The sequence below is a fragment of the Fistularia commersonii genome, chromosome 28 (genome assembly GCF_037954325.1).
Source record: "Fistularia commersonii isolate RoL2024-O1a breed Wild chromosome 28, RoL_Fcom_v1.0, whole genome shotgun sequence".
In the NCBI taxonomy this organism is placed as follows: domain Eukaryota; kingdom Metazoa; phylum Chordata; class Actinopteri; order Syngnathiformes; family Fistulariidae; genus Fistularia; species Fistularia commersonii.
In genome coordinates, this window is record NC_141311.1 from 12,729,361 (window position 1) to 12,790,308 (window position 60,948).

General features: G+C 38.8%; 6 protein-coding genes across 11 annotated transcripts; 2 read left to right on the forward strand and 4 right to left on the reverse strand.

Moving 5' to 3' along the window:
* Positions 1–11,346: 11,346 nt before the first annotated feature.
* ap1m1 (adaptor related protein complex 1 subunit mu 1) lies at positions 11,347–32,381 on the reverse strand. 4 transcript variants are annotated; one of them, XM_086175393.1, is made up of 14 exons: positions 32,267–32,381; positions 27,476–27,565; positions 25,149–25,254; positions 20,448–20,604; positions 20,286–20,353; positions 20,021–20,151; positions 18,936–19,083; positions 18,675–18,801; positions 18,246–18,388; positions 17,838–17,909; positions 17,275–17,433; positions 16,960–17,085; positions 12,503–12,578; positions 11,347–12,110 (listed from the first exon to the last, which is right to left on the reverse strand). In XM_086175393.1, exons 3-14 carry the CDS (start codon positions 25,188–25,190, stop codon positions 12,088–12,090), a joined length of 1,272 nt encoding a protein of 423 aa, XP_086031519.1. In that variant the 5' UTR covers positions 25,191–25,254; positions 27,476–27,565; positions 32,267–32,381; the 3' UTR covers positions 11,347–12,087. The 4 variants fall into 4 exon arrangements, with proteins under 4 accessions (XP_086031519.1, XP_086031520.1, XP_086031518.1 ...); XM_086175394.1 differs by lacking the exon at positions 32,267–32,381 and having other exon boundaries at positions 27,476–27,621; XM_086175392.1 differs by lacking the exons at positions 27,476–27,565; positions 32,267–32,381 and having other exon boundaries at positions 25,149–25,350.
* Positions 29,546–38,824, forward strand: LOC147217661 (tropomyosin alpha-4 chain-like). Of its 3 annotated transcripts, none has more exons than XM_086175397.1 (9): positions 29,546–29,881; positions 32,321–32,446; positions 35,432–35,565; positions 36,524–36,641; positions 36,727–36,797; positions 36,936–37,011; positions 37,566–37,628; positions 37,704–37,773; positions 38,001–38,212. In XM_086175397.1, exons 1-9 carry the CDS (start codon positions 29,768–29,770, stop codon positions 38,081–38,083), a joined length of 855 nt encoding a protein of 284 aa, XP_086031523.1. In that variant the 5' UTR covers positions 29,546–29,767; the 3' UTR covers positions 38,084–38,212. The 3 variants fall into 3 exon arrangements, with proteins under 3 accessions (XP_086031523.1, XP_086031522.1, XP_086031525.1); XM_086175396.1 differs by lacking the exon at positions 38,001–38,212 and adding an exon at positions 38,490–38,824 and having other exon boundaries at positions 29,549–29,881; XM_086175399.1 differs by lacking the exons at positions 29,546–29,881; positions 32,321–32,446; positions 38,001–38,212 and adding exons at positions 34,276–34,565; positions 38,490–38,824.
* Positions 38,825–39,999: 1,175 nt separating this feature from the next.
* On the forward strand, positions 40,000–48,130 carry LOC147217662 (ras-related protein Rab-8A-like). Its single transcript, XM_086175400.1, has 8 exons — positions 40,000–40,137; positions 40,595–40,655; positions 41,823–41,883; positions 41,985–42,062; positions 42,142–42,231; positions 42,312–42,377; positions 42,463–42,513; positions 42,606–48,130. The coding sequence occupies exons 1-8, from the start codon at positions 40,014–40,016 to the stop codon at positions 42,693–42,695; spliced, it is 621 nt and encodes a 206-aa protein (XP_086031526.1). The 5' UTR covers positions 40,000–40,013; the 3' UTR covers positions 42,696–48,130.
* On the reverse strand, positions 46,037–51,415 carry cib3 (calcium and integrin binding family member 3). The gene is made up of 6 exons (XM_086175401.1): positions 51,365–51,415; positions 50,707–50,741; positions 50,402–50,513; positions 48,836–48,983; positions 46,201–46,396; positions 46,037–46,058 (listed from the first exon to the last, which is right to left on the reverse strand). Exons 1-6 carry the CDS (start codon positions 51,413–51,415, stop codon positions 46,037–46,039), a joined length of 564 nt encoding a protein of 187 aa, XP_086031527.1.
* A 1,514-nt stretch (positions 51,416–52,929) lies between these two features.
* Positions 52,930–54,787, reverse strand: admp (anti-dorsalizing morphogenic protein). Its single transcript, XM_086176229.1, has 5 exons — positions 54,493–54,787; positions 54,241–54,377; positions 54,032–54,154; positions 53,744–53,933; positions 52,930–53,354 (listed from the first exon to the last, which is right to left on the reverse strand). Exons 1-5 carry the CDS (start codon positions 54,785–54,787, stop codon positions 52,930–52,932), a joined length of 1,170 nt encoding a protein of 389 aa, XP_086032355.1.
* A 1,282-nt stretch (positions 54,788–56,069) lies between these two features.
* Positions 56,070–60,056, reverse strand: pnhd (pinhead). Its single transcript, XM_086176230.1, has 7 exons — positions 60,005–60,056; positions 59,416–59,511; positions 59,167–59,306; positions 58,645–58,921; positions 57,933–58,114; positions 57,221–57,279; positions 56,070–56,482 (listed from the first exon to the last, which is right to left on the reverse strand). The coding sequence occupies exons 1-7, from the start codon at positions 60,054–60,056 to the stop codon at positions 56,332–56,334; spliced, it is 957 nt and encodes a 318-aa protein (XP_086032356.1). The 3' UTR covers positions 56,070–56,331.
* Positions 60,057–60,948: the final 892 nt, after the last annotated feature.

Sequence of the window (60,948 nt, forward strand, 5' to 3'; positions counted from 1 at the left end):
TTGTCAGTTTAATTTTATTATATCCATCCCTCCATACATTGTCTGCCACTTATCCTGCACTCAGTCACAGGGGATGGCGACTATCCCAGCTGTCATCGGGCGAGAGGCAGAGTACACCCTGGACTGGTCACTAGTCATTACAGGGCCACATATACAAGCAGACAACCATTCACTCACTCATTCGGGCGATTTTTCCCTTTTTTTTTCCAATTAACCTACTTCAAGTTTTTGGACTGTGATAGGAGACCCACGCAGACACGGGTGAACATGCAAACTCCACACAGAAAGTGTGCCTTTCCTTCATGCTGTGAGGCCACATTAACCACTGCACTACTGTGCCGCTCTATTTTATAAAATTATTCATTGAAATGCTGGATAATATTTGGGCTTTTGAAATGTCTTTGTCTACTACAGAGGCAAAATGTCAGCTGACCACGTGTGCACCCACCAAACCCAATGTCATCAATGGGCTAGGCTTTTAAAGCTCTTTTTAGAGACCCCATCATTGCAATGCTGAAATATAAACCCATCAAGTAAGCTATTTCTAGGCCTAGTTTCTTCATGTGGTTAAATTTCTATTTTTGCTCTGCCCATAAAGTGTTACTGAATGACATTGTATACCTTACTCTTGTTACAAATTATAAGAAGGAAATCATCTGCAGATATGGGGAATCACAGTAGGTTATCGTGACCAGCACAAAGCCAAGCGCAAGTCATGCTGGATGCATATTAAAGCCCCCGCCCCAAGGATGCATCCCAAAAGGTTTATTTTTGCTCAGCTGTGAATGGTTATAGCGGCAAACCACCATATGGCTGAATGATTGAGTGGTCTTGGTGGAAAATTGGGACTAAAATTATAGAGGCTGAGCTTGTGTAAAACAGGCCTTTCATTCCCGTTCTTTTCCACAAGTTGATTTGGCAAATACACAAGGTATCTCTGGGAAGTGGAAATAGAAGATGGCTATATTCATCAGGATACCTGTCACGGGAGTCACCTGCCTTTATTGCAAAACAAACTGCAAAATTTGGGGTGCTTGGATGTGGTCTTTTATAGCTCCATCTAAATTCAGAATTGAATTGAAAATGTGTGAAACATTCCCCAACAGTGAAGAGATCAGACTTTTAATATCCTCATACCCTTTTAAGTGCATGTAATACACAATTTAGAAAAAATATCTTTTCAGATTGAACTCTGAATGAACCATCATCTTCCAAATCAGGAGTGATTACAACTTTTTTTTACAATTGCATCTGATTTCAGCATGCAGGTGAGCTTGCAGTTTTCAAACAGAATACCGTACTACATTCTGAAGAGTTTTATTTAACCGATTCCTTCTCTGACAACTAAAAAACAGAGGTTCTCAAACATTTCAGACTCAACCTTAAAGTACAGGTGACAATGACCCAGCATCCACACCATTCCAGGAAGTGGCATGAGAACCAAATGATTAATGTCTTGGAAACGTCATAATATATGCTAAGTATAAAAGTATAATGAGAGAAACAAAATCACACAGGTAGCCTCTAAAATGAAAGAATTTGTTTAAAAATAAGGATGCTCATTATTTTCAGATCTGCATATATTGCATATGTACTTCTTAAATGTTAAATGAGTTCAAAAAATCATCACTTGTCTTCCTTTGTGAGGCCGTTATATTAAAGCACTTTGTAACTCTCTTGAAATGTGCAATATTTTTTATAGATAAGTGTTGTGAAAGATGAAAAAGAAATTTGCATTTCTTCTTCTCATGTTTTCAACTTTAACAGTGATCTGGTTAAACAAAAAAGCAGACATGCAATCTGACAATTGGGAAACAATAGAGAATGTAATAACGACATTTAATTGGAAAATTAATATACCTGAATACACTTAAAAATGTGTATTTTTGTCAAAAAGGTTAAGAAATCTAGACAACTTGGCCCAAAGTCAATCAAAACCTTTTTTTGGTTGAGGATGCAGTATTTTGTTAGGTGTACTATGCAATTATCTATCATTGATACGTCACAGTGTTTCCAGCTGGGGCCTTTTTGAGGATTCCAGCTTACATTTGAGAACGTAGAGAAGTTATAATACTAAACTATATTGATAAGGAATTTTTCAAATGTAAGCTGGAATCCTCAAAACTAGGCCCCAGCTGGAAATACAGTATCGATGTGCGTTTATTGTAAAACACACTGAACAATTTATTGCAGCCACAATCACATTAAGTTTTGATTGACTGGGACAAATTTTCTAGATTTTTTTAACCTTTCTGACATAAATACATATCTGTGAGTGTATTCAGGTTTATTCATTCTACAAATAAATGTTGTTCTATAAAGTATATTGTTTTATCATCATGTCAATATTGCTTATAATTGTTACAAACCCTTGCCAAACAACACCTGAAAAGATTTTTTTTCCTCGAAGTCAGCCAAGTCCTTTCAACAAGAAAGGCCTTTGTTCAACAATGGAACTTCAAAAAATATATATTAGGACAGAATAGGACCTGCTTTAGTCTATTACTAGGAATTCCATTAAACATCTGATTAAGATTTGTTCAGAATGACATTGGATGAACATAAAACTTCACTTAGTAAAGAATAACTGAATTCTCACATGAAACAGTTTTTTTTCTCAGCTAATAAAATTCACTGCTTTTAAATAAAGAACTACAGATCATATACTTTAAGCCCCTGTTTTCCTGCTGTGCCTTTACATCAGTTTTTGCATCCAAGATTTCTGTCATTTTCCAAACTGAGTTGTAATGAGGATTTTGTTGTGGCCTGGGAAATGCTGTACTTTTGGTTATGTTTACTTTTCTGCTCCACTTTTGAAAGAGTTAGCAAAGAGATCTAAGATAACAGCAGTGATGGACCCTGACCTTTCAACTTGCTCTCCTCAAGCATGAGCTCATCAATCAACTTGGAATATGCGTTTAGTTTAGCTATTGTAATTTCTCTAAATCTACACTGTATGGCCAAAAGTTTTCACTCACCCATCAAAATAATCGGAGTCAGGTGTTCCAATCACTTCCATGGCCAAGCTGTATAAAATCAATAACCTAGACATGCAGACTGTTTTTACAAACATTTGTGAAAGAATGAGTGGGTCTCAGGAGCTCAGTGAATTCCAGCATGGAACTGTGATAGGATGCCACCTGTGCAACAAATCCAGTCATGAAATTTCCTCGCTCCTAAATATTCCACAGTCAGTAGGATTATAAGAACGAGGAGGTGTTTCAGAAGTGGTAGGCCACGTAAAGTGATGGAGCATGGTCAGCAGATGCTGAGGGGCAAGGTGCAAAGAGGTTGCCAACTTTCTGCAGATTCAATCACTACAGACCTCCAAACTTCATGTGGCCTTCGGATTAGTTGAAGAACAGTGTGCAGAGAATCTCATAGAATGGTTTTCCATGGCCGAGCAGCTGCATCCAAGACACACATTAACAAGTACAATGCAAAGCATCAGATGCAGTGGCGTAAAGCATGCCGTCATTGGACTCTAGAGCAGTGGAGACACGTTCTCTGGTGTAACAAATCGCACTTCTCCATCTGGGAATCTGATGGAGGAGTCTGGGTTTGGTGGTTGCTTGTCTGACTGCATTGTGTAAAGTGTGAAGTTTGGTGGAGGGGAGATTTGGTGGCTTTGTTTTTCAGGAGCTGGGCTTGGCCCCTTAGTTCCAGTGAAAGGAACTCTGAAAGCTACAGCATACCAATACATTTTGGACAATTCCATGCTCTCAACTTTGTGGGAACAGTTAGGAGCTAGCCCTTCCCTTTCGAACATGCCTGTGCACTGTGCACAAAGCAAGGTCCATGAAAACATGGATGACAGAATCTGGTGTGAATGAACTTGACTGGCCTGCACACAGTCCTGACCTCAACCCGATAGAACACCTAAGGGATGAATTAGAGCGGAGACTGAGAGCCAGGCCTCCTTTTCAAACATCAGTGTGTGACCTCACAAAGGTATTTCTGGAAAAATGGTCAAAAATTCCCATAAACACACTCCTGAACCTTATGGACAGCCTACCAAGAAGAGTTGATGCTGTTCTAGTAGCAAAGGATGGAGCCACGTCATATTGAACCCGGATTAGGAATGGGGCGTCACTTAAGTTCATATACGAGTTAAGGCAGGTGAGCGAATACTTTTGGCCATATAGTGTATTTCACAGAGTAGTGGACTTGCCTTAAAAGGGACAATGAAGTTCTACTGCAAAATGTCTGGAAAGTGACACTGATGTCAAACATATGTTTCCCCCAACAGTACAACAGAAATAGGCAGACCTATTTCCAGAGCTGGTTTGCATGCAAGCTCCAAGGACTGATGTTTGCAATCTGGGAGCCACAGAGGTTTTTTACATGATCAGTAATTCAGAAAGTGGTCCACCAAAGAATTCATCTTGTACTTTGTTTTGCTGTTGCCATGCACTTGCGCTAAAATATCACTGGGTGCAGTGGGATGGCACCACAACAGCAGAAAGTATGTCAGACATTGTCCAAAACCTCTCAAATGTCCAGAGCAAGAAAGGAAAATATATATATGTATATTTTCAAACACAGAGAGTGAAACCAAAAAGCAGCCTGTGGGATAATTAACAGAAATTGGAGGAGCAAATGTTTATTACAGCTGTTAGCATCCAAATAATATCCAGATGTGAATTTGTTGGACATGTTTTTTCTGGTCGAACAAGCAATTTGAGCCTTATGGAGGATAATCTGAGCGCAAAGTGTCCCTGTGCTCCTGTTGCACTTGTCTTTCTTCATCTGAATATGAAAACATAACATGATGTTCGCCTGAAAGCCCCTTCAAGTCTTTGAACTCGTGTCTACCTGCCAGGTGTCCTGTGTTTTCTTATAGAGGACAGACAAGGATTTGCCCCTCTATTGTACCACAAGAAAAGACTTCTCCATTTTCATTCTGCCTAAAGCAACATCCATTAAAAAGGTTTTGTTCCTTGACAGAAGCTAGTGAGAGATATTCATCTTTGTCAAAAACCTACCATACATCTAAAGCACGTTAAGTTGTGTTCTTTTCATTTTTGTTCATTATCTGTTTCCAACAGCAAATTTCTTTCTCAAAAAAAAGCTACACATACATGGGGATGTTTACTTTTCACAACCAGTGGCATCACAGACTTATTTTCCTAGAAAAACATTATTCATTATGTCCTGTGTGTTTTGCCGCAGGTTGTACAGAGCTGCCATAATAGACATGCCAGTTTCTCATAGTCTATCAACAACACAGGGCATGTCTTGGCTGTGACTATTACTTCGAAGCTTAGGGGAAAGATAAACATGTATATACAACACGTTAGTGTAATACCTGGGGCATATTTGGAGAGCGCTGCCTCTTGTCTTTCGGTTTCAATAAAAGTATGAGGGGAACACATTTTATAAAATGGCAAAGCAAACATACCGACTGTGAAATCAGCAAGGGCTTTTTTCTTTGAGATAACATGACAGCATCTAAGCAAGGATTTCCAGGAATATAGGCCTGGCTTTGACTTCCTTGAATCATCATTGAACTGGCTCTGTGTTGAACCGAAGCGTTTCTTTCTAACAAATTATGAATTATGGTTGCTGATTCGTTCGTGCACCTCCTTAGCATTTTAGTTCTGCTGCAGTTCAAGTTCACCACACATACATATACCTGTCTTTTTTGTCAGAAAAATGTTTGGAAGAGACCTAAAACAGTTTAACAATTCATTTACAAAATTTCCAGTTATCAAAGAAATACAGTAGTTTGAAGTTTCATATGTCGTCAGAATAATAGGAGGTTAGGCAGTAGAAAATTTTGTGTGGGTAGCGTCCAAGAATCACCATGCCATGGAATGACCCACAACTTGTTTTAAAATGTTGTTTGTTTCAGGGAATAAAGATGTAATCTATTCAATATTTAGCTACAGGTTAAGACTTTGGAAGCTTTGGATGGAGTCAGGCTATATTATTGTGTCTGTGTGCCTTGATAAGGGCACACTGGCTTTAGCCTTGGTCTAGCAGGAGAATGGAATAGCGCTTATGATTATTTGTTTCCCATAATTGTGTCCAGTTTCTACAATGATTTCCTTTCTATTAATTTCACCTGTTGATTTTCTGAAAAATCAGGCTGCTAATTGCAAGATGAAGACAAAAATGCAGCATGATGGAGCCAGTAAAATATATATAAATGAGAAATCAAATAATTGTAACAGTAAATATAATTAACGCAGGAAAGAGAACTACAAACCATTGATTATTATCAAACACAAGAAACTTCATCGGTAACATGTCAAACATAGTACAAAAGAGTGGAGACGATAACTGGACAGAGGCAGTAATTCCTATAAGCAGATAATTACACAATACGAGACGGAACACCCATTATTCATAAGAAAGACCAAAGACGAGCAATGCTAAAGAAGACTGATTAACATGCACAGATGAGATACATTAGGTCAGAATATCCAATAACAAAGGGGAACCATACAAAGACAGAAAATTAAAAAGTAAAACAGGATGAGCCACGTTCCCATTTCAAGCATTATGACGGGTTGTCCCACATATTCATAGAGTTCTGGAACTTTTTCCTTTCATTTGACTCATTCAAAAAATAGTTAGACAGGAAACGCAGTACTATCCTGAAACTGGATTGAAAATATAAAAATAAACAAATGGATTAAATGTTCCACAAATCCTTTAAATTTATTTATGGACTTGGGAAGTCTGACTCTCTGATAGGAAAAACCTGAATAGCTGTACTCCATGAACTTCTTTTTACTAGACTTGCTGGCATTTTAGACTTTGAGCTTTGCTTGAGATGAATCAGTGTCCAAGGAAAAATTAAACTGAAATATCTGATATGTCGACAATGTGCACTTTGGCCTTGCCAACAGTGTAATGGCTTGATTAGGGTGTGTGAGCCATGGTCAGGTACCTTGATGCAGTTTCACTGGCTACAGACACAGAAATATTATAAGAGACGCTCAAGGCCAGAAGGGGCGAACCCTCAGCTAAATGATCTTCAAAATAATATTGTTGTAACACTTACAAAGGAGGATGGAAATTTCCTCCCGCTCTCAAAGAATAGCCTCCTAAGCATATAGACCAGACCACACACTGAGCTACTGATTTTCAACAAGTGCAACTATTTTAGGTTGCTGTGGGAGGAAGTCCCTTGCATTCCACAGCTTTACCTTATTTCAGGTAATTGTCTTTTAGTGACTCATCAACTTATTTGTATTTCACAAGTGACTTTACACCGGTTAAATTACAGGAGCACTTTGCACGCCAGAAAGGGGAACGACCAGTTTTGACGTCATGGAGGGATCACTGTCCCGATGAGACATAAGGGTTTCCCTCGGTTGCTAGGCAATGGGGTTTCAAAACATGGCATTCCACATGGCACACCTCTTTTCAAAGCAACTAACATGCTGTCAAACATACCTGTTGCTTCATCCCATCGTTGAGTAACGATAGTTATTTTTGTTATCTGTCATAGAACCATGATTATGATTGTGATTGTGAATCATCGCTATGACAACCAAATAATCTCTTGAGGGGAAAGGCAAACCTTTCATTGCACTGTTGCTATAACAAATTTTAGATTAAAATACATTGATTGTAACATTAAACTAAGTTTAGGTTATAACATTAAATGGTGTAAAATAGTGTTTGAAATATGAATGTCATATGACTACTACAGTAGCAATATTTTTCTCTGAGTAGAGAGTAACTATATAAATGTGTAGGGCTTTTATATTTCAGGTAAACGTGTAGTTGACTATTGTTTATAGAATGCATATTTTACAGTAGATGCAATATACAATATATTATACATATGGTTAAAGACCGTTAAAAGATGAATGCTATTCATGTGAAATTGTAAGTCTTGTATCATATTAAATGGTCATTATGCTCACAAACGTTATTGTATTGATTTATTTGAATCTGGGTGAAGTGATTTTTTTTTTGAGCTCTAGTAGACAATGTCACAAAGTTTTTTAGAATAAAGAATGAATTAACTTGAGTAGTACAGTTAGAATACATTTCCTTTTAACCCTCTCCAGGCAGATGTTGCAGATTTGCGACAGCTAAATGCTACTTAGCTAATTACGCCACAACTTAATTTGAGCCTGAGAGGGTTAAGAGCAGTAATTAATCCCTTGGTCACACAAAGACCTGTGATGGTGATTCATCAGTAAAGTTGTGTTTAGTAGTATTCCCTATATTTCTATCTGTATCACTATTTTTGCTAACCCGGGATTTTCTTTGACATTTTCCCATTTCTTTCCTACCATTTGTATCTTTTTTTGACAGGAAATCTGGTCAAATTGTTTGTGGGAAACCTCTAATAAGACATGACAATTAACTTGGGTGTAAAGCTAAAATAATGCTTGATGATATAGATAAATGGTGTTCTGAACTCAATGCATTGCACAAGTTTCTCATTAATGTTTTGTGGCTCAACAATGCAAATGATCATGATGCCTTCATTTAGACTTATTTCGCATGTAGCAATGTTTAAAGGCTTTTGAAATCCAAACAAGGAAGCTATCAACTCATGCAAATTGTAAGGGCCTCATTAATCACTAACTCAGTACACCTCTTCAACCAGAAGCGCTTATTCAAAAAATGACAGACTATTAGTGTACAAGTACAATGTTGTGCTTTATTTGATTTGCCAAAATTCATGCACTTTTGAGCAGAGAATCATTTTTTTGCTTCAGCCAAACATTCTGTAGGCAGCCATACAGGCAGCCGTAAAGGATTTTAGGCCTGTTGAATATTCAGAGGGTGAACTTGCTTCATGAATGCAGCCTTCACATCAGATGCCGCATTCACATCTACCAGGTACGCAAGTTTTCAAACATACACTGAAATACCTTGCCTACCATAAAACAGACACACTCCTTCGATTTTTGCCAAGATTAAAGAAAGTTCGACATAACATTTCAGACAGCCTTTTGTAATACTAGAACGTTGTGGTTGATGTTGACAAGGTATGTTTAATTTATGCCTGAGTTGGCTTTATAACCACTTTTTGTGAGTCGCTTTGGATAAAAGCGTCTGCCAAATGAATGTAACGTAATGTAATGTAATAACTGGTCACACACCTTTCACCCTGATCGCTACTTAAAAGAAAAAAAGATTCACAATTACAATAACACTTGGGACTTAGAAAAACCTCAATATACTCATATATGTAAAAATATTTACCTTATTTGTATGGCATCTGGGAACATAGCGAGATTTAAGAACGTGTAAGGAAGTGACAAATTTCCTCTGGCCTCTATTTGGACTGAGATGAGTAAAGCAAAGGCTTGATAGGCTTGATGGAAAATTTATATTTGATTTCATGTTTTTATTTTATTTTATCACAATTACTTCAGACTTCATACATCTCATCTTTTTCCGTCAGTCACAATTACATGAAACAATGGCAAAAAGCCGAATAAATGTGAAAAGAAACAGATGCAGACGTTTGGGAAAATAGTTGTTTTGAGTAACTGCCGTGTCAAATTAATAAATGTCATTGAATAACATTACACTCTTCCAAACCCCAACTACCTTAAACTGGAGATGCTTCGTAGAAAAGTTTGAAAGGGCCGAGTTTATGACAAAAAGTGAACTAAGAGCAAATTACTATTACAGGTCAGAGTGACATAGATTCACAACCATCAACACCTGGTTGGAGTGAGTCACATGAATTAAAAGTATCACAGCTCTGTTACAAGACAGATTTAAGCAATGACCTCATGTAGGACCACTGCAGTCTGTCGTAGCATGAACAAAAGCCAGTCTGTACTTGTCCATCCTGCGTTTCTCTTTAGTATGCCTGCGACCACTGACCACAGCCTGAGTCATATCCTTCCCAAGTCTCCTTTATGTTTAGAGTGTCGGCATTCAACTGCCTATGATATCACAAATCCTTGGAATTAAGAATAGCTGCCTTGTTAAGACCTTTAAGATGGGATGGGAGGAACCATCTGGTCTGGATTCTGATTCGAGAATCTATCATCAATTTAATTCCAATCAATACCTTACATGCCTGATGGACAAGTGTAGCTTACAGAGACATACAATTCCTTGAAAAGCATCAAAGGTCAATGCATCCAATTACACGTGAATATACTTGATTCAGTCTATAATTATATCATGCACATGTATAACAGTGAAGTGTAGTTTTTGTAGTGTTTAAATATTCTGATTATAATACTCAAGATGTGACCCCACCACTTGAATGCACATTTAAAATGTATCTCTTTGGAATTTTTTTTCTCTCTAGCGGCATTGTAGTACAGCCTCTAAGACCATACTGAGTTTAAGGGTCACCCAAACCAACTTAATGTATCATATAAAGCATATAATTTTTCATTTCAGAGTTCAGTCCATTAGGGCTAAAGTTACTGATTGCTTCCATGATGAAATAGTCTACTGATTTTCCATCAAACAATCTTCATTTAATTTAATTGGACTTTATAAATCCCTTGTGGGAAATTCGTTCTCTGCAATTAACCCATCAACCCATCATGGATGAACCATGAGCAGTAGGCTGCCGTCCACCAGCGCTACGGCAGCAGTTAGGGGTTCAAAGTCTTGCTCAACAACACTTCAACACACTAGGAGGAATGGAACCAAGAATGTTCAGTTCCAGGGACGATGGCTCTGCTCCCTGCGACACGCCACCCCTACAAAATGCAGTTCCCTGATTGAGAATCGAACCCAGGCCACAGCAGTGAGAGCGCCGAATCTTAACCACTGACCATTAGAGAAATATAAAGTTAAAGCGAATTACCAAACAAGCATCTGAAGATAAACTAATTTGATCATCTACAAATGATTAAATGCACAAATTTATCATCTATATTCTCTCAACCAACATCTGCATCTACATGAGTATTATTATGTTCCATTATAAGTTATCCCTCAGTGGGCAATTTGGTTCTCTGCCATTAACCCCTCATGAATGAACCATGAGCAGTAGGCTGCTATCCACCAGGACCACAGAAGAAGTTAGGGGTTCAACGTCTTGCTCTACAACACCTCAATACACTTGGAGGAGCCGGGAGTAGAACCAGAAATGTTCCAAAGGCGATTGCTCTACCTCCTCTGCCACTCCGCTGCAGCTTCCCCAGAAAAGGCACAAAAGTCATGTGTAACTCAGTACAAAGAGGGTGATGGTGTCCAGAAAAAGTAACACATTTTCCAGTACATTTACCTTCTTTCCACCATTCCATATGTTTTTGTTAACTGGAAAACTGTTTTCAAAGATACCTTGCAATAGTGAATGGAAAATTATCTTGTAACCTTTATGACTCTGCAGGGCTTCCAAACATGGGCGACATCAGAAACAAAACGGCAGGAAGAGACCACACAGAAAACTCTGAATATGCCTTTAATGATTCCAAATACTGTGGTCACAGACAGGGTAAGCAGGTGTTGGGGCAGAAATATGGACTTTCTACTGGTAATTGTTTACCATGCAGTTAACTGACCACACAATCAGCAATGGTGCAATTGAACTGAAAAATCAAAAAGCATGAGGAGGAAGGCATCGCCCTAGCATGAACCATTGGCATTACAGGCAGGAGGTAAAATACAAAAATTAATATTTGCCTTTTAATTTACATACATTTAACTAATAACACTGACTTAAATTTCAATAATATGTACCAACTATATACAGAAATCAACAAAGAAAATTTGTGGCTAAATTTAAGAACTTCCTGTGAAAAACATACTGACATACTGACAGTTGAGTGAGTAATCAACATGTGCAGCGCTCAGTGCAGTAACTTTTGAATGAGAGAACTCTAACAAATACTTTAAAATCATTTACGTAACAGTTTGCTTACAACAACTACATACAGTGTTGCACGGGTGTAAACATGACCCTTGTTGTCCCCTACTCAGTTTGAATTTAGGAGCCATAAGTTAGAAAAACAATTAGTTTTTACAAAGCCTTTGATGGCTTGTTCTAAGATTTGCATTGATCAGAAGTTACTGTAACTTTTACATTTAAGGAAAAAAAGGTATATACTGCCAGTCCCGACACCTGCAATTGACAGCTACTTGATGCCACCCCTCAGATTTCCACCTGCCTGATGCCAGCTGAGGTGCCGCCTACTGGGTCCGGAGTTGGTAATCTATTGAGGAAATGGACAAGATTTAATCAAATTCTCAAAAAACACAGGACTGGAGAGAAATTGAGTGGAGGCGGCTGATTATTTCCACCCAGAAAAAATGGATTAAACAGGGAAATGAGATGAGGATGTTTGGCAATTAGTGGCAACATTAGCAAAAACGCCAACATGTGCAACCTGTTTAATCTTGACATAAAAATCAGGGAAGCTGGAAAAAAAAGTTCACTTTCTCACATTTCGCAGGACCTTGCTACATTGCCTCATGTTATAGCCTTTTTATAGAAGTATATCTGTTACAGGCTGGTTCCCACCACATTGCAGTGTATTGCCTAACTGTTGCCTAATACCTGCACATGTGAACATTCTGCACAAGTTTGCATGATTTCTTAACCTACCTCCATTTTGGGTGATGTAGCGCACCCATGGCAAGGCCTGGTATCCACTCTTCTCAATGATTTTCAGGTAACGCACCTGTCAGAGTCAACATAACAATGTGGATTCATTGTTCAGAGATTAATGCCCTTTTTTTAGTGCTTAATGTGAACAAATTTAAGTTATGGGTTTGCTCAAAAAAAAAGAAGAATGAAACAGTCAACCAAATAAGCACATTGTACGATCTTTTTCCATTTTAGAGTGTGTTGGGGGAGGGGGGCTGCAGGGTGCATAGAGAACATAAACTCCACACAGAAAGGCCTCAAACTCAGGATCTTGTTGCTCTGAGAAGATAATTTTAATTACAACATAAACCTGTACAACTCTTTAAACAGGTGGCATATAAATTCATTCATTGTCTATATCAGGTGAATGAAAGGAAATAGAAGACTATCAGCCAGAATGAATGGAAAGGTATACAAGACAGTGGTGAGACAAGCAATGCTGTATGGTTTCACAGTGACATTGACAAAACGACAGGAGGCAGAGCTGGAGGTCGCAGAGATGAAGATGCTGAGGTTCTCTTTGGGAGTGACGAGAATGGATAGGATCAGAAATTAGTCCATCAGAGAGACGGCACATGTTAAGATGTTTTGGAGAGATGGTCAGAGAAGCCAGATTGAGATGGTTTGTTCATGTGCAGAGGAGGAATAGTGACTATTGGGTTGATTCGCTGAGGCGACCCCTGATGGGAAAAGCCAAAAGGAAAGAAATTGTCTATATTGCCTGTCCTCCACACAGTGTTGCAGTAAGGCCGGAGCAAATCCCAACAGAGCTGGTGTGCATCCTAGACTGATTTTATATTTGGCCTGATCACAGGGCCAAATAAAGAAATATGCAATCATTCACTCAGTTTGTGCAAAGTGATATGTAGAAAAATAAACAGCAAAATACATAAATTATATATTACAGTTCTGTTAGTGTTGATAATTGATATGCACCATATCTGCTTACAAAACACAGGCCAAAAAAAGAAAATTCCAGATCTCTCTTTTCGATGTACGGTAATTTTGAGAATCTGAAATCAAAGAAAACGGTCTTGTTTTTTCTACGTGATTTTGAAATGTAGCAATTTGACTAGATGACCAATTTTCTCATGGTACACTTCCAAAACACAGTGGGAAAAAGTCATAACCTAAATTTGTACAAAATACCCTAATACCACGTGAGAAAAAGCAGAACTTTTACCAGTTCTTTAATCACCTTGCAGTTCCAAAGTGCTTTAGCCTAGATCACATTCACTTGTTCACGCACTCACACACACCCATGGCAGCAAAGGTGCCATACTAGGCACTAGCAATCGGGGATTTTACAATCAAGGACACTTTGACATGCAGACAGGAGGAGCTGGGGATCGAACCACCAACTTCCCGACTGGAAGACACTTTATTGACTCTACCAACTGAGCTCCAGCCGCCCCATACACTACACATTCATTGTTACAGTTAAACAACTATAACATCTACAAATGGAAAAATTCACACTTGAGCCTAGTAGAACGATATCAGTGGTAGTAGAAGTGGCATAGGAAACAGTAGTATGACTCAACGTGAGGGGGAAGTAGCTATAGAGAAGCCTTCATTTGACATACAAACTTTATTTACATAACTGTATGTTTCTGGTCTTAGTAGTCAAACGGAAAAAAGCAAGCATCAGCAGAGTATGCGACAACTTTCACAAGTCACTAATCCACATTTCACCAGGCTAGTGTTACCACATGTCAGAATTTTGAGAAAGCACAAAAACATCCCACTGTGGCATGCAACAGAACATGATTGCACATTTTTTCTTCCATCACGAGGGCACATGAAACAGTTTTTACAGTAATAGCCTGTTGCAACTGTTGGAGGTAAAGTGATACATTTAGTAAGAATTATATATGCTGCACTACCATTTTGCAAGTATGCTGCATGGTCTTATGGAAGAAAGTATCGATTGGTAGATATAAAAAGTTAAGAGATAATTATCAGGGAGCTTCTTCTGTGATAACCTTACCAGAGATTTTTGCTCTCAAAACAAGAATAAGACCAAATTTCAACATTTTAAGGCTGACATGACCCCTTTTTGGAAGAGGACATAGTGCCGCGTCTTCATTGTAATGGTTAGCAGCTGAAGACAGACAAGACAGGAATTTGTTGGTCGAGCAGCGGCGGGCCTTGGGACTAGCTGCCTTGTCATTACTGTCCACTACGCAGTGAAGTCAGAGAGAAAGAGAACACCATGACCACCAGACGTATGACGACAAACACAGAGATGCGGGATCACCAAGTCTGTCCGCACAGCACTTCTCCTTGAACCCAAGAGCCAAACATGCAGTCTGGGTACATAGTCAGCAAAATGGCATCAAAAGCCATGGCTACAAAATATCATTATGGCTTGTAAGATGAGAAGGGAAAGAAGGATGTTTGTTGTATGTTGTTTGTAAAGTACAGACTACATGTGTGGTCTGGATTTATCAACCATTTTTAGTAGAGGTTACGGCTGAGAGAGCTTCTGCCCACTTGTTTGGGTTGCCTCAGTTTCACCTAAGAGAAAGCTAACTACTGCTCAGGGTAGTCTGGTCTGCATTTGTAATGTACTTTTACATGCACACTTCACATTCATGCTCCCTACACTTAGTGGTGTGGTAAAGGGAGGCTTTTGCTTGCTTTGATATTTACATGTGTCAATTAAACTACACGGTCTCAGACGAGAAAAAAGATCATCAGTATATGAGAACTAGTCACGGCCCTGTAGTAACAACACATTCAGTGGTGTGACAAGACTAATGAGAATTTGGATTTTAACAATGTGAAGAAGGTAGGTGCACTGACGTGGAATAAACACAGCATTAGATATAAAGAGTTGCCACACAAGGTAATGCAATTCAAAGTTATTTTCCAAATGTTTCAGAAAGACACTTTGTGAGAATTTTACAGTAAATTATCATTTCGAATTTACAGACCTACCCTCCGTTCCCAAATTGTTATGGTCGAGAGAAGAAATCCCACTCTTTTTTTCAAGTTGTGATAATTTGATGATAAAGCCATTTGCAAACCCTTAAGCTCACGAATACCTGATTTTGCTCCAAACTGCTTTACATTATAGAATTTGCACTTATTCAGTCATCTTGTTAATGACAGATTGTCAAGGATGAGAGAGGAAACAGAAACAGATTAATTTCATAAGTAGCAGAATTACAAAAGACCACTGTTAAAAGCTATCAAAACCATCTCCATAAAAAGCCATCATAAAATCTCAATTTACTTATATCTGAGCCTCTTTTGATACAAACTAATAATGAATATATTGGAAGACAGATACTGGTATTGGAGCTGTCAAGTAGGAGGTCTAGAGGAAGGCCAAAGAGAAAATTTATGGACGTAGTGAGAGAGAATATGAAGTTAGTTGGCGTTAGAGAGGAGGATACAGAAAACAGAGTTAAATTGAAATGGTGTATTCGCTGTGGTGACCCCTGAAGGGGAAAGCCGAAAGGAAAAGAAGAAGAATCACCTCATAGAGTGCTTTCATACCTGCTACTTTCAAAGTGTTTTACAATAGATTACTCTCAATCCCTCTTATGCACACTCACTCCTAGAGGTGGCAGAGCTGTCCTGCAAGTCACAAACCAGCCAATTGTGAGCAACTTGGAGTTCAGTGTTAGCATTTTGTAAAATTCATAGAGAAAGAAGTAGAAGTAGAAATGTCTCCATTGTGGGACAATTAAAGGCACATTCTAGTTTATGCTCAAAAATAAAAGACCATTGGGAAAATTATAGAAGTAAGAGGGAATGGTAACTGCCTTGATTTGTACTTCCTAACAGTTCTCAGTGTTTCTTGCTTACTGGGAGCAATAAGGTGGATGCAGTGCTTAACAGTGCTATTTGATTTAATGTAAGACAGGAAGTGTTGATTAATTCTCCAGCAAAATGGCTGCTGAGAATGTACCTTTGGAAATCTTGATTAAAATAAAACCCAGAAAACATATAAAGAAATACACAATTGATATAGGGTACATCTTAAATCTAATATTTCCTTTTTTTAACAAGATTACTGAAAAAAGCAGTGAAATATTAGCTTCTTATTAATACAAATTTTCCTGAATTAAATGGGCAAACAGCTGTGTTGGTGCCCTCTCAGGCCAAAACAGACATGCTTGAATTAATTGAATTCCAAATGTGGATGCAGAAGCAACACAGGCCTGGAATCTGCAAGAAACAAGCTGCACTTGCTGATAAATAAAAAGCAGGTTCAAATCATCTGACGCGTGTGTCTGACTCTGGTCACAGATTTTTTTCTTCAGAGCAAATGTTTCACCCAAATGACTGGGAAAACTTCAAGGGACTAATACTTTTTTTCCCCTTGCAATGAAATCAAAGACGTTGACTGATGTACTCTGCTTATGAAGACCTTATTTTACCCTATACTTTATCAAACATACCTGAATGCCTGAGGTGGTGAAGTATGGGATCTCAAACTTGACACTGATTGGTGGCTTCCCCTCTTTATCTTCAGCCTCAACACTTGGCAGACCAAAGTGAGCTCTCATCAAGTACTCCTTTCCACCCTTTGGCATGTCATGACAATGAGGACAAAATAAAGCCACCATAAAACTTGAGAACATCCCAGGGAAAAATAAAAAAAGGACAGTTACCTCAAATAACAAGAGACAAGTTAAGAAAGTAACAACCCAAGCATTAGATAGCATAAGTAATTTGCAACTATATTTTAGTAATGAATCAAATTTTCTGCTCACAGGGAAAGATTTGATAGACCAGACGATCTCGCTGTTTTCAGGCACCCACTTCACACTGCCGACTGTGGTCTTGAACTTGGGTGAGTCAGCATCCGTTGGCACAGGAATGTGGATTTCCACATTGTTGGCAGTTGAACGCCTTTTGAATTGACTTTTGGCCTGAGATATGAAACCAGCAGGTCAAGATTGACATGCTTTTCTGACTAAACAGGTAACGAACAACACTAATGGCTGTTTGACAGTTTGGACAGTATATATGATAGAGTGATGGATAAATCATTGATTTAGAGTTTGTGATGTCTGTTAAAATACAAAGAGTGACTGTAAGGCATTTTGCAGTCCTTTCATGACAGCATTAATATTTTTAAAGCGATCAGATCAAACAACAGGTCTGTGGACGTTCTCGGTCATCCAGGTCATGATGAATTCTTGTGGAAATCTTTTTGTGGTGGCAAGTGGACGTTCATTTCAACCGTCAGTTGCCATGACAAGAAGATTTCAACAAGAATTGACCAAGCAACAGCAATTAACTTACAAATTTAGCAGCAGAGGACATGACCTACCTTGATCATGTATTCAATCCGACTATGAGAGTGTTTTTCAATGACAGATTCAATCCAGATCAAGGGCTTGACCTAAAACAGAGCAGGGAAGCACATGTTTTTCCAGTGTCTGTGTAAATGATAACATTGTGTCACCCTCTAGTGGCAATTTCATCATACTACTAATTTTATGACCACAAAAAAACCTGAAATTTGCAGAAAAAAAGAAAAATCAGCACAAAACTCAATAAATCAAAAGAAAATGCCCCCAAAAATGACTTTTCGGGGGCATTTAGAAGCAATGATTTCTAATGGTAATTGTTAATGGTTTCTGATGGTTTCCTTCGTTTTAGTTGTGTACTCCCATAATTATGCCATAAGCAACATAGAAATCTGATTTATAAAAATTATGAGACAATTAATACTCACATGAGTGTTTAGACGGTAGGACATGAGCTCAAACTCTCCATCGGGCGGGATGAAGGAAATGGTGCGGTCATTCTCAAAGCGAGACAGGCGTACACATTGGTGAAATTTGACATCTTCTAACTCAACAGATTTACTCTTCCCTCCTGAAAAAAGACACAAGGGATCATTTTAACACCGGACACAAATACAACATATAATGGCTCTAGCCCAACAATGCAATGCTGTATGCAGGATATATGAATTATCACATGATGGATCTTTTGAGACTTGTGATAAGCAATTTTAATGTTAGAAATAGATCATAGTCTTTCAATATCACAATAACCATTTTTGTTCTTACTACCAGAGTCCACATTGTATTTGATAATAGAATTTTTCTAAATCACCACAAAGCTCAAGAAATCTGTCATGGGAATAAGATTAACTTACGTCCAGTGTTTTCAAAAAGAACCTTGTCATTAAGACCTAGTCGCAACTCAGGCATCCCTGACAGGAAAACACGCATCTTGATGGAGCCAACAATTTCACTACGCAGAACGTTACCATTGGCACTGACCTAAGGAGAAGCAAAGAAACGTGTCAACCACTTAAAAAACATTGCACAGCAAGATTAGCCATTAGAAAGGATATTTACATACAGTATGAGGAATTCCTGCAAAAAAGAGAGGTTCTAAAACAAGCAGTTCCTACCAGGAGATTAACTGACTCAATGACGTCCAGGAAGACTTCATTCTTCCTGTACTTGATGCCTTCTGACCTCCAGGAGACAGCATTAGTGACTGTTGCAGGGGGGCGTGGGGCACCAGTATCTAGCTTGTGTCCCTCTTGGGTTATATATCTGGGAGATGAATATATGTAAACAATGAGTGAAGAACGGGGGCATTAACAAAAAGTGTTAGTGACTTCCAAGTAAACTATTAGATAAAATACTGTCGGTTAAACAATCAATATTCAAACACAGTGCTTCTTGTTCGAAATAAGAGTAAGTATGTTGGAACAGATTTAAATATGAGAAAGTATTGAATTATTGGGTCATTTATGGATAACAATGATTGTCACTGTTCTGTCACTGTTGTAAAAAAAAAAAAAAAAAATACCGGTAGTATCTTATTAAGCTTTTACTGCAACACTATCGAAATCTTAATCTATCAACATCTGGAGATTTATATTACTAAGTGCAAAGCTAAATACTTCTTTGTTATTTTAAAAAGGCTCCTTTACTCATCAAATAGTAAAATTTGAACATTTCTGCAAGACCCTTGTTTTTTTATTTATTACTTTTTTGTATTCTCCTAGAATTATGCACATCTTTTATCTCCCTTGAAATGGTTTGCATTGATTTTTGAATGAATTTATTTCTCATCAATTTATATCCAAATGCACTGCAGATAGCAAAGCATAAGTTTCACTGTACAGGGAAACACATTTCTACACTGTGCATGTCATTAAACTGTTGTGCAGATGAGGAACATCACAAAATGTATTTAATTTTGCTGCTGAGTGACCAGAGAGGATGTCAGACTTGTGATCATCAGAATGCTCAACATGCTCAACATGCTCAACATGCAGTGAGCATGTTGTGGTTATGGATTACTAACACCATTCTCCTCACTGAAAGAATTTGCATTTTACATCTACTAACATAGGCTAATATCGACTGTCAAGCCCATCAGAGCAGAGGGTTAGGGTTAGGGGTGTCATAATGTTCTAATATTCTAAAGTAATTAACACACAATAACCTACTCATGGCAGGAATGGGCCAAGAAGATACTTACTCTTGGAGAATCTTGCTGTCTGTGGTCTGAGGGTAACCAAAATCCATCAGCTCATCCATTAGCTCATATATGATGACAAAGTTATCTCTGATGCTCTCTTCCTCCAATTCTTTGAAATATTCTGAAAAGACCTGGAAAAAAAACACCAGTACTGTTTTCTAAAAGCAATTTATAGCTTGTAGTATATGTATTGGATCTATAATATGTATATTACAGAGCCAAGTGATTTTTTTTATCAAGAAAAGTGAAGACAGTTCAAACTTACTTGGACAATTTTGTACAAAAAGGAGAAAACCAAGGAAACACTTGCATTTTTCTTGGATGTTGCAACCACTGAAGTAATTAGTGTTAAGAATATTAGCAAATGCAGAACAAAGCAAGAAAATTAAACATTTTTGGGTGGGAAACCATCCAGCAAAAAGGATACAGTATAGGTTATTGTGTTTAATCCACATGAAACGGACTCCTCCATGAGCAAGAATAGGAGATAGAGTCCCCTCTTCCTCTTTGTCCATTAATAGGCTCATGAAGTGCTCAATCTCCGACATGTCCACATCTCCACGGTAATTGCGGCACACCAGAACCTGGCTCAAACAGAGGGTTGTCAAATAAGTTGTCAACTTTATCTCATTTCTCACAGGGTTAGAAGCAATCATCCTTGGAACCAAACATTCCTGGTTCAATTCCCAACTCCTCCTAGCCAGTCAAAATGTTGTTGAGTGGCACCAGAGCAAGACACTGGTGCCGCTAGATGGCTGCGAGCTGCTCAAGGTTCATTCATGATGGGTCAAATGCAGAGAGGAATTTCCTCCAAGGGATTAAGTAGAATATTTATTATTTTAGGCACAGGTAGAGTAAAAAAATGGCGGTCTAAAATTGAGCCAAGATGGATGTACCACAATCTAGCTAGGTAGTTAATTTCAATTTGTAGTGCCATAGAAACAAAATGGAATGTAATAAAATGAATACATCATGATACATGTACCTAATAATGCAAGCCATCACTGTTGAGCTCATAGGACTAGGTAGTACAATCCCTTAAATCAGCACTCGGTGACGGGTTGGGGGTAAAGGGGTAAACACTTCATAGGAGTCTTCAGGTGGGCATCCTCCTTCATTAGGGTTTCTTTGAAAGGCCCAGGTCATCTCCAAAGGGCTAAACAGCAACATCTGATATCCCAGATGTGCCTCCCCTCTGCTTTCACCCCTCGGTGGTCAATTTCTAGCCCAGGTATAGGCCTTTCTCGTCATCCAGATCCAGTTGCTGCTTCGTTCAGCAGCACCTGACAGTGATTTGACACCTTGTCGGAAGACCTGTCCTCTCACTCCCATTCCCTTAAAAAGTTTAGTTGTGGACATAGCGACAAATCCTCTACAGCCAACTTCTACAGGAAGTACTTTGGCACGCCAGCCACGTTGTTTGGCCTCTGCTGTTATGTCAGAGTATGTCAGACGATTACACTCATACGCTTCATCAACTACAGCTTCCCACAGTACAGTTAGTTTCACAATGAATACAGACTTCTGAGGGGTTGACCCCAAGACCAGGTCTCTGGTCTGAGTCAATGTGCATTCTCCAATCCTGGGCACTGTCTAAGAGGGTTGTTTTTACCTTTGTAGCTGGTTTTGTTGGGAGTTATCCTGCTCTTAAAAACGGTGTGGTTGTCGTGTGTCCAGGCACTGGGGGAGGGAGGGCATTGGTGGTAGTTCTCCTTCCTTCCAGGGAGATGGATAGTTGTTGTAAAACCGGGTTTTGTCTGCAGCTATTGCGGCCCTGGGAAAAACTGGTTTTGCAGCCAGTGATGATGTGCCTCAGTGTTGTGGGGGTTTGACACAGCGCACAAGAGGGATCTTCACCAAAGCACTGGTTTCAGTTTGTGGGTGTGGGAAGAAAATCATAGGTAGCTCTGATGATGAAGTTGATTTGGCTTTCTTCCATCTCCCAGAAATCCTTCCATTTGAGCTTTGTAAGTTCAAGGTTTTCCCAGCTAGTCCGCTGGCCCTGTTTAGATTGCGAAACTGCCTTTGCACATCTGTCTGCCTCCTCTTGTTGCCGCACCTGATCCACTACCAGCTTTCTCCACTGGGTTTATGTTACTTTGTGTCATGTTAGTTGACCCATCCAAAGCCCAAACCCACCTCATCCATGCTGCACCTTGCCTATAATGTCTCCATGCCTGAGAGCAGATTTTGCTTGCTGTACAGCCTCAAATGGGACCCATTTCCTCCCAGTTGCCAGTCTGGGAGCAGCCAATTGAATCTTGTCATCCTGGAACTCAGTCAGGGTCATGTTCAGCCTCCTTTTGGGGCATTTAAACTCCTCTATGAGGCTTGAGATGGGCAGATCCAGGGCACCATGCCCATACAAGCAAATGTTGCTGAGGCAAAGTGAGAAACCAAGCCAAATCTTAATGTATGATTGTCCTCTCAAACTTGTCATCTTTGCTCATAGGGATCTTGTAGATCATGAGGGGCCGCATCAGGAGGGGGAGCAATCCGAACTGCAGGCACTACAGTTTCAACTTCCCAGGAAGCAAGGTCTTGTCTATGCTGACAAGGCCTTTGATGATTTCTTTCCTCAGCTGATCACTCTGGTCAGAATCTCACATTGTACCAGCGCCCTAGGCTCTTGACTGGCAGCTCTGATACCAAGGGAATGGGTGGAACCTCTGGTCCACAAGTTTTCCCTTGACGGGTTCATCCATGCCCCATCAATTTTGACCTGAAGTATTCCCAGTAGTTGTGTAGTGCATGCAATGGTTGAGGTCAAGGTGATCAGATCATTCATGTACACATGAATAGGAGGTAGATAATACACAGATTGCAGCCATTCTCCTCCCACAACCTACTTGGAGTACCAGATGATCGCCTCCATTACCATGGTGAAGGCAGAAAACCAGGAAACCAGGAATTCAGGCTTTCTGAACATGATGAACATCATGAACATCTGAACATCATGTTGTTTTGCTTCAGGTACATTGTCAGTCTTTTCGCAACAATTCTAAAGAAGACCTTTCCTTCCACATTTAGCAGGTTGATCTGCCAGAACTGATCGATGTTTGAGGCATCCTTCCCCTTTGGGATTAGCACTCCTCCTGCCACACTTTTGGGAGGGTCTGCTTCGTCCGCATCCCCTTCATTTGCTTCCACAGAAAACACAAGACATTTGGGGAGGTCTGGTATGGAACTCCATTTGAGCCTGGAGCCGAAGCTGCCCTTGCCTTCTTCACTGCTTCAACAACATCACCCAACCTCGGGGGACTGTCATCCAGTTGGCATCCTGGTTGAGGAATAGGTGGCATTTCTGATGGTACCTCCCTCTGTTGAAATCTTTGGCTGTCTGTGTGAGTTGTTTTAAACTGGTCCACAATCTAGTTAGGGAGCTAATTTCAATCTGTAGTGCCATAGAAACAAAATGGAATGTAATACAAAGAATACATCAACATACATGTACCTAACAATGCAAGCCATCACAGTCTTAAATAATTCATGTACAAGCAACCCTTGGGACTTGAGGACTGTCTGTGTGCTGCCTATTTGTTCAGTTTTTTGAAGATGTATTACCTCCTCTCTGAGGCTTTGACATGAGATTGAATATGCTTGGATGCTCATAGATAATTACTTAAAAAACAGAACAAACCCAGTTGCAAAGACAAAATTTGTTTGTGAATGCTCTCAGTCATCCATGCTGTGGTTGTCATTAACCACAGCATGGATGACTGAGAGCATTCACAGACCCAGCACTGGATTGGGTGAAAATAATAATTCATCAACACAACAGATAAAATCACTAATAGAAAAATACAATTCAGAAATCATTTTTCTCTGATAGGGTCTTATTTAGAGATTTAGAGTCCAAACTATAGATTGGGAAAAATGTGCAATGCAGAGGATGTGTGACAGACCTCACAGTTCAATTAAAGCTGTGTCCATGGAGTATGTCCGCATTGTTTTCTGATACAGAAATTTAAAAACAAAGTACAATAAACCTTAAAATAGATAGCTGTATAAATATAATCTGGATCCCCGGAACACAGGTGCGTGCAGCACATTTTGCATATGGGCCTAAAGTTCAATGATCTGTATTAAAAGTTAAATATTAAATCATTAAACTTTATATTTGTGTCGGAAACTTACTTTTCACACCAAAGTAGAAGCATTAGTGAGAAAACATTATTATGGTTACCAAATATGACAGAAATTTAAAAAAAATAAAGCTCTTTAATTGTATTTTGACATGTAAGATGAAATATACCATGAAATTAAGTAATATAGTTGATATATCTTGTGTCTTCTATAGATATAAAAACTAAGTGGAACTATGATAATGTGATTCATGTAATCCCTGTAATGTTAACCTTAAAGTTGAACTTAATTATTCTGATTGTTTTTAATTTGTTTTACAGCCAGCAACAACATGGACAACTACAACAACCCACCTCAAGAACACATACAATATACTTATTATACTATACGATAAACTGAGGAATAAAGGATGAGGGGGGGTCTGCAATGATCTGTCCAGGTGGCTGATAAATTCGGTTACAAATGAGTGTCGATAGCTATTTGTCGTCCTACATTTTGGAACCGTATATGTATCGATCAATTATCAAATATCCCCCCCCCCCACACACACAAAAACAATCACATATTCATCCACTTACATTTTGCGGAAGCAAAAAGCTAACGTACTTTTTCTTGTGCTGACTTTGCTGCCTGTTGACAGGATTATCTTGATTGAAACGTTGATTCAACTATAACTTGATTATACAGGTTAAACGCTACCCCCCTGCCTTGTAAACTGACTTTTACCATAAGCGTGGTTTTCACACTGGTAGCACTAGCAAATGCCACCGATACAGTGAGAACAAACAGTGGCCGACTCGTTATTTTTACGGTACTGTTTACTATTATTACATCCAAAAAGTTACCTAGAATCTGGACTTCAAAGTTTCACAGTAGCCTTAATCGTCAACACATTTAGTTTAGATTGTGGATTTATGCATATGGTTCACATAAGCTGCTCTTAGCTACCCAGCTATACACTTAGATCCTTGTGTGACAACCAGGAATGATTTAGCTAGGCTAATATTAGCTTAGCAAATTCTCGTCTGTCCCGTTATCTCACCTTTCCCTTTAAATCCAAGACGTAAACCGCACTCGCAGACATCGTGGGTTTTGAGCTTTAGTCCGCTCGCTTTCTGCGCCTTCTTGGTTATCTATGATCGGATGCACTGGGCAAAAATGAAAGACAAGACATTCATTCATAATACTGTGAAAAGGAAAAGCCACCCTTCCCTTTTTAGACAGCGTCGCCGTGCCGTTGAACTCTCGACTGCCCTCTACCAGACCAGAGGACTCACAACCACATCGGAGGACACGTATATGTTTCCGTGGGCGTGTCAATCAATCAGTTTATATTTTCAGGTACGATTCATATGCACCGTTATTATTTGAGTGTTATTTTAGCATTATTTTAGTATGCTACATGCACTATATATGTACTGATAAACTGTATTAGTATAACATTTGTGGGTAAATAGAGTGCATACAGAATATTTTTTGCATGTGGATGTTTTTTTGCATATAATATACTATGCACTATTTGACTTGCAAGGCGCTCTGTGTGTGGTAACTGATATAAAGTAATCTCCTATCTGTGTCTGTGGGCGCGGGGAAGGAGGTGTTTTCAAACAAAGTCATAAGTTTTTTTCTGCCACAGATACATATTGGCATCAAAGAGATTACCCATTTAATGCTCCTTTCAGGTTATGCACTTCAATTGAATTTTTCTATGGCTCTTGTAAGGTGGCTGCACATTAATCTCATTACAGACTAACCTGAATTTACATTCAAACACTTAACAGTCAAAAAAACAAGACTCATTCACATTATTGTGTAATGACCATATGTTTATAATGTGATTAACCCTTACTTTTGTACGTCTTTGCAATCACATATTTATTTTGCAAGGGAAAATTAGTTTTGATGTTTAATGTTTTAAATGAGTAGTTGTCCGAATATTGGTATCCCCAATGGCAGGTGAACTCAGATGACAAATCCAAAGAGAACAGCATGTGCAATTGAAAATGACCAAATATAAATATGAGAAATAAAAGACTATTTAATTGGTAAAGGTCAAACCCTAACTTGGTAATCTGTGTAAAATTACAGCTGAAACCATCAACCAGTGTATATCTGGATGTTTTAAAAGAAAAATTAGTGGGACCAGGCTGTCCTGTTCCGATGTCTGGAGAAGTTTTCATGCTAAATTTCCAGCAGTTTCTTTGATCAATTTCAAATCTGGTAGTGTCGGATCCTTTCGCCCAAACATAGTTTGGATGTTTTCCCTGTGTCTGTGTGGGTTTCCTCCGGGTTCTTCGGTCCAGCAACATGCAGCACGTTAATTGGAAAAAATTGGAAAATCGCCATTTCAATGAGTGAGAGAGTGGGTGATCGTCTGTCTCTATATGTGTGCGATTGACTGGCGACCAATCCAGGGGGTAACCCGCCTATCACCCGATGGCACAGGCTCCAGCATCCCCCATGAGCCCAAGTATGATAATCAGTAGATGATGGGGTGAATGGATGGATGGATAGTTACCCCTGTTGGAAGAAAGGCTACCCCGCGTGCCTCAAAGTTCACCTCATGGCAGAACTAACACAAGTATACAGTTTTACTTGTTATCTTGAAGTCTGATGCCACAATTAAGCTGTAGATATATTGGATAATTGATTCATATAATATTATACAATGCATTCAACCCCAGCTTAGACAACTCCAACTCCAAAAAATCAATTTCACATTTGAAAAATGGTTTTAGTCTTACTTTTGTCAAAAGTGTTAGTTATTCATAGTTATTCATACATGTATGTGTGTTATGTTATTCATTATTGAGTTATTTTACACTGAATTTAAGATCAGCAGCAAACATGTCATAAAAATTGAAAAGTGCTGAAACATAAGGAGTGCCACCGTTTCTAATATCTAAAAGTATATCCCTTCATGAATATGCTGTGTAGGGTTAATGGTTTTGTGGTGGTTAGTGTTAAAAACACCTTCACAAATACTGTCCCCTCACTGCTTTGCATTGTGATGGGGAAATATGTGACATAATGAAAAATGTTGTATGACTAACCACCATATCTTGATTTGTTACAACTTTCTGATAAGACAACATGTGGACAGTACCCACAGTAATAAGATTTTAAAAAAAGGTAGGAATCTTTGCCGAAGAACTTAATTCCCCCTCAGTGTTAAAGCCTTTCAACACTTAGCCTGAGTGAGACAACTGTGCCTCATCAAAATGACGAACCTCTAATCCCTTGGCTGGTAAGATGCAGTCCAGACATTATCAGAAGTCATAGATACAACTGGACTGAGTTACAGATCCTAATATAACAAACTTCCACTTTCAAATGCTGTGCACAATGTTTTTGAGAAGGACTACTGACCTGGGTCACTGGATGTAATCATGTTGTTTAGACATGTTTGAAGAGGAGTTTCGGAGTTGAAGAGTGCTGTTAAGTTGGTTGACAATCTGACTTTTTATGAGATAAACAGGAGTTAGTGCACACACAGGAGTTACATACAACACTAGTCAAAAGTCTAACTCTCACACCAGGTACATCAATAATAAATATAACTTTACTCTTTAAAAAAAAGGCTGGTACAGTGTGTGGCTTTCTGAAAGTGAAGCACAATTTTCTGCAATATTTAAGTATCCACTCCTCAAGTCCCTTTACAAACCAAAACAACACTAGTTTTATTCTTCTGAGTAGCATTCATACAAACATTCTGATCAGTTTCAACATCCCCATGGCTTTAAGATATATACTTGGCAGAGACGATGACTACACTCCCAAGGCGATCCTGTGGCTTTCGGGGGAGTTTTTACCATACAAGGAGAAGAGGAGTTTAGCTGGCTTTCCTGTGGGAGGGCTCTGATTTCTCTCACTCTGCATCTGAAGCACTCTCTCCTGCCCTGGTTCATTTCCAAACTCTGCTCAGTATGTGTTGTTTAAAATTCACGAGTCAATATTTTCTGTAACTTGTCGGAGTTGTATCAAACTAATCTTTACGATAAAATAATGCCCAGCCAATATCCTGGCAGACTCCATAAGACACGCATTGCTTGTACTGTTTTGGTTCATGATGTAAAGCTCAAAATAAGAAAACACATTTTAACATTGGCAGGATTCTTTAGGTTAGTTAAATGTCTGAAAAAAAAAATTATTTGGATAATATACTTATTTTTTTCAAATTGCACATTCTTTTTCAAATTTCACATTAGACTTAAGAAGTAGTTGATTCTGTCTGGGGCATTATAGGAACATTCAGGGAAAATTCAGCAAATTTGGAGATAACTCATTTTCATTTAACTGCAGCCATCACTCTGTGGTTGGCATAGCCAGCTACAGAAAGATGATGTTCTTTGAAGATAAACACCTTCATACAAGGAGAGAAAAAAGTAACAGAATAACAGTGTATATAACATGTTGTGACTCAAGTGGTCACTGTGTACCTCAGTGGTCTTTTACTCTCACCGTAATCTTTATATTTAGCCACTGCAGCTGGCCCTTATGACTTAAAAACAGGCAGACAGGTCCATTAATACTCATTTCAACAGCATGCACACGCACGCACGCACACACACACACACACACACACACACACACACACACACACACACACACACACACACACACATACCAGTGATATTTAAGATGAAAATCAAACCTTTAATTACGTGAAAAATATTCTAAACGGGAAAAAAAACTTTTGACATAAATATCAATCTCATGTTATTGTCTTTTTCACACATTTCTTTTAGTGCAATACACAAAAGAATTTAGTTGTTTCACATGAACAACACCCAATATTTCACCAAATATTCAAAGTGACTTTCACAGTAACACAGTCATCATAATTAAGAGTAATCCGACTACAGTATATCTATGCTTCATGTAAGTGCAGCTGTATTTTAAAGCTCTAGCTGCCTGGTCTAGATCACACTCAGACCGTTATTTCCCCAAATTTTCTTTGGCTGGATTATTTTCCATGGAGCTCTGTCTGATTCAGTGGTAGAATGACAACTATGTCCTTTCTAACCAAATCTGGTATTAACATCAATTTGAACATTCCACTGAAAGTGCACAGGCATATAGATGTGCAACCCAAACGAGGAAACTGAACCTTGAGGAAGTAATACCACTTATTAGAACAATGTCTCATTGATTTCTAAAGTCTAATCATTCGTTGTATCTGCTAGACCTTGTTTTTTTTCCTTTGAAACCAAAACAGCCATGATCCAAAAAAGGAGGTGTGCTGAATTCTCCCTGACCATCTACAGTGTAGATTCTGCACCATGTGGCTGATCCAAAAGCTTCTGAAAGGTGAGGTTTAGATTAGGGAGGGAGGCACAGTAAGTTGTGGAGTAACCAAAGCAGGGGAGTGGTGGATGGGGTAATTGGTGGGAAAGGGCTGTCACTGGGGATTGGGGTTGTCTCCTAACCTCCACTCAAGTTTAAATCACAAAGTGCTCAACTGACCCTCAGTCTGCATCTTTCTCTCCTGTCCTCTCCTCTCCTTTCCTCTGCTCACTCACACTTCATTCCCACTTCTCATTTCTCTCCCTCCCTGCTGTGTTCTCTGTCCACTTGCCCTTTCTGGACATCTGCAACAGATTTTCACCTGAAAGAGATAAATCACCATTTTCTTTAAGACACTGAATCCAAGCCATCACCATGGAAGCCATCAAGAAGAAAATGCAGATGCTGAAGCTAGACAAGGAGAACGCCATTGACAGGGCGGAACAGGCTGAGTCCGACAAGAAGGAAGCAGAGGATAAATGCAAGCAGGTGAGGCCTGGCACTTGAGTGTCTGAAAGGGTAAAAGGGATGGATATGACAGACAAAAAGAGCAATTCATCCATTATATTAAGTGCGTATTTCACAAATGTATTGGGCTGATTTTTCAAGTGTATACTGATCTCCCCGTTGATGCCATATTGGGTAGCATTGCAGTACTTTTATAGGGGGTTCGATTGAACAAATAACTTACAATCTGATAAGCACTTATTACCCGTGAGCAGTAGAATTTTAAACGACAGATAAATATTTCAAAAAACATTATAATTAGTAGAATACAATATGACTATTTTAAATTGTAACTTTGACAAAAGTGATCTACATAACATAAGCAGCATTTGCCTTGTTCTAGTAGCAAGTGAGAGGAGTCACACATGCATTGGTATTTTTGTAATATAATATAAAACATTGAGAAATCTTCAAATTATTTCCCATATGATACCTACCTATTTGTACTGTATAACTATCACCAATACAACCCATTCAAAACTGGAATTGATAGTATATTCAAATTAATTAACATTAGTATATTAAAGTAGTATATTAGCATCATTAATGTCATCCACAATTATTTCACATTTAGATTAGGCTGATGTCATTCTGGATAAAACATGTTTAATCTCTATTTTAATTTTTCAAGTCATTATTCTGTGATTACAATAAATTGTAACATAAGATCAAACATATTCTCCAAAGCTTCAAGTGATGAAAGCAGACGGCAGTTGATACCGAGCCCCAGGGTCTGGTCTGCTGCTAGAGGGGACAGTTTGTCCACAGGCAAACAGGAATTCACAAAACACACACACATGCACACACACATGCACACACACACACACACACACACACACACACACACACACACACACACACACACACACACACACTGACTGGGATTTATAATGCAGAAATTAAACAACTTATCAATTACAATTTATGTTCTTAATCAAGAAGGCTCAGTGACAGAATCAATATTTAACTGAGCTGAAGTCAGGACTGTTTAAAAGAATTCTTAATGGAATCAGAATATGAGGACATCCATATTTGGTACTTTCTTTTCAAGCAGCCTACTATTTGAAGGGTTTACTTACACCACGCCATTTAAGCGGAGTACAAGCTAGTGATGTAATGGTGACAAGCGTCGCTAGCACAATATATTTGGAGCCCAAGCACATCTTCTACTTATGGAAACAGTCAGCACAAAATCCTAGACAATTATGCAAAGCTGGTGAACTTAGCAGAAGGGGAAAGCGATGCTAATGGGAGCTTTCTTCATAATTTCTATCACACCAAGATGAACAGAGTGCAGTGAGGGGCGACAAGAGGTGTCTGAAATTCATAATTCACTTTTGACTTACAGAACCACAGGGACACATCATAGCAACAGTAGAGTGATTGGTTTACCTGAATTACAAAAATACTTTGAGAAATTAAATAACAGTATGTATCCATCTGCATGAAAGATCCTCGTGACCATCAACGGGCTACATAATGAGAGGAACAATCGTCTAAGAAAAGTCCCAATGAACAATGTTCACGGAGTATTCTATTAAATATTGAGACATATGTGTGTATGTCCTGTGTCTTCTGACTTTCAGTTGTAAAGCGTCTTTGAGTACCATGAAAAGCGCTATACAAATCCTAAATATTATTATTATTATTGTTTATATGAGTAACATAGATCCACGTATTTATTATAAATTTGAATTTCCAAATTATCATAATCTGATACAGATACAGATCATTCTGTATGTCAAATTAATATGGACCTTGTTCCCCACTATGTGATGGAAGACACCTTTTCAATTTTGAAAATTTTAAAGATTATTTTGTGATTTGGTGTGTCATCACAAACTAGTAACCCTGAGAGGGATTTCAACCCACTCATTGTTTTGGAGGTGGTAGATTCTCCTTCAGGTGAGATATTTAGTCATTATTCTAAAATAAGTTATGTATATTTCAACAGCATTGGCAGTAATAGGCTTAATGATGCAGGAGAGTTGAAAAGTTGATTTAGGTAATCTCCAATGCTTTTTCAAGTACATGTGTTCAGGAAGTAAGATTTGTCAACTTTTATTCAATTTACAAAATCCAAACAGCTGACTTGAGAAGATGAAACTGGCACTGTACCTACATATGCATTGCCATTTTTGTCAAATTAGCATTCTGATTTTAGCATTGGCTGCAAAGCTCTTTTGTGTCTTCCAAATTTGAGCTGGTCATGCCATTAAGTGCCTCACTGATAGTTTTAACCTAAATGTATACCTTTACTTATTTGTCTATATCATTTCACACATATTCAAAAAGTCTATTCAGTATTTTCCAAGACAGTCATATGAAATTGTATCAAGCCAAAGTGTTCCATGCTTCTTTACTTACCCTCATTGGAAAATGTTTTCTCACTGACAGTCTGCTATATTGGGTTTCTTTCAGCTTGAGGATGAGTTGCTGGTTCTGCAAAAGAAACTAAAGGGGACAGAAGATGAGCTGGACAAATACTCTGAAGCCCTGAAGGATGCTCAGGAGAAACTGGAACTGTCAGAGAAGAAGGCCACAGATGTGAGTTCACCAAAGATCACCAAGACAACATCTGAGACATACCGCATTGTACTGAACAGCATAACTTCAAAGCTGTGAAGTATAAAAATTATTTCAAATGGACTGAACTGAATAGCAAAGCAGGGATAAAACAATCAATGATAAAAGCAGATGTGGAATTTGCAAACAGAGCTTCTTGTCAGCAAAAACTGACTGGGTTCTTTTCCACCAGGACTCACACAGGAGTGTGTCTTCCTGCATATTCTCCCCAGACAGGTCATATCTGCACTCGCCCAAATACCTCAGACCAGCAGTTTCTCTAGTGATGTGACAGCAGAGATTTAACTTCCGAGATTCATAAATAAATGAATGCTGATTATCTAAATCATACTTAATAATAATTCTTTTTATGTACATAGAACAGCACAGGGCTTCCAAACTTTGATTCCATAGAAAGGAGTTTTTAAAAGAACTAATGATAATAGAAAACAAGCAATGCTTGAAATTGACAGCTCACAACTGGTATCATCAAAAGGGACAGCACTGAGAAGTTTGTAATGGCTCAGGTAAGGTCACACTCAAACTATTTCTCAAGCACAGACAAAACTCGGCCAGCCTGTAGTCGACTAGGAATCCTAGGAATGCAGCTTAAGCAAACAGAGAACCCCTTTCTGCAGTGTCTAATGAAATCAATGCTCTGGCCTTTGGGGGGGGGTGGAGATATTACACTCTTGTGTGCACCAACAAGGCATGTTAGTGTATAGTCATTAATGAGCATTCAACATTAATGTGTATCTACTTAAATATAATCTTTAGATTTCTGGCAAAAATCTAGTTTATGTGAATCTGAATATATTACATTTATTGCTAAAAAAACAGCAAAACAATAAAAAAAAAACTTGTGAACATGGCGATATTATTTCACAACTGATAATAATCTCAATGTGCTTCCTCCTTCTCTAAATTAAGATTCATCATGTTAGAGCAACTAGACCATAATGTATTAGATGCAAGCTCAAGACAGTCATTTATTATTTTCAACACTGATCAGAAACCACCGGAATACCCATTAACAAAGCAATGAAAAGTCAAACATGACATTTTGCTTTTCTTATCCTCGGGCACAAATTAATGATCTCCAGATTTGCGTAAAGTGAAGCTAACAAAACATTCAACTTAGCATGTCGCTTTAAAAATGCTTCAAATTACGAATGACCGAGTAACCGTAACAGCTAATGATATTGTAATGTTATTAATGCCCCAAAACAATTTTCTCGACAACCTTGGCAAAACATCTTTGATTGTTAAGATAGACGTCTGAAAGGGGGGCTCTGGATCCGGTATGGAGTTCGGGGTTGGGTGTCTGGGAGAAGGTGCGCAGCGGTAATATGTCGCCACCCGATGGCTGCAGATCATGAATGCAGGGAAATCAATTTACAGGTAAAAAGCCTGGATGAATGTGGTCACTACAGCGACACTTCCCCTCCCTGTTCCCCGTGTGAGGACATTAGACAAGAGTTTTGTCGCTGCAATTCTCACTCCATAACAAATCATCGGGATGTTATAATTCAGTGGATATGACCCCCCCCCACACACACACACACACACACACACACATACACGCACACACACGCACACACATCTCTATCACTCAGAGCAAAAAAATGCAGGCCGGGCAGCACCTTACATTTGCCTTATAAGTACACAATAGCAAACTTCAGCGCACACAGGAACTAGCATTACACACCTCTTTTGTGGGGAAAAGCAGAGCCCTCCCCTCCTAAATCCTGTGATGTCATCTGAGACGAGCTTCTTCACTGGATTGGAGGATCTCGCCATAAATTTCCTGAAAACTCGCAGCCCTTTACCCCCACCTCGACACTGAACGTCCCTTATTTCCTGCCCAAGAAAAAAAAGTTTTCCTCGGAGTGCGACTCTGACGCAAATCCCTGACTTTTTGGGACTCCGTAAAACAGTCTAGCTTGCTTCAAACGTTGCTCTTTGGGAGCCAAAAGTCATCGAGATTATGGAGACGGTTAAGAAGAAAATCCAAACCCTCCAGCAGCAAGTTGATGAGGCAGAGGATCGGGCGCTGTCAGTACAAAGGGAACTGGACATCGAACGAGAACTCCGCGAAAAAGTGAGATTGTTCATCACTGATACAACTTCATTCGGAAATGTTAAAAGTCTCTAATGAATATTTACCGCTGATATTTAGAGTTTGACTCCTGGTATCGTAATAACACTGTTGTAAGACTTATCGAACTTTTCAATTATTTACTCTAACAGATGATTCTTAAAAAGCAGTATTTCGGAGTTTTTTGTGTCCTGTTGCTGTTAGTCGGTGTATTGCCCAAATGAAACACGCCCTACCTCTTTGAAAAAAGAAAAAGGAAAAAAAGGCCCCTGAATCGTCATTGGCTAAAGATACAGAATATTTCTTTAGCTTGGATTCACCAGCTGGTTGAAACATCAAGAAATGGCTTGTTTTCTATTTACTTAATAGACCCAGAGTTTGAGTCTTCGTTCACTCTTTCAGCTATTCAGCTGAATTCCTTTTGACACACATCTGAAAATTAGGGGCCATCATACTCATGCGTCTTGGACTCTCCACAGGAAGAAGTGGTTATCTGTGCTCTCAAGGCCACAGGAAACAGACCATTGGCCATCAAACATACATGACATTGTATGTCAGGCCAGCTGTACTTCTGTTGATATGTCACAGGTTTGATTGGCGTCAAAGTTTATTTTTAGTTTTTAGAATATCTGGTCAAAGCACGATGTATGCAGAAGCTGCAAAATCGACATAAGAATTCAATTAATCGTGGGCCCGAGTCAAAATATCAAGAGGGAACAATTTGTAAGAGTGTGGGGATTATTTACCTTTCATTTAAATTGCAGGACTTCAATCAAACTTCCATAACCAGCTTAGCCACTCTTTTCTTCCTTTTGAGGTAAATCCACGCTTCCGGGCTGACCTAAAACCCCCTACCCTTGCTATTATAGGCTGAAGGCGATGTGGCATCCTTGAACCGCAGGATCCAGCTGGTAGAGGAGGAGTTGGACCGTGCTCAGGAGAGACTAGCCACAGCCCTGCAGAAACTGGAGGAGGCTGAGAAGGCTGCAGATGAGAGTGAAAGGTAACACAAAATAACTTCCGTAAGAAGGTATTTGTGTGTATGTGTAGGTGTTTTATAGTCAATGCCAGTAATAGTGATTATTTTTCTATTTAAACAGAATGGAGTTGACACAGATTGTAGATATTACATCAAGTCATGAATCAATACTTTTTTTTAGAGAAAATGAAACAATAGCCTCAATCGTAAAGCAGCTGAAAAGATGTTATCATATTATATTAGATGTGATTTCACATAGTTGCACCTCCTTTTTAAAATGGTGACTCTTCTAAAAATGTTTTTCTTTTCAGATAAAAGTAAATCTATCAAGATCATTCACCTCTATAGTCGATTGGTCAAGTTACAGCTTTAGCTTTTGAATTTTCAATATAAAAAAACTAGCCATATGTGTCAGCAACGAAATAGGCACATGCATTCTAGCTGCTTCCAAGGTAACAAAAACAAATTTAATCAAAATTGCAAATGCTTAGAAACAGTCTATTTATAAATAATTTGCACAAACTGCAAAATTGAAACAATAAATAGTAGCTGAATATTTTTCAAATTGGTTAGTACATGGGGGATGCTATTTCCTTGTTTGCCTCCAGGAACTGACAGAATTTTACAACTTTTGAATTTGTGGGCAAGTTGTTCTAAAGTCAAACTAGGATTATTTTGATTCATTATAAGTTGGTGCAAATTAGAAAACTATCATTTTACATCACAACTTACAATTTAACAACACACAATTATTTTTTGTGGATCTGTGCTGAACAAGCTCATTTGCTTATGCGTGTATAATATGACATGTTAAAAGAATGTCCCCAAAGTACAACAATCTCCCATTTGCAATTTTGAAACACATTTCACTTGTAACAACTACTTTGATATCCTGCCATTTGAAATTGCAGCATTCTGGACTAAAATCATACTCTGCAGTACTCTGATCACTTTTTTGTTTTTGTTGTATTTTGATCCTTAGAGGCATGAAAGTGATTGAGAACAGAGCTATGAAAGATGAGGAGAAGATGGAGATTCAGGAGATGCAACTCAAAGAAGCCAAACACATTGCAGAGGAGGCTGACCGCAAATATGAGGAGGTCCAGGAGCTTCCAACAGATAGCCAATTCTTTTAGTTTGTTTTTAATTTTAGAATTAACCATTTTTTTGTTGTTCTAATGACAGGTTGCCCGTAAGCTAGTAATCCTTGAGGGTGAGCTGGAGAGAACAGAAGAAAGGGCAGAAATTGCTGAACTGTAAGCAAACACATTTAATAAAGTTGCAGAAATCCTTGTATGTTTTTCCGATGGTTACCAAGACAACCAATTAAACAACCCATGTTCTGTGAAGAGAATAATGATGCTTGAATTAAGTTTGTTGCTCTTATCCTATAGTAAGTGTAGTGACCTGGAAGAAGAGCTAAAGAATGTCACAAACAACCTCAAGTCTCTGGAAGCCCAGTCTGATAAGGCAAGTGTTTTATAGGCGATATGCTCTTATTTGATTTCCATCCCCCTTCCTGCTTCACAAACCCTCAAACGTAAACTGTCATTGTTGTCACCCAGAACAGCCACTGAGTAATTAACATGAAATAAAAGGTTAAGAGCATTTACATGACATTTTATCTGTTTTCAAACAGTAGACAGTGACTGAGTTGAATAAAAATATATAAATATGTGTATAAATATATATATGTGTATAAAAATATATCTCTATCTACATTTATATAGAGAGATGTACATTTAGATATTACATTTACATCTATCCGTCTATCTAGCAGAAGACCAGCAGAAGTAAATAATGACTTCAGGTTCAAAATCTTCTTAGGTGTAAAAATACATCTTGACCTGCCCTGAACTAAATCCTTTGACAATATTAATCCCATTAGCATGGGCATTTGCTCTGTTGTATTTCTTGAATTAATATGTAAACACACACGTAGTATGTTTAAACATTGAAAGGTTGAATTTTTTTTTCCAAAATGCTAATATTGATCATTTCTGACTATTTTTCTGTCTCTGCAGTACTCTGAGAAAGAGGACAAATATGAAGAGGAGATCAAAGTTCTGAATGACAGGCTGAAGGAGGTAGGGGAATGTCCACGCATTCTGCATTGTCTGAGTGATATTGTCTGTGTGATTAATATGTTTAATGTCTCACAGGCAGAAACCCGTGCAGAATTTGCAGAAAGGACGGTGGCTAAGTTGGAAAAGTCCATAGATGACTTAGAAGGTATGCATCCTATTTTTTGCAGTTAATGGTAGTTAAAACGTCTCTCGACACAACTTTTGTTCAAGCCCTTGCTGTTCCTGGTTTACACCTTCACTCCCTGGTCTGACCTTTCTAATTTTTACCTCTCTTTCTCTCTTTTCCCCTGATTTTTCTCCACAATCAACATATTTCTCCATCTTCGCCTGATGCTGCTCTCTCTCTCTGCTTGCCTGCCCTTTGACCTTCAGATGAACTATACACACAGAAGCTGAGCTACAAGGCTATTAGTGAGGAGCTGGATCATGCCCTCAATGATCTGAACACCTTATAAAACTCGGATTCAGGCCATCATGTTTTCTCATCTTCTTTTTCTTCTTGTGTAATTGGAAGTATTTTAACTCCCCTTTCCCCTTTGCCCTCCTGCTATATTTTCTTCAAGTTCAATAAATAAATTAAAATCCTTTATTCTGCTTTTTCATTTAAGCTTGCATTTCATTTCTCAAAACATTTGCTGCACTTTATACCTCAGTAATAAAATCAGTAATTGAGTTACATAAAATTGTATGTTTCTTATTTGTCACAGAAAAAAGTTATTTTCAGGTTTACACAAATGTGTTCTTCTACCTTATACTTTCTAATGTAAATGACATTTTAGTACCTTTTCATTTGTATTTGTGTGATCTGTTGATCTTTCCATTGACACTGCTGTTGTATTTTATATTTGTTTTTCATTACAGAGAATCTGTCAGTGGCAAAAGAGGAAAATCTAGGAATGCATCAGGTCCTGGATCAAACTCTGCAGGAGCTCAGTTGCTTGTAAAATGCCTAAAGGAACACCAATCATCAGTTTAAAAAAAAACAGTGCCACTGCGATTTTCATTATGCCGATTCATTCTCTGTAGTGTTACTCTTATCCCTGGTTCAAGAAACACCTCCTTTTCTATATTTATGGTGTTGAGTCTTACCCATTTTATAATGGTTTGGGGTCCATATAGTATTACATTTTGGTGCTTTATTATTTTTTTTAAACCAAAGTGAGCACAAATAAAACTGGCAATGATGACAATGTTAATGCTGCTGCTGAAGATGTTTGTGTGAGTTTGTGGTTATATCTGAGGAAAAAGAGGGTGAATGTTTTGGGAAAAATGTGGTCTTGAAAGCTGTTCAGCCAGGAGGAAGAGAAAGCATACTGAAGTCTGAGATGTCACTGATATGCAATTTGAAGCCCAATCACAATTCAAAATGCATCTGTTTACTTGTTAACTAATGCTGCCTCAATTCTGGAGATGTGTCCTGATAGTCTTCAAACCTTAATTAAGTTGGCACCACAAGTAATCTTTATCCATAAAAGGTGGTAACCAAGGTCTTCTATTGAGTATAGAATTCACTTTAAGGCTCACCAATCTTGAGAAAAAGTGGCTGTGTTTCTCTTCTTGAATTGCAAATGCTGTCAAGTGCTGTCATTGAGGGCCATCGTCAACTGACTGCTGCACTTTCATGCCGTATTGGACCCGTACTGGCATGTCATTTGTCATGGGTTAACAGGCAGGGTAACTGGATGGCACCTACCTCCCCTGGGAGAGAGAACCAGCCACTGTGTCTCACGGAGAGACGGCATTGCAGCCCAAAACTGAACAAGGTCAAGAACTTAAGGTTCTTGTGCAACAAGTTGCCATGTTAGAATGGTAAATGAATTTTCAGGCAAGAACTAATAACAGACAGAATCTAATTTTCTTTATTAGCTTGGTTAAAAACTAAGGTAACAATTCCCATTTCAAATCTGTCCCTTGAAACATGTTGGAAAATAGTAATGGGTAGAGAACTTGAAGTAATAATGGTTAACGTCCTCCTGCACCATACAGATGGTCCTTTGTGATCAGCAATGACTAATGGCAATAGTTATACTTGCCTTACAAATATTGGCAGGCTTGCAATTATTCACGCAAAACACACAGGCCCAGGGAGTCTATCATTTAAAAAAGTTGAACAACAAAGCAATGTCCAAAAAATAGCTTCAGAATTATGGAATGTGGGACGTTGAAATCTCATTAATTTGATAATGATCTGATTTGATAATGAATGATTGTTTTTAAAATCTAGAAAGCTGCCTTTTTATTGACTTACTAATTGCTCTGTGCAACTATTTTCTTTGTAATTCGTTGTTTAAAAGCAGTGAAAGCCCGTCGGCCTCGCTGCGAAAATCTCAGTCAACAGGCGGCGCTATTTCTTAATTTCTGACTTCCGTAATAATAATCACAACTATGGCGAAAACATACGACTATTTGTTTAAATTACTCTTAATTGGAGACTCTGGGGTCGGAAAGACATGTCTCTTGTTCAGATTTTCAGAAGATGCCTTCAACTCAACATTCATCTCAACTATAGGTACGTTTTCAAAATTGTGAATTGTGTTCATTCTCATGGCACAAGTGCCGGCTACGCTAAATGTTATCTACTAGTTTGACTGTTTGTCCTCAACATCAAAAGAGCTCAGTTCAGTTCCATAGTGTTAAGAGTCACAAAATGAACTACCATGACATAAATAATATATAGAAGTTGGAGGTCGATTTGAAAATGGAGCTTAGTGTGAAGTTTCTGCCACACGTTGGCAGAAGCTAACATCCAGGCCCTGTTTACATCCTGGCAAGGAACCGTAATATTGCATGTACAACTGCTTAAAGGTTAAGAACTACATTGTATTGTTGTTCATTTCGTATTGGCGTGTTGTTTCTGTGGTGACACTGAGCTGAATCATTGTGATAATTAACCGAAGCTATTGTTGTGAGAGTCGCACAAGGCTAACAAGCTATTGTGATCGCCGCCGTTTGTTCTTCCTCATTAGGCATTGATTTCAAGATTAGAACAATAGAGCTTGATGGCAAGAAGATTAAATTACAGATATGGTAAGTGTATCATAATATCTACAGATATTTGACATTATATTTAATGTAGGACCAAACCTAATGACCAGCACTGATTGTGCTGAAGCATTCAGTAGATGCACGAACAAGGTAAACGCTACATATATACATAAAAAGGAAACTGATATATGATTGGGAATTAGATACACTAAGCCTCAAAATGAAAACAAAAGGAGTAATTGCCTTGGTTTATTTTCAGTCTCAATTCTACTTAATGACATTTATGGAGTGTGAGATTATATTGCGAATTTTTCATTAATCATTAATCCTTTTCTCAAAGACCGAAACACCACAAAAAATTGTAACAGAAGTGCTCCCATAGTCGATGTTTAATAGCCCTTCTTGCTACCGTTTCCCTACAATAATTTTCAGGTAATTTGTCGCTCGTTTCAGGTATTTTGGTAATGATTCATTTTCCGAAGTAAGTCTTTAACAGCCTCTTAGCAGAAATGTTTGCTCATATTTTGCTGTCTTTATTGAATATCACCTTTTTTGAATGTAATTTCTTGAAGGATTTCAAGTAGGTTCTTGCGAGTCCTTCAGACCCTTTTTTTTATTTTCTCTATCTATTTGAAGATTTAATCAAATTGATATGTGGATGAAATGGCAAATAGCACTATAGTAAAGAATTATTCAGTCCACAAGTGATCATCAAAAACAAGCAAACAACATATTTTTGTAATACACTAATGTGTCACACATTGAAAATATTTGATAAATCAATTCAGGATGTAGAATACCCCAGGTGGTAGGAATTGCTGTCCTAGAAATGAGAAGTATAGATTCCTGAGTTCCTCCTTGCCTGGCAAAGTGTGACTGAGCAAAACACTCCTTAGTGCTCCCCAGGTGATGGCTTAAAAGCAGACAATTTCTTGCAAGGGAACAAAACTTAACTATACATAAGAAACATATTGGTCAGCCCTCTCATTGACCTTTGAATAAACGTGGGTTAAGTTCTGGTTGCTGTGCATGAGTGGAAACCAAATTTTCTTACCTACTGTATCTTTCCTGTCCGGTTGTGAAGGTAGATTCCTTGGAACCTCCCTTAAATTCTGAATCAAGTGTTTATGGTTGTGTGTAATTGTATTTGATCTTGTTGATATTTAATCACTACTGAGGTGCTTTTTTTGGGGTGGGGGTGTTTTTCAGGGATACAGCTGGCCAGGAGCGCTTCCGTACAATCACAACAGCCTACTACAGAGGAGCAATGGTGATTGTGCTCAAACATGTTCACCTCACACCCATATCCCACCACACAATGTTTCTTGGCTCCATTATGCTCAAAATGTTCAATGCATTTTTTTTCTACAGGGTATCATGCTTGTCTATGACATCACTAATGAGAAGTCTTTTGATAATATCAAGAACTGGATAAGAAACATTGAAGAGGTAAACGTCTCCATACTTGACCTATCTCAATGGCACCAAAATGTATATTTATGCTTACACATCCTTATCGTTGATTCAGCATGCATCGTCTGATGTTGAGAAGATGGTTCTTGGCAATAAATGTGACATTAATGACAAGCGACAGGTGACGAAAGACCAAGGAGAAAAGGTAGAATGTCTTTTTGAGATGCTATTTTATGAATTACTCGTGAATCTACAGTAAAATGTATTCTCCTACATTTCTTTTAGCTTGCTTTAGAGTACGGAATCAAGTTTATGGAAACCAGTGCAAAGGCCAACATCAGTGTGGAAAATGTACGTGATTAATTTTCCTTACGATATAGCATGCTTACAAATGATTTGTAAAAAAAATTAACATATATATTTACTTTTGTTACAGGCATTTCTGACACTTGCTAGAGACATCAAATCAAAAATGGACACAAAATTGGTAAGTGTTACAAATATTATAATGTTATCAGAAAAATCTTAAATGTTTTTTTGCTCGTCTATGATCATTTGGTGTCACATTTTTATTTCCAGGAGGGTAACTTGCCAAGGGGAGGTAGTCATGGAGTCAAGATCTCTGAGCCTCAGAAAAAAAATAGCTTCTTCCACTGTAGCCTACTTTGAGGATTGAGGCCTGCGATGTCATGTTTTAGCTAGCTAGACATAAATGAAGTGCGGTTACGCACCACCTTCCCCTTTCCCTTTGTTCCTCATTCCCGGCCTGTCCTTCCAATCCACACAAATTGATATGTTACAATTAGAGGACTGTCCCTTCTCTCTTACCCGTCTGACGGCTTCCAGCAGTGCAGCTCTTCTGTTTAAAGGGGATCATTAATCATTACAGAAGAGCCTGTTTTACCTCGAGAGACACATCCAGGTGCTGTGGTCAAGTGTTCCATATCATTCAATATGAGTCACTCATACCTCTCATCTAACTTTGTTTATTCTCTTATCTTTTACATGGTCTGTTCAGTTACCGGGAAACATGAGTATGACTTTAGGACTGATGTGATGTATAGTGTTATTTTCTTATTATTTCTCTCCTCTCCTTTTTTAATCTGAAAGATGCAAACCAGAGACTGAAGATGCTCCAGTGAAACAGTTGCGTATTTCTTTTGTTTTACACTTAGTATACTGCAAACTGCAGACAGGATCAGACGACTTAGAAATGTATTTTTCCAATTGGTTCCTGCTCTTTTGATTGCATGCTTTTCTTGACAATCATTTGATGATTCGTCTTATGTATTAAAAGCTTCAAAGAAGAATTGTTAAATGCATAAACACAGAAAACTGACCATGCCATACCTCATCTTTGGATGTGTCTTCTAATTAGATGTCGAGAACCCTCCTATAATTGTCAAAGGTCAATCAAACCAGCCAAATTATATCTAAATATCAGAAAGCGGCAATCTTAAGAAGGTATTTCTTGAAAATGAATTTGTTGCTGCTTGGTAATAGACAATGATGTCTTTTAATTTGACCTGAAGGTTTCTAGCCAGCTGTGACTCTGGGGCCAAGTAACATCACTGGTGATTCGATCAGCTTCTGATTTGACTCTTGAGGTTTCGCACTGAAAGCCCTACCCTCTGCTGTCCATGTATCTCTCCTTGCACTTTATCAGTATTTAGTGTGTAGTCAGTGGCAAGTGATAGTTTTTCAGTACAACAGTACAACACCATTGTAGAATGTTAAAAATCTTGGTAGCATGAGGGGCATAATCTTGGATCTTTGGCACCTTACTATGAATGATATGAGCTACTTTACAATGTCACGACTAGTAAGCCACTGTTCTGATACGAGTTCATTAACATTACACCACACTTCTCCTTACATTTCCATACATATATATTTATGAGAAGGATACAAAAATTGCTCTTATTCTATGGTGCCAGAGTATATATTTTTCTGCTAATTTGACAAACATAAACAAGACATAGTTTTAAAGCCATCGTCTTAAGCTGTCTTGAATTCTGTGTTTTGTCTTTCCTTGTGTGGTCTTAAAGTTCAGTTTTTCTGTGCCATTTGAACAGTAGGTGTGATAAATGGCCGCACAAAGTCAAAACATAGCCTGTATTTTAAGGACAGGATTTGGAAACCAATCTTGATGTTTAAAAAAAAAAAAAAATTAAATAAAAAAATATATATCAAATTGCCTAAGCATCACACACAGCGAGATCCAACTAATGCAGACCAACTAATGCAAAATGTCTTCCCCTCAGGACGATAATAATATTCACTTTTTCTGAGTCTTTGACAGGGGTGCTTATTATTTTCATTGGTATATTTTAGGCTGAAATTTGCTGCGATGAATTGTGCTAGGTGTTTGCTCATTGACCATAGAATGGGTATTACACTGCCTTAGTTTTATCTAGGTGTACCTAAAAATTACCTGATGAGTGTAATGTTTCTGTATGCTTGTGTCAAAGAATGCTTTGAGACTTCCTGTTTTTTCAATGTTCCGGTTGTTTTAGTCAAAGATCAATCTCTTTTATGCACAACCTGTTAGCACCTTTAAAATCCAATCATTTGAGACATCTCGACTGCCATGACTATTAGTCCAGTCATTGTTGAGCTATGCATTGTGAATCTTGGACCCGTGCATATTTGTATTGATTTTCAGGCATATTTATAGATCTGTGCAGTTGAATGCATGGGATTGTTCTGTTTAATTCAATAAGCCAAATACAGGGGTCTGCTCTGTAGGGGTGACATTGAAACAACAGTGCAAGTAAATATAAATTACGTAAAAAGACAGATTGGAGAGTTTGAATTTGAAGAAACACTGTTGTATCATTTCAGTGATACTGTATTATTAACATAATCTTGAAGATAAAGGTTGTGGACTGTAGTGGGATCCAAGCTGTATTGTCTTCAGCTGAAGTGAGACACATCCTCTTTTTTTTATTTAAAGCTATAATTTTTGTAACACTGAAGTGCCCTTTTCAGCACTTAGAGGTAATTTACAACCATTTTATAGTTATAATGCACTTGAGTTTAGGAATTCATGTATTTTTAGTGTGAACATCTCTTGTAATAATACAGCAAGTAATTACATCAATTGTTTTTTTCTGCTGGAGACTACATTGCAGTGTGTAAGAAGGCATTTCTGAAATGTGTGTATCCTACTTGTAAATGCTAAACATTGGGGACTTGAAGGCAAGTGTTACATGTTACATTTGTTATCCTTTTCTTGGAGACTCCTATCACATGTTATATATGTACTTTATATTTTTACAACCACCATTTTCATCCCATCAGTTGTGAAGTACGCAGAAAATGATTAAATGGTTTTTGGATGAAAAATGGAAAAAAAAACAGTGAAAAGGCAATCTGCTTAAATTGTACTGTACTTTCTCAGCCCATAAAAGGCTGTATCAACAATTTGTAGGTATGTCTATGGGAGATTTAATAACATAAGGAAATAAAACTATTTAAAAAATGTTGTTAATGTGGCTGTCAGAGGACTCCATGTTTTTGCTCTCATGGCACCTGCACCCTAATCAACCTACTTATTATAACTATTGAGGGTTATGGCCAATGAGCCTTATTACAATGCTTTTAGGTCATTCTCTGCATTATAGCTAGTTTTTGCTGCTGTGTAAAAGGGTGTGTGTGTGTGTGTGTGTGTGTGTGTGTGTGTGTGTGTGTGTGTGTGTGTGTGTGTGTGTGTGTGTGTGTGTGTGTGTGTGTGTGTGTGTGTGTGTGTGTGTTCAAATATATTATTTGCTGGATATGAAATGTCAAAATGTGAAATGATAAAAGGATCTGGAAAAAAGGTTTTGTTTTTTGTTGAAGCTGTCAAAAAATACAGCTTTAAAAATGTTTCTATAAAATAAACCTGATATCTGTTAGTGCTAGTGTGAGGAGCTGTCAGATGTCCTCCTTTTTCCAGGCAATGTTCTGCATCATTAGTCCTTCCTTGGGTGAATAGCTGATGATGGCATGCACCATATTGCTTAATTTTCTTATATTCTTATGTGGAAGGTGCTGTGAACAGAAATCAGAGTAGTTAAAAAGGTGTTTCCCCCGAGCTAACAGGAAAAGTCACAAACATACTTTATGGGAAAGTGAAGTATATAACAATAGTTGATTTCTTACTATGATTACTTCATTATCCCTCTCTGCCTACCTGAGGAATTCTGGGGCTCTGACAATCATGTGCTGGAAGTCCTCCAGTGATAGACGCCCATCATTGTCGAGGTCAGCCTCATCCATCACCTTTTCACACACCATCCTCACCTCCTCCTCTGTCAGCTCATTACGTGTCAGTTTGTTCAACGTCTTCTCTAAATCAGACTTGCAGATGAAGTCATCATTGTTGAAGTCTTTCAAAAAAAGGAAAAAGAAAAATGAGGACTTACTGTATGTTGACAAGAGGGCACAGTCTTTAGTTAACTAAGAAAAAAATTGGTGTGTGGTGGAAGGACTGACCACTGCACCGCCACAGTGCTATTAACAGGGTGTACTAATACTGCTAAATCAATTTAAATAGGCATGCATGGAGTTTGAGAAATGTGAAATTAACAGTGAACAATCCAGAAGTCTATGAAACTAATACTTTGTCATTAACTATTAATTTATGGTAACAACACAGCACCCATCACACTCCAGGTACTCCCCAAGGGAGAGGAAGCCAATGGTATTTCACCAATGCCATGTTAATGAAGTCCTGTTGGACATCCAAAGCAAGTAGGTAACTAAGCCAGCTAGGGTCCCAGGTTATGCTTTAATGGCATGTGCACACCAGTATAACGGCATCTTCATTGACCTTATCAAATGGTCATAGTCCCCCTCCAGATGGCCACAACCATCATACTTGTCCCAAAGAGTTCAGCAGTCAGATGCCTGAATGATGATAGGCCTATTGAACTAACTGATAATCATGAATTGCTTTGAATTAGTGGTAATGAATTACATCAAGGCCTCCACCCCTGCTGACCTGGACTAGGACCAGTTTGCCTATAAGGTCAATATATGCACAGAGGACACCATCTCACTGCCCTCACACGCCTGGAGAACCCCAACAAACACCTATGTCAGAATACTGTTTGTTGACTTCAACTCTGACTTTAACACCATCAACCCAGGTAAATTGGTCAACTGGCCATAGTCACTGTAGTCACAATGTCACCTCTTTTTTGTATTAAGAATCTCAGCCCACAGCATATTAGAACCTATCTCCTCCTACACCAGCTTCAACATTAGCACCTCCCAAGGCAATGTTCTCAATCCACTTTTATACTAATTTTTCTGTCAAATCTGTACTCCCATTCATAAAGCTTACTGTAAATTCAACTTTGCAGATAATGCTACAGTGTTGGAGATGGAAAGAACAACAGTGAGGCAGCCTTCAGAGAGGAGGTCCAAGCTCTCACATTCAGGAAACACATGGACATAATATATACCAGTCTCATTCTCAAGAGAGAAGAGCTGGAACAAGTAAGGGTACCTTCGCAGTCATCTATCAGAGAGCCTGACATGGGGAGTGAACACAAAGGAACTGGCGAAGAAGGCCTTCTATTGGGCTCCAGACGAAACTCCTCACCAACCTCTACCAGTGCACCCCAGAAAGCGTTCAGAGCCATGGATGCACAGTATGATTCTCTAGCTGTGCATGCAGCAGATCACAAAGTGACAGTGCAACAGCTGATCTGTGCCCCTCTTTCAAACCCGGAACACATTCATTCTGCCTGGCTGTGACGATCTGGGCTGACTGCACACACTCTAAACAATGTCTGTTGGACACCGTCCCCCCAGCAGGCCCAGAAACATGAGGTCTGGAACACAAAGACTGAAAATCATTTTCTACAGAAATCCCCGTGAAAATTGCTGAATGGTTGAGCTGGACCTTTGTACTGCACTTTATCTCACTGCACCTAAAATTTCATTGACGTTTGCTTCCTTACAGTTATTTTCCCCCAGATGTCCTTTTTATTATTATTGTATTTGTCCATTCAATGTTTCTGCTCGATCACAATTTTCGTTGTTGTGAAAAGACATTTCATTGTAATGAGAATGTGATTTCAATAATAATTTCAATAAAGGTAAATGTAATGTAATCTAGCCTAATTGTCAACACATCATTACAGGCGTGAAAAGGAAAGGCTTCTTTTTCTTTCTTTTTTTTTTTTTTTTTTTTTTTTTTTTTTTTTTTTTTAAAAGAGCTGTGGAATGGAGAAATTAGCTCACAATACACCAATTTTCAGCATTTCAGAAAACAAGAGTCAATACAATCAACCTCCATAGTGTACACCAAACAAACCTCATTAGATATGCAGTTTTTAGGCCCTGTGCTGTTTTTTGCTCTTACAGTAAGTCACTCCTGTGCCTTACTGGCACCTCTGACCGTACTCATGAATGAAATATTCCTTTGACCCTAAACAAAGTGATGTGTCAGTAACCGCCTCATTTGTTATCATTTGTTAATTGGGACCTTATAGCTCAACACAAATTGAGCTCTCACAAGATCTTTGATTCCATAAAGGGCTACTTAATGTATTCCATCTGTCCTACTTAAGGGACCAATTACACCAATATTATCCAATATTTGATGTCTTAAATCCAAGATGAGGATGTTATTAAAATCATGGAAGGAATGTTTAATTACATTAACAAGAGACTGATTGATTTCAGTGTTAAAATTTGGGTTACATTTATCCATGTGTTCTTGTCTACAGTGCATATATGTGCATTCGAAAGAGAATAAAGTTTGGGTGACTGGTTGCTCAAGAACCATTTCTCTTCTAAAAAAATAAAAAGAGTACCATAAATCTTGAACGCATAGTAGGCCTTCAGGTCACGTGGAGCCATCTCACTTAGGACTGAAAACATGTCCAAGAAGTCGTCAAGTGTCATGTTTCCTTCACCATCCTCAGAAAAAACCTCAGCAATCCTTTGGCGGAATGGGTTGTCCTGGACAAGCAGAAACCGGTAAAGGTCTGACATGCGTTATCAATTCAGCTGGTCTTAAGGAGTCAGGTCATTTATTTTTTTTACTATCACAAGCCAGTATGATGTTTACAAGGATGTATTATGATTTTCTTTTTCTCCCCTTTTCCCGCTCTTTTTCTAGTGTTTTCATTTGAATAGACTGCAAGCAGGAAACTTCTTCTCCTTTCGGCTTTTCCTTTCGGGGTTAACCACAGCAAATCAACCTTCTCCATCTAACTTTATTCTCTGCATCCTCCTCTCTCACACCAAGTACCATCATATCCTCTCACTACGTCCATAAATCTTCTTGTCGGTCTTCCTCAAGACCTCTTGCCTGGCAGCTCCAATTCCAGCATCTGTCTACCAGTATATTCACTATCCCTCCTCTGTTCATGACTGAATCATCTCAGTCTGGCCTTTCTGACCTTTTCTCAAAAACATCTAACATGCGCTGTTGCTCTGATAGACTCATTCCTGATCCTATCCATCCTGATCACTATCAAAGAGAACCTTAGCATCTTCATCTCTAGCTCTGCCGCCTGTCTCTTTGTCATCGTTAGTGGTTCTAGGCCATACAACCTCGCTGATCTCACCACTGTCTTGTACACCTTTCCTTTCATTCTACCACATAATATAGTCTTCTATCACATAGTATCCCTGACACTTTTCTCCACCCATTCCAGCCTGCTTGAACCTGTCTCTTCACCTCTTTTCCGCACTCTCCGTTGCTCTGGACTGTTGACCCCAAGAACCTGAAATCCTCCAACTTCTTGATCTTCATTCCCTGTAGCCTCACTGTTCAACCCAGTCTCCTGTTATTCACTCACATATACTCTGTCTTGCTGCAACTATTCTTCATTCCTTTCCTTTCCAAAGCATACCTCCACCTCTCTAGATTTTCCTCAACCTGTTCTCTGCTCTCATTACAGATCACAATGCCATCTGCAAACATCATGGTCCATGGTCATACAATACCAGAGTTCCTCTTGGCACTCTGTCATATGCTTTTTCTAGGTCTACAAAAACACAATGCAGCTCCCTCTGGTCTCCTCTGTACTTCTCTATTAGCATTCTAGAATGTAAGCAGAAATAAAAAATTATAATGAGCTCTGTGTCACTTGACTCATAGTGGCTGAGAAAGTAAAATCTTGATAGTCTCAAGGTGTGTCAATTGTCAATGTGTTAACTGTGCTGTTTATCTTGCTGTCATTGTGGTAAAAGGCATAAAATTGACTTATTTCAAGCAACTATGCCCTGAGCTACACAACAGCAATCGTCAAGTTTAAAGGAGTCAGGTAACATGTAACCTTTCAAAGAATTCTGTCTATTAGTTGGTCATTAATTATGAATGGGAATGCAGGGAGAGCGGCTCTGCATGGTGTGTGGACCAATCAGTCTACCTTCAGCTCTGGCATACTGCCTATCAGCTCATATGGTAACTTCACATCTGGGTGGTTGGTGTAGTCAAGGGGAACGAGCTGCGGTGCCAAATCCCGATAACGGTGGAAGAGTCTACACAAGGGAAAAGTTTAAAAATTTACTTTTGAGATTGAATGACTTCTGCTTTATCACACAACATTGTTTAAATGAGGAGCCATCGATATCAAAGGAGCTGAAAGAGAATGCTGTGCAGCTTTGATGTCCATGGAGTTTCATTCACAAAGTTGTGCTCTTTTCAGACCAGAAACAAACAAAGGTTTCTCACCTCAGAATTTCTTTTCTGGTAAAGTATGTACAGTCCTGGAAACAGAATGAGGTGATTTCTACTATCTGTTGTGTAAGGTTAGACAGGGACACATTCTAATCATTTTCTGTATACATCATTACACTACCACACATAACAAATATATACCTTAGCATACTGACAATGACATTATAATACATGTTAAATATCATTGCAATTTTGTCTGAAATCCCTGGCACTGACTTTGTACCAATGGTGAAGATGGTGATTCCCCACATTTACTAGTAAATAGTACTTTTTGTCCTACAGATTCGATAGTTCAAGAATGGTAGAGCTACTTTGAGAGTAAAAGGTTTTTTTTTGTAAACAGCATTTCAAAATTAAAAACTGTATCACTTCCTTAAAAAAAAAATCATTGTGTTAAAATATCAAAATTTGAAATTACTTTGTGATTTTAAGAGTAAAAACTTCTGTTGAAAAAAATTGCTGCTATTATTATTGTAAAAGGTTACCACACTACAGTGGGATGCATGAACCTTGGTCTTCTTTTAGTAAAAAAAAAAAAAAAAGAGGAGCCACATGACAATTTACTTACATTCCTTTCATAAGAATTGCTTTGAGAGAGCAAATTCAGTGAGAAAAATGTTTTCCATCCGTATGAAGCAGGAATGACACCAACCTGATAGGCATCTAGCTGCTGTGCTGTAAAGATGGTCTGTTTATTTCCCATTTCTGAGCACACAAACGCCAAGCCTCAGTCCATTATTGCTCCAACATCATATGCTTTTTGGGGTACCTAGACATTTCAGATATGAAAAACAGGGACAAAAGGAAGCCGGAGCCAGAGAGATCAGGTGTCGGGCTGCCACAGGGGCCTTTAGTCCCATTATAATGGCAGCATTTCATCATTTTCTCCATAGTGAATAGCAGGTCCTTGGACAATGAGCACGGGCTGTCATCCAGCGCGATGCCAAATGCTATCAACCCCCCTTAGTGCCAAACCAGGGCCAACGCCTCTGCCACTCCTCAGGTTACACACTTCAGAGACAGACAGTTATTGTGAGGAAGTGCAGCTTTTGATGTAGCACCACTTCAGGCAGAGTAGGGCAATTAATTTGATTTTACATTTATTCAATCGACTTAAGCAAAAGTCAATTTCACATTCAAAATGAAATCCGTTTTCAAATAAATGAAAGAACATCCAATTTGTAATGATTTTCATATTCTTGCAGCTTCCATATTTGTGCTTCATATTTTGGCAACATAAATCCGATGTTAAACCTGTGAACATGTATGTCCATTTGAGGATTTATTTAGTATACATAAATAAATAATATTGTTCTTCTTATTGTGATCACATGACAGACGGGTTCAGTTCACAGGTTCGATTGAACCTGAACTCCACCTGAAAAACATGGAGCACTTTCTTTTTCTGAAAAAGCAGCTTATTGGTGCTACAGACGTTGGCAGTTTCTCTCATTAGTAAGACTTAAGACAAGATAATCTTTTACTCCACAGGGCTTGTTGCAGTTTTATGAAAGCTGGACTTGATTTTTTTCACTGATGACTTTCCACCTCTCATCTGAGAGGCTTCTTCAGTTCTGAACTGTTGCCACGACAAGACAAGACAAGATTGAAAACAGTTAGTTCACTTTATCAAAATGTTGTGCCTATCCCATTTGAGGAGGGAACTTCTGGAAAAAGAGGCAGCATAAGAACACAATACAACACCACCACCTCTACACAGAACTACTGGAAACGCAGTGCCATCCGGTGAAAGAAAAGAGAACGACTAAATGGAGTTGGCTCACTCTTCCATGCATCACTGTACACCAAGGGGAAATGCCATTTGCAAGAAGTACAGTAAGACTACTAATATAGTCTACATTGTGATCTTTCTTTAGAACATTTATTTCAATTAGAATCATTAACAACATGAACAATAAAATATACAAATGAACACCTCTCGCAAGATATCACTTTTATCACTGTCATATATTATAATTTATGCTTATTTACATATATTACATTTCTTCATGGGACTCAGCACTTGCTTGAAATCAGACTGAGTTGCCAACTCCTTACACTCCTGAGGCATATCCAGGTCAGGACCTTCACAGACTTAACACCTTCCTTCATTGTATCAGAGCTGTCATGGGCAGCTGGCTGACTTGTGTAGCTGACACTGATTTATATTCACAGTTAGATCATAGCAGCCTGAGAGCAATGACTATTAGAGAGCTATCAGTGGCAGCCACAGCTTCCAGCCACCATGTCATTGTACTGTTTCAGCACTACATTCTCATCATCATCAAAGTAGAGCAAGTTGATGGAGAAGAGCTTGTCCGGCACACAGCATGGCATCTCTATGCCTCTGATCAGCTTCAGAGCGTTAATGATGGACTGAACGGTGGCATGGTTGGTTGCCCTCATGTTCTGGCCCAGGGGAAAGGGACAGGAGCCTTTGCAGTGAAAAGCATTGTAGCCCCGGGGTGACACGATCCATCCCGACCAGCCAATTTCCTCAAAGTCGACATAGAGAGGCAAACGCTGGCAAGGCATATTCGTTCCCTCCTCCTCGCTGGTGCCCAGGGAGCGGATGCTTCGGGATGACTGACCTATCACAGGGGTCTGGAGTAAACTTGACGTTGCTGCAGTATCATTTGGATCTGTTGGTCAAAGTTTTTTTTTAGAAACACAGCATTCTATGTGTTAATTAAGGAGAGGTTAAAAGATAACCAAATGTATTAAACATTTTTAGCAGGTTTTATTTTATTCATTTTTTTATTCAACAGTAAAACGATTAATAATTTCGTTTTCTAAACAATGAATATTGACAATCGGACTCCCCTTCACATATGTACCAAATGTAATAACTAACATTTATATTCAAAATATGGTCCCTATCAAAAACTGCATTATGATGATATATTAGTCAGAGAATATGTCAAAAGTGTATAGTCGTAGTAAAGGGGTGTTACTATTATACCCTTGGACATTACTTTATCGATCAGAGGACAAGATTATTCAAGTCTCACCAATAATCATCGAGCCTCACCTGTGTTCTCAAGCACTGATGAGCGGCGGCCATCATCAGTAAAGAGGACCATTATGGGTTGTTTACTCTGGTGGTGGTTGCGCCCGGATGCAAAGCGAATCAGTCTCAGATCCATCTGGCCTCCTCCCAGTGTCCGAACCACAACATGAAGTCCCAAGTTATTGCCCTCGTCCATCATCCAAGAGCGCACCTTCACAAACACATTACTCTATTAAAATACTGCACTCCAGAAACAGTCGTCACACTGAAACTGCAATATAAAATGGAGTTAGATCTTTCTATACTTACAGCCTGGGTAATGGTAAACACCTCCCAACCAGTGGAGTGGACTGGGATAAGTCGAGAAGACAGCAACTTTCTGTCTTGTGAGTTGTTGGTTCTGGTGGTGTCAAGCAGCTGATAGACACTAACCTGAATATAACGTGAAATGTAACCAGTATTTGGAAATGGACATTTAATGGACATTTCATTTTTTTTCATTCAGTATATATACACACCTGGCAGAAATGATACCTGTTGAACGTCAGTGTAGCCTGAGGCCGCAGCTTGAAAAGATGGAGCTCTGCTGTTAGAATTTTCTCAGTTCTTGCAACAGTGGACAAATTGAACCTGAACTCCACCTGTTCACTAAGCACTGAAACGGGATTAAAACAAAAAACAACAAAAAAAAACAATGAATATCCCAGAAGCAACGTCACACGTATGACTGCGCACACATTTCTGTCATAAACACCTGAATCCGGTCTTACATTTATCAAAGAAACTGCGGACGGTATTCCCTTCCAGCAGATTTGGATCCTTCGTGACACCGTCCACGTCAGCAACCGTGTTGTACAGATCGAGCATGTACTGAGGTGGCTGCTTGTGTTTGTGGACCGCGGGAGGGTCGTCCATCCCAAACACCTCCAAAAGCCTCTTTATAGCAGCTGAGCGAACTTCTCCCAATTCCCTGCGGCCGTTGAAATGACTCTCCAAATAGTTAGGCGACGGCCTCGCAGCGGTCGCGCACACCAAGGTGGCCAGGCTGATCACGAACATCAACATCTTCCACGCAGTTCTCAGATGGCCCTCAGTCACGCAGTCAAACCGGCAATGAGGAGTTTAAGTGAATGCGGAGACGAGAAAGCTCGACGTTTTATATCGTATACCGCCGTTCCCTCTTCATTGCCCCAATCTCTTAGCAAACAGCAGTAAAAATGCTATTTGGTCGCAAATGTAAATCACCAATCAGTGAATGTAAAGGGAGACTAATGGTGGTGTTAACAAGGTGTGAACCCGATTGTAGATTTTATTCAAGCCTATTGTCTTCACGTCTGGAAATTAAGGTTCAGAGCAACTAAATTCAACCCAATATTTAGCGACGAGTGTGTGTGGTATGTACACACACACGCACATTCGAAGAGTTATAAAGTAAAACTGTGGCATGAATAAATTGAAATAATCTCACCAGGAAGCGTATTCTTCTTGGGCGGTTAACTGTGCTTTAATTGAATCCATTAATTTGAAAGAATGGCCACAGTGTCCGAGGTGGTAACCCATTACTTTGATAAAGCCAAGGGTGTTACAGATCGCACGTCTTAAGATTTGAATAACTGCTTATCCGGAAGGATAATCATCAAATATGAAGTTTTTTATTTCATGACGAAGATGTCCCAAACTTCGATCTGACCAACAGGTGACAATATCGTTATTTTAAGTAACTTGGACGAACATCAGAATTTTCTCCGTAAACAAATTATAACGGGAATACTATTTAGATCACCCACAGTTTTACCACTGTAACAGGAGAACCGTATATTTTCAAATCGACTCTTGTGTTTCTCGTTGTTGTTGTTTTTTTTTTTTTGATCATTTGTTGTTTTATATATTTTTTTGAAATATGATTACTATGTTGTTTGATCTTTAAGCATAATTACGTAGAATTGAAAAAAAAAATACATTGGGGGGCTTAAACGATACTTCCTCGGCAGACAGCATATCCGAGATCAAAGTTTTTTTTTTCTTTTCTTTTTCCTATATGGTTGAGGGTAACACCTTGGAAACAAGCCATAAAGTGTTTTTGTCTTTAGATGGCGCAAAAAACGGACAGTTTTCTAACAGGCAGACGCTGTTTCACACCCTGATTTCAAAAGACGGATCTTGCAAGTGTTTTCACAAAGGGAACATTTGACGTCCCATGTTTTCTTTTCCAGTGTTTCATCTGAGCTCTTTTACTTTGGCACGAATAAGTATCTTCGAATTCTATCTTCAAAGTGTCTTCAGTGCTGTAAACAAGTAAACGTTAGCTTATTTCAACACTAGTTTTATTGTAGTAGTAGTAGTGGGAGTAACAGTAGTAGTAGTTGTAGTAGTAGTAGCGGCAGAAGCAGCAGCAGTAGTGGTGGCGATTGTTTTTTGAATGACTTTTCCTCTGTGACTGTTCTTCTCAAATTATAATTGTATTCAATTTATTTACAAAATTGGCATTTTACATATATTACATATAATACAATACTACTTTAATGATGGTGAATATCTAAAAAAAAACTAATTTCTTGGAAGCTCTTCAGTTAATCCTCAGTGGTGATTTACAGTAGGGGGCGTCGGGCTCAGGGTTTGCAAAAGCAGGAAGTGATGGAGAGGACAGTGCGGATCTTCCCATGCTGGTTCAGGAAGCTGTGGCTCTCATGTCCTTGAGGAATGCAGGAGTTGGATTGTTTATCAGCCCACAAATGACACATTTCTGGATGAGATGGGCTCCTGAGACAGAGAAGCAAATTGCCATTAGTTACTCTGTCCTAAATTCAGACAATTACTGGCCGAAATTTGTAATAAGCCATTACTGAAACATTATTTGGCATGTCAACTTCAACTGTGAAACCATATGTTCCACATATTGCTTTTGTAGTGAATGAAGGGATGTAATTTATTTTGGGCCAGCATGTAATGTGCTGTACACACAGATGTCAAAAGATAAAGTTGTCGGCAACTTTGTTCATCATGATCACACAAGAGTCTCTATCTATCTATCTATCTATCTGTCTGTCTGTCTGTCTGTCTGTCTGTCTGTCTGTCTGTCTGTCTGTCTAATGTAATGAAATGTTATCATCCTCCATCACATAGTAAAATGGACTCCTCATTATTGTGAGATATATCACACAAAAAACTAATTAATTAAAATCCAAGTGAATTTTCTTCTATTTGAATTCTCCGACTGCAGCCAGAATCTGTCAATCAAGTAATACAATGAACAAACCATGGGATGTGTTAGAAAATGTATAATTTATATTGGTGTTGAAAACACGAGAAACATCAAAGAACTCAGAGAGGGCATTTGGTATGTGAGAATTAACAAAAAAAGGCCAAAATGTAGTGTGAAGACGGTGTTAGAGTTCACAGGGAATTGTTAGGAGAGGATGTTGCTGAGGTGTGTGGGTGTGCTTGCACGCCTGCATACATGTGCCTGTCTGTTGCTGTCGCAGCTGTGTTAATACATACCTCAGTAGGCATCGGTTTCCTGTAGAGCAGCCTCCCAAACATCTGCCCACATCTACTTCCTGTGGAAAATTAGGAACAGAGAAAGAGAGCAATCAGCTCACTGCTGGTCACAAATATTGACTCAATGGATTGACGCGTTGGGTGGGTCGCAACTGTTATCAGCCATGCTAACTGCTGAATTCAACACCTGTAGGGGCCATTTGTGTCTTCACTTTTCTCTGACCACTGCTGTTAAGGCTAAGAAAACAGTATCTAAACAATTGCTTAAAGATCTCCCAAAAAAACATTTTATTACTTAATGGCTTTTTTAAATACAGAACTGAGGAGTTTCTGAATTATTTCTAGCAAGTGTGAGTTTTACCATGTTGTTGTACCAACAAAACAATTTGATCAATGGCTGGCTCATGGAATCAATTTCTATCATTTGACTAAACATCCTGAGGGGATGTGTAGTGCAATGGATTAGCATGATTAAGTGCTGTCTTCCACACACATATCTGATGAATAATGCTCCTTCATTACTGTCTGGCACCTAGGCAGACATACATTTCCTCTTATCTTAATAACAGAAGTAAGTGTGAAGCCAGAATTACAATTAAACCACCACAGTAAGGGAAACACCGTTTAAAAGTTGAATTATGAAGCTGAATTGAGGAAATTTTACAGGAATGATGGGTTAGTTTTTTAGCATTATTAAAGGTAATATTCTTACTTTAAGTCTCTCCTCTTTGACTCCATCTGCATGGTGGACTATTTCAAAGTAATATTCCACATACGGCATCCGGTAGCAGCTCTCCTTAAATTCACAGGCTGCTACAGTCTGGACCACATCCACCTTGTTTGGGGTCACCACCAAGGCTGAGTCAAACTTAGTTGGGACACAGGAGAATCCCTCTGTGAAGAATAATTCATAAACCAGAAGATATATCACAGCATATACGAGCACTCTGAATGTCCCAACAAGCAAGGTTCAAAAGTTTGCAATTACCCATCCCATTTTTCTTTTTTTCCAAAGCCGTTTTAACAATTTTGATACGTTTAGTGGTTTGTTCAGTTAAGTTTCAAACCCACAAAAAATGAAACGATATATATTTCTTAAATTCTCTGATAATTTTTTACTAAATAAATGTACTTATTGAAATTTGAATTATAAAAACAGTTAACAGTTCACTGCATGGGCATAAATGTAATAAATCCCAAACTAATGTGAATTAACAAGGCAATTGTGAGAAAACGTGAAATAAAAAAAATCACAATTTTTTTTCTAGCAGTTTTCATGACTAATGAAACGAAACTGAAACCAGAAAATGCAGTTAAAAAAGAAGAAAGTGAAATATTTAGCGACGAGTGTGTGTGGTATACACACACACACACACACACACACACACACACACACACACACACACACACACACACACACACACCTTGAGAGCCCAAGGCGCGGGAGCAGCCCCCCACGTCGATGACCGTTTCATATGGCGTCTCGGAGTAATACGTTCTCAGTGCGGGAACTCGGACGCACTGGCTCAGTGCGATCTCACAGTGGCACTCCTCGATGACCTCCACTTCCCGCGGTCCCTCCATCAGCAGCACCCGGTCCATGCGCACCCCGGTCGGCTCACATGCGTGGTTAATCCCGCAGGACGGGATCGGGCTCAGCGGCTCCGAACTCTCCGGAGCGTCAGATCCACGCACCCGCAGCTTTTGTAAGAGCGCAGATACCGTTTTGGAACAGCACGTCAGAAGTAACGTTCATGTAATGTGTAAATCTTCAGAGCATTTATGGTTCCGCTTTTCTGTGCATAGTTTTTTCAGCAAATGTGCATTTAATGGTAGTATTTCATTAGAACTCCGCTTGTTTATGCCGCCTTACTGCCCACATCAATCCCAAGGTTATAGCGCGTCCCTGTGATGATGAGAAGAACTGCATCAGGCCCTTCACCTACTTTTTTGTTTCGGAGAAATTCCAGCATTGAGGTGTGTTGTAAGTATTCATGCTGTCTCGCTTCAAGGGATGTTCGAGGCGACCCCCCGCAGCGCGACCTACACATCCCCACATCCAAACTGACAGGAGTCCCAGAGATGTCTGTTGAAGGAGTAGAAAGTAGAAATGTCTGATGGAGTCAACTTTGGTGACATTTCTAAAGAAAATACAATTGCTATAGTGCTGTCCTGAGTCAGTGTGATTCTTTTACCTTGACCAATGTACACAAAGTGGCTCTGTCTTTTGCAGCATACCCTTTGTGTATACAGGTTTCTGTGATTTATGTATTTGCTCAAAACCTCCATCACTAAAAGAAAAAAACAACACAAACATTCAACCGTGTCTTGTAATTGTTTTCATATCAAACAACCGTAAGTATTTAAGAAAGGTAAAAATATCACTCCCCATAAAAAGTTCAAATATGTCATCAAACTATTCTGTTTTTAAACATGTTAAAAACACCATTACGAACTGAGTTTCAGGTTATGACTAATTAAAAAAAATGAGCCATTTTTGTCTAGAAATAATATCAGGAGCAATGTTTTATACATTACATAATGTAATTTGCATAAGTAGCCTGCCTGTTCAACAGCACTGTGAAAGCAATTGATAAATACATAAATAAGTAAATCAATAGAAGCTGGCTCACAGGAGGACAAGTAATATTGTTTGGACTCCTGAGGCTTATAAGACTCCCTGGTCCTTCATGATTTTAATTTAGTTAGATGAAGCCAGCGGATTAATGTGAATGAAATATATGCTTTCCAGCAGCAAAGCAGAACACAGTAAGCACTACTTACAGGTCATGTGGAGGGTGCACAGGAGGAGAAGGAACAGTCGCGGTACATCCATGGCTTTTGCCTGAATCTGATCCTCTGCTGCCAGATCCTGAGTGTCCCACTGCTCTCTGATGTCTCTTTATACAGGATCAAGCTTCTTCTCGCAATGTTACCCCAAGACAAGGTTTCAAAGTAGCATAGAGTCAAAAAAAGCGAGGGGTAATCAAATTTCCATGCTGAATAGTTTGTGGAATGGTGTTCCTTCTAGCCTGGGCCACTTCAAAGGGAACCTTCAGAGCAAAGTATTCACTTTTCACCTCTTCTATGTTTCTGCTGTAAGAGGACCTAGTGGCTCAAGTGTGTTGACTTGGCCCTAATGAAGTGCTTAAGTAGCCTTGAGCCATTGAGGCTGCACTTATTCAAAGGCATTAATCATCTTTTATCTCAGTGGAAGGTATTTAGCACCTCAAACCTAAAACAAAACCTGGCCTAAACACATAAACAGTGTCAGTGTGGGGGGCCTGAGCCATACATAAAGAAAACTTCAGCACCTTTGTGTTTATTCAACATGACACCAAATGGCCAGACCCTGGCAAAACAGGCCATCAACTCCCAGGGTCTTTTACCACACGAGAGGAAGAATCACAGTTAAGTATAAAATGCTGCTGAAGGTTCCGTATTTTTAATTCAAATCACAAAAGCTGGTGTAAAATGCATATTGTGTGCATTTATTAATCTTTTTATTATACTGTGTTTTTAGAATGACATTGTTTTATATGAGCCTCATACTTTGCAACTTCAAACATATGTTGATGTGAGTCTCTCATTTCCACTGGGATCAATGGATCATCGTTTTGATAATCATCAATACTCAGACACCTTGATTAAGGTGTTCCCCCTTTGGTTTTAGGTGTTGACTCTTCTCATTAAGTGCAACAAAATCACATTGTAATTCTGTTAAAATA

Coding starts and splice junctions, on each gene's coding strand:
- admp (XM_086176229.1), bottom strand. CDS start 54,787: ATGTTGATGTTCGTGATCAGCCTGGCCACCTTGGTGTGCGCGACCGCT. Junction 54,378..54,492: donor CCGCAGTTTCTTTGATAAAT/GTAAGACCGGAT, acceptor ATCCCGTTTCAG/TGCTTAGTGAACAGGTGGAG. Junction 53,934..54,031: donor TGTTTACCATTACCCAGGCT/GTAAGTATAGAA, acceptor GTGTTTGTGAAG/GTGCGCTCTTGGATGATGGA.
- LOC147217662 (XM_086175400.1), top strand. CDS start 40,014: ATGGCGAAAACATACGACTATTTGTTTAAATTACTCTTAATTGGAGAC. Junction 42,232..42,311: donor CGAAAGACCAAGGAGAAAAG/GTAGAATGTCTT, acceptor CATTTCTTTTAG/CTTGCTTTAGAGTACGGAAT. Junction 42,378..42,462: donor CCAACATCAGTGTGGAAAAT/GTACGTGATTAA, acceptor CTTTTGTTACAG/GCATTTCTGACACTTGCTAG.
- LOC147217661 (XM_086175397.1), top strand. CDS start 29,768: ATGGAAGCCATCAAGAAGAAAATGCAGATGCTGAAGCTAGACAAGGAG. Junction 29,882..32,320: donor CAGAGGATAAATGCAAGCAG/GTGAGGCCTGGC, acceptor GGTTTCTTTCAG/CTTGAGGATGAGTTGCTGGT. Junction 35,566..36,523: donor GCTGCAGATGAGAGTGAAAG/GTAACACAAAAT, acceptor TTTGATCCTTAG/AGGCATGAAAGTGATTGAGA.
- cib3 (XM_086175401.1), bottom strand. CDS start 51,415: ATGGGAAATAAACAGACCATCTTTACAGCACAGCAGCTAGATGCCTAT. Junction 50,514..50,706: donor ACCAGAAAAGAAATTCTGAG/GTGAGAAACCTT, acceptor TCCCTTGTGTAG/ACTCTTCCACCGTTATCGGG. Junction 48,984..50,401: donor GCAGTATGCCAGAGCTGAAG/GTAGACTGATTG, acceptor CTGCTTGTCCAG/GACAACCCATTCCGCCAAAG.
- pnhd (XM_086176230.1), bottom strand. CDS start 60,056: ATGGATGTACCGCGACTGTTCCTTCTCCTCCTGTGCACCCTCCACATG. Junction 57,280..57,932: donor TCAAAGAGGAGAGACTTAAA/GTAAGAATATTA, acceptor AATTTTCCACAG/GAAGTAGATGTGGGCAGATG. Junction 56,483..57,220: donor GGAAACCGATGCCTACTGAG/GTATGTATTAAC, acceptor TCTCTGTCTCAG/GAGCCCATCTCATCCAGAAA.
- ap1m1 (XM_086175393.1), bottom strand. CDS start 25,190: ATGTCTGCGAGTGCGGTTTACGTCTTGGATTTAAAGGGAAAG. Junction 20,152..20,285: donor TTTTGTACAAAATTGTCCAA/GTAAGTTTGAAC, acceptor TTTTTTTTCCAG/GTCTTTTCAGAATATTTCAA. Junction 12,579..16,959: donor TCACCACCTCAGGCATTCAG/GTATGTTTGATA, acceptor TGACTCTGACAG/GTGCGTTACCTGAAAATCAT.